Genomic DNA, 60,948 nt, shown 5'->3' with positions numbered 1-60,948 from the left:
CTTACACACAGAGACAAGCGCAGATACTCAAACATGCAAACGGCCGACCAAATGCCCCGTCTCTCTTTCAATGACTGATCGCTCAGTCTGATGTGAATCCATTCCAAATAGTAGCTGTGGTTTTTGTGGCCGGCACAGGCAGAGACCGGGAACGAGCTCTGTAGTGATTCCACTTGACTGGACTGGGTGAGACTGGAGGCCGGAGCCTGTCAACATTCAATAAATTGGTCATTAGCTACAATAACAGTCCATCTCTCCTGTCTCACTGTGAACTAACACTGACTAGACCCACAAACATTCTGCAAATTACTCTGACAGACTGCTTCATGAGAAATACCTGATCAAAACTCTATCCAAGCCTTGACTAGCAATCGTTCAGACCTAATGCTGACTTTTCCTATTACTCACTTCTGTGAGTGTATAATGTCTTGGCTTTTCTTACTGTTAGCATTTAGATTGAGTCTTTCATTCTGAGTAAATCCAACCCTATATACAGTGCATTCGGAAAGTATTGCGACCCCTTCCCCTTTTCCACATTTTGTTACATTTACAGACATATTTAAATGGATCAAATAAAATAAAAATCACCAATCTACACACAATACCCCATAATGACAAAGTGAAAACAAGTTTTCATCAGAAATACCTTATTTACATAAGCATTCAGACCCTTTGCTATGAGACTCGAAATTGAGCTCAGGTGCATCCTGTTTCCATTGATCATCCTTGAGGTGTTTATTCAACTTGGAGTCCACCTGTGGTACATTCAATTGATTGGACATGATTTGGAAAGGCACACACCTGTCTATATAAGGTCCCACAGTTGACAGTGCATGTCAGAGCAAAAACCAAGCCACGAGGTCGAGGGAATTGTCTGTAGACCTCTGAGACAGGATTGTGTTGAGGCACAGATCTGAGGAAAGGTACCAAAAAATGTATGCAGCATTGAAGGTCCCCAATAACATAGTGGCCTCCATCCTCCTTAAATGGAAGAAGTTTGGAACCACCAAGACTCTTACCAGAGCTGGCTGCCCGGCCAAACTTATTAATCAGGGGGAGAAGGAACTTGGTCAGGGAGGTGACCAAGAACCCAATGGTCACTCTGACAGAGCTCTAGAGTTTCGCAGTGGAGATGAGAGAACCTTCCAGAAGAACCATCTCTGCAGCACTCCGTCAGTCAACCTTTATGATAGAGTGGCCAGAGGGAAGCCACTCCTCAGTAAAAGGCACATGACAGTCGGGTTGGAGTTTTTCAAAAGGCCAGTTTGGTGCCAGTTTGCCTGAAATCATCTCTACAGTGAAGCATGGTGGTGGCAGAATCATGCTGTGGGGATGTTTTTCAGCGGCAGGTACAGGGAGACTAGTCAGGATCGAGGCAAAGATGAACGGAGCAAAGTACAGAGAAATCCTTGATAAAAACCTTCTCCAGAGCGCTCAGGACCTTTGACTGTGGCGAAGGTTCACCTTCCAACAGGACAACAACCCTAAGAACACAGGCAAGACAACACAAACTACCTGCCCTCCAGGACACCTACTCCACCCGATGTCACAGGAAGGCCATAAAGATCATCAAGGACAACAACCACCCGAGCCACTGCCTGTTCACCCCGCTATCATCCAGAAGGCGAGGTCAGTACAGGTGCATCAAAGCAGGGACCGAGAGACTGAAAAACAGCTTCTATCTCAAGGCCATCAGACTGTTAAACAGCCACCACTAACATTGAGTGGCTGCTGCCAACATACTGACTCAACTCCAGCCACTTTAATAATGGAAATTGATGTAAAAAATGTATCACTAGCCACTTTAAACAATGCCACTTAATATAATGTTTACATACCCTACATTACTCATCTCATATGTATATACTGTACTCTATACCATCTACTACATCTTGCCATCTTTATGTAATACATGTATCACTAGCCACTTTAAACTATGCCACTTTATGTTTATATACCCTACATTACTCATCTCATATGTATATACTGTACTCTATACCATCACTGCATCTTTATGTAATACATGTATCACTAGCCACTTTAAACTATGCCACTTTACGTTTATATACCCTACATTACTCATCTCATATGTATATACTGTACTCTATACCATCTACTGCATCTTGCCTATGCCGCTCTGTACCATCACTCATTCATATAACTTTATGTACATATTCTTCATCCCTTTACACTTGTGTGTGTAAGGTAGTAGTTGAATCCATTTTAGAAAAAGGCTGTATCGTAACAAAATGTGGAAAAAGTCCAGGGGTCTGAATACTTTCCGAATGCACTGTATTGCAATACTGTGTACGTGATGAAGCAGTGTCTGGCCTATGTTCTTGGAAAGGAGGAAGTTTCTATGACAGCTTGTGTATTCCACCCTATTGAGCAATTCCTCATCCAGCAAGATGTCAGGCTACTCACATCAATCTTCAGTATTACCTAGTAACCTTTCTTTCAAAAGAAAATACCCTTGCTGAACACACACAGAGACTAGTGATCAAATTTAGTTCAAGGATTTTGACACAGAAATTGTCTAGGTTAGTGCACTGCTATGATCTTAGCAACCGCTCAGAAATGCAGGACATGAAATACGGGCTGGTTTTCATGACAGCTGGTCCCTGCCCATATTACCACACCATGTAACTGTAAACAGATGTGGAGAAAGAAGAGGGAGGGATGAATAGAGATGGAGAAAGGAGAGGGAGGGACCAATAGAGATGGAGAAAGGAGAGGGAGGGACCAATAGAGATGGAGAAAGGAGAGGGAGGGACCAACAGAGATGGAGAAAGGAGAGGGAGGGATGAATAGAGATGGAGAAAGGAGAGGGAGGGACCAACAGAGATGGAGAAAAGAGAGGGAGGGACCAACAGAGATGGAGAAAAGAGAGGGAGGGACCAATAGAGATGGAGAAAGGAGAGGGAGGGACCAATAGAGATGGAGAAAGGAGAGGGTGGGACCAACAGAGATGGAGAAAAGAGAGGGAGGGGCCAATAGAGATGGAGAAAGGAGAGGGAGGGACCAACAGAGATGGAGAAAAGAGAGGGAGGGACCAATAGAGATGGAGAAAGGAGAGGGAGGGACCAATAGAGATGGAGAAAGGTGAGGGAGAGACCAGTAGAGATGGAGAAAGGAAGGAAGGAAGAAGTGCAGATAGGAATGGGTTGTGGAGCAGATGGACAGAGAGTAGTGAAGGATGAGAGTGGACAGAGAAAAGGGATCAGGGCAAAGAGCATGGGGTTATAAAACTAAGGCAGGGAGGGGTGGAAGCTGGGCTGACACAGTCTTGACATCACTGCTAACATGCCAAAGTAAGCCTCTACAAAAAGCCCCACCTCACAACCCCGCAGAAAGTGCACTCGTGTAGAATACTGGTGTGTTGAGCTCAGAGTGTAATGGCACACTAATAAGGCTTACCAACAACGACAAGTCGGCCTACAGGGAGGAGGTGAGGGCCCTCAGAGTGTGGTGTCAGGAAATTAACCTCACACTCAACGTCAACAAAACAAAGGAAAAGATTGTGGACTTCAGGAAACAGCAGAGGGAGCACCCCCCTATCCACATCGACGGGACAGTAGTGGAGATGGTAGTAAGTTTTAAGTTCCTCTGCGTACACATCACGGACAAACTGAATTGGTCCACCCACACAGACAGCGTTGTGAAGAAGGCGCAGCAGCACCTCTTCAACCTCAGGAGGCTGAAGAAATTTGGCTTGTCACCAAAAGCACTCCCAAACTTCTACAGATGCACAATCGAGAGCATCCTGTCGGGCAGTATCACTGCCTGGTACGGCAACTGCTCCGCCCACAACCGTAAGGTTCTCCAGAGGGTAGTGAGGTCTACACAACGCATCACCGGGGGCAAACTACCTGCCCTCCAGGACACCTACACCACCCAATGTCACAGGAAGGCCATAAAGATCATCAAGGACAACAACCACTACCTGTTCACCCCGCTATCATCCAGAAGGCGAGGTCAGTACAGGTGCATCAAAGCAGGGACCGAGAGACTGAAAAACAGCTTCTATCTCAAGGCCATCAGACTGTTAAACAGCCACCACTAGCATTGAGTGGCTGCTGCCAACATACTGACTCAACTCCAGCCACTTTAATAATGGAAATTGATGTAAAAAATGTATCACTAGCCACTTTATACAATGCTACTTAATATAATGTTTACATACCCTACATTACTCATCTCATATGTATATACTGTTCTCATGTAAACTGTTGCATCTTCTGCATCTTGCCATCTTTATGTAATACATGTATCACTAGCCACTTTAAACTATGCCACTTTACGTTTATATACCCTTCATTACTCATCTCATATGTATATACTGTACTCTATACCATCACTGCATCTTTATGTAATACATGTATCACTAGCCACTTTAAACTATGCCACTTTACGTTTATATACCCTACATTACTCATCTCATATGTATATACTGTACTCTATACCATCACTGCATCTTGCCTATGCCGTTCTGTACCATCACTCATTCATATATCTTTATGTACATATTCTTTATCCCTTTACACTTGTGTGTATAAGGTAGTAGTTGTGGAATTGTTAGGTTAGATTACTCGTTGGTTATTACTGCATTGTCGGAACTAGAAGCACAAGCATTTCGCTACACTCGCATTAACAGCTCTTAACTATGTGTATGTGACAAATACAATTAGATTCGATAGGAGTGGCTTCGGGATATGTCTCTGAATGTCCTTGAGTGGCCCAGCCAGAGCCCCAATTTAACATCTTTGGAGAGACCTGGAAAGGGCTGTGCAGCAATGCTCCCTATTCAACCTGACAGAGCTTGGGAGGATCTGCAGAGAAGAATGGGAGAAACTCCCTAAATACAGGTGTGCCAAGCTTTTTGCGTCATGCTTACTAAGAAGATTCAAAGCTGTAATCGCTGCCAAAGGTGCTTCAACAAAGTACTGAGTAAACGGTCTGAATACTGTGAGCGGACCAAGTAATTGGGCGTCACTCTAAAGCGGGAAGGTGGAATAAACGAGTCAGGAGGAAGTTTTCTTGATTGAACACAGTTCTCTATTGAGGGCATTGGGTCAACACAAACACTCCAACATAATCAATGAAAATCTTCCAAGGAAAAACATACATCTTCTTCTCCAGATGAAACAAGAACATAATAGGATTATCTTTAAACTACAACAAAAAGTCACGGGATTGTCACCGTCTTAGTGGTTCTTCCTGGATAGCTCCTCTCTCTCGGTGGCCATCTTCCAGAGATAGTTTCCCCCCTCTCTGCTGGTTTCATTCTCTCTCTTATAGGGGAAGGAGAGTATGTCATTAGTACCGTCAGCTGTGCTTAATTGCCTCTGGTTACCTTGTCTCCCATGCCTTGTTGGGCTACTATCCATGAGCCCAGCCTGCCCTCTGGTGGTCCTTCCACATACCTTCCCCCCCCAGGACCGAACCGGAGGGTCGGGCGCCAGACGCACCGTCTTGGTCGCGTCGGGACAGCGCGTCTGCATTCCCGTTCCTCGATCCGGCCCTGTGGATGACATGGAAAGAGAACGGTTGTAAAGACAAAAACCATCTGGCTATTCTGTTGTTATTGTTTCTCTTACCAGCCATCCACGTGAGGGGCGCATGGTCAGTAACTAATGCAAACCTCCGACCCAGTAGGTAGTACCGGAGATAATCGAGGGCCCACTTGATGGCTAAGGCCTCTTTCTCTACGGTCGCATACCTCTGTTCCCGATCGCTGAGCTTCCTACTAATGAAGAGAATCGTCTTCTCTTCTTCACCTTTACCCTGAGCTAGTACGGCCCCGAGCCCTGTATCCGAGGCGTCGACCTGCACAATGAACTCTTGTGAGAAGTCCGGAGCCTGTAGAACGGGATCAGAACACAGGCCATCTTTTAGCAATTGAAAGGCCTCTTCCGTCTCGTCTTTCCACTCTACCTGGTTTGGCAGGTTTTTCCTGATGAGGTTTGTGAGGGGGTTGGCAATGGTTGCATATACCGGGATAAAACGGCGATAATATCCTGTTATCCCTAAGAAGGCCCGAACGTCTCGCTTGGTCCGGGGTCGAGGCCAGTCACGAATGGCCCTTGTCTTCTCTGCCTGTGGGCGTATTTTCCCATTCCCCACGGTGTACCCCAGGTATTCCGCTTCGGACAGGGCCAGGCAGCATTTATTTGGATTGGCTGTCAACCCTGTGGCTTCCAAACTCACGAGCACCGCCCGTAATCGCAGGAGGTGACTATTCCAGTCCTCGCTGTGGATGACCACATCGTCTATGTACGCCGCTGCATACTCTTGATGGGGCCGTAGAATGGCATCCATGAGGCGTTGGAAAGTTGCAGCGGCACCATGCAGTCCGAAGGGCATCCTCACATACTGGAAAAGCCCCTCTGGGGTGGCGAAGGCAGTCTTTGGGCAATCCTCCGGAGCCACCGGCACTTGCCAATATCCCTTCGTCAAATCCAGGGTAGTGATGAATTTGGCCTTTCCTAAGCGCTCCAAGAGTTCATCCACGCGGGGCATGGGATACGCATCGAATGTAGAGATGGCATTCACGCCCCTAAAGTCGTTGCAGAGTCTCATACTACCATCGGATTTGGGGACCAGGACTATGCGACTGGACCACTCACTCGTCGAGGGCTCGATCACGCCCATCCTCAACATTTCCCTCACCTCTTCCTTAGCGATGACTCGGCGAGCCTCAGGAATCCTGTAAGGGCGGATATGCACCTTCTTGCCGGGTTTAGTGTGGATATGGTGGAACAGGACATCTGTTTGTCCTGGGAATGGAGAGAATATTCGACCGAAGTTCATAATCAGCTTGTCTAGCTGTCTTGACTGCTCCGGTAGGAGAGTTTGGCCACGGCGCACCTGTGGTAGAGCCTCCTCTTTTCCTTTGCCCTCCAGGGCCATCAAAGCCACCTCCTCCTCTCGTCCATGGTACGTCTTCAGCAGGTTTATGTGATAGAGTTGGACCTTCTTCCTCCTGTCAGGTTGCTTGATGAGGTAATTGACCGGTGAGACCCTTTTCATTACCTCGTAGGGCCCCCTCCACTGCGCCAGCAAGCGATGTTCGGCCGTGGGCACAAGCACCATCACTTTCTCTCCCACGGTGAACTCACGGGGGGTCGCGGACTTATCATAGGCCCGGCCTTGGGTGCTTTGGGCCTTCTCCATATGCTCCTTGACTATGGGCCACACTGCTGACAGGCGGTCTCTCATCAGGGTAACGTGCTCTATTGTGGATCGAAAGGGGCATGGTTGGGTCTCCCAGGTCTCCTTGGCTAAGTCGAGGATTCCTCGACAGGGTCTGCCATAGAGCAATTCAAACGGAGAGAATCCAGTGGATGCCTGGGGTACTTCTCGCAGGGCAAACATTAAGTGTGGGAGAAGCATGTCCCAGTTTTTCCCGTCTCGGGACACCACTCTTCTCAACATGCTTTTAATCGTTTTGTTCAAGCGTTCACACAACCCGTCTGTTTGAGGGTGGAATATGCTTGTACGTATCTGTTGAACCTGATATAACCGACACAAGTCCTTCATCAACCGGGACATGAACAGGGTTCCTTGATCGGTTAAGATAGTCTTGGGGAGGCCCACACGAGAGAACATCAGGAATAACTCCTTGGCAATTCCCTTTGACGACATGTTACGCAGGGGTATGGCCTCCGGGAACTTGGTAGCGTAATCTATAACCACTAGGATGTACTCGTGTCCTCTGGCGGATTTTGGGAGGGGTCCTACGAGGTCCATAGCTATGCGTTCAAAGGGAGTCTCTATGATGGGGAGAGGAATCAAAGGGTTACGTAGGTGTGGCCGTGGGGCTGTACGTTGACATTGATCACACGTCCTACAATACCTGGCCACATCCCGGGTGACCCGGGGCCAATAGAATCTCTGCATGATTCTGTCAATAGTCTTGTCTCGTGCCAGGTGTCCTCCTAGGACGTGGGAATGGGCTAACTGTAGAACTGTATCCCTGTATGGCCTAGGCACCATTATTAATTCATGGTTTTCCCCCCTTCGTCGTACGACCCAGTATAAGAGACCCCGCCTGATTGCATAGTAAGGAAGAGGGGGCTCACCTGATCCGTCGACGTTCCTCCCGTCGATCACCTTCACCTTCCTCATGGCCTCCCTTAGGTCTGGGTCTCTATGCTGCGAGGTGCCGAACTGTCCCTTTAATTCCTGGGGCAGGTCGACCTCGGTAGAGGGATGTGGAGGATGTTCCACATCCCCATCAGGGGTGACCGAGGAGAATCCCTTCCAGGTTCCCTCCTCGGATGGAGCTTCAAATATATCCCTTAGCGCCTGGTTGCTCCTTTCTTCCTGCGTTGTGTATAACCCTTCACATGTGTCTTCATCGGTGGTTTCCTGGAATATCTGTCGTAAACGTTGGGTTGCTATTTCTTCCTCTGCTGCAGAGGACGAGGACGCGGCTACGTCTCCTTGTAGTACTACTACCTCGGGCTTGGATTCTCTCTTCTTTCCTGTCCCCCTTCTTCCCGTGCATAACGTCATCTGCCGAAGCTCCTTATATAGGGGACAGTCTCTCCCGATCAATAATGGCACCTTCAGCTGGGGCACTTTCCCTGCCCTGACTGTACACCTTCCTTTTGGAGTGAGAATAGGCAGATTCACAGTGGGGTAATAGTGGGTGTCTCCATGGATACAGGATACGGCTACTTTGTCTGGTAGCAGTGCTGCGGAGGTCACCATCCGCTCCTCTACTAACGTAACCATACTTCCCGAGTCGAGAATAGCTACCACATCTTGTCCTTCGACTCGCACCGGAATCTCTGAGGCTGGGGCAATCTCTGCTAACCAACAGTGTTGATCCTGCCCCCTCAAAACGGGATGTGTGGGGATAGGCAGTGATGACTCCGTGACCATGGGCTCATCCTTGCTAGGACATTGTGGGGCATAATGGTTGGGAGACTGACATTTATAACACCGACCCTGCTGTGTGGTGGCTGACTTCTCCCACCTCCGGGGGGGGTTTGGACGTTTCGGTGGCGGGCGCGCCGGGGTGAGTCGTGGTACGGGATTGGAAGACTCCTTCCGTTCCTCCTTGTCACTTTTTAACAACTCCCCTGTAGACCGATATGTTTCTACCGCCTGGGCTATGTCGTCGGCTGACAACGGGTTGGCTTGCCCCACAACCCTTTTTAAGTCACTGGGTAATTCTCTCAATATCTTGTCCACTACGAGAGTCTCTATCACATGTCCTACTCCCTTTCCAGGTTCTAGCCACTGTTTCGTCAGTCGTATTAATGCGAAGATCTGGGCACGGATGGGTTGATCAGCTGTATAGGTCCATTGATGGAATTTTACAGCCCTATCTCTGGCAGTCAGCTGGTACCGGGACAGGATCTCGGTTTTTAGTCGCCCATAGTCCGCAGCTTCGCGGGAATCCAGGTCAAAATAGGCTTCCTGAGCCACCCCGGTCAAAAGAGGGGCTAATGCGCTCGCCCATTCTGTGGGCGGCCACTCTTCCAAGGTGGCCGTCCTTTCGAAGGTCATGAGAAAGGCCTCAATATCATCCTCCTTGGAGAGACGAGGTAAGATGGCGTGAGCAGCCGCTCTTGGCTTAACTCTAGGTTCTTCTCGTCGGCTCAGCTGTTGTTGCAGGAGTTCTATGGTTGTCTGCTGTGCCGTGATCAATTGTTGTAGTAGGGCGTTATCCATCGTTCTTGAATGGTTCCTCCGGGTCTACTGGAAGAATCTTGATTTACTCACTTATCCTTGTGTCACTCGTCCACCTAATGCCCGCATTCTCCACCAATGTGAGCGGACCAAGTAATTGGGCGTCACTCTAAAGCGGGAAGGTGGAATAAACGAGTCAGGAGGAAGTTTTCTTGATTGAACACAGTTCTCTATTGAGGGCATTGGGTCAACACAAACACTCCAACATAATCAATGAAAATCTTCCAAGGAAAAACATACATCTTCTTCTCCAGATGAAACAAGAACATAATAGGATTATCTTTAAACTACAACAAAAAGTCACGGGATTGTCACCGTCTTAGTGGTTCTTCCTGGATAGCTCCTCTCTCTCGGTGGCCATCTTCCAGAGATAGTTTCCTCCCTCTCTGCTGGTTTCATTCTCTCTCTTATAGGGGAAGGAGAGTATGTCATTAGTACCGTCAGCTGTGCTTAATTGCCTCTGGTTACCTTGTCTCCCATGCCTTGTTGGGCTACTATCCATGAGCCCAGCCTGCCCTCTGGTGGTCCTTCCACAATACTTATGTAACTGTGATTTTCATTTTTTTTCTTTCTAAAAACCTGTTTTGCTTTGTCATTATGGGATATTGTGTGTAGATTGATGAGGTAAAAAAACAATTGAATCCATTTTAGAAAAAGGCTGTATCGTAACAAAATGTGGAAAAAGTCCAGGGGTCTGAATACTTTCCGAATGCACTGTATTGCAATACTGTGTACGTGATGAAGCAGTGTCTGGCCTATGTTCTTGGAAAGGAGGAAGTTTCTATGACAGCTTGTGTATTCCACCCTATTGAGCAATTCCTCATCCAGCAAGATGTCAGGCTACTCACATCAATCTTCAGTATTACCTAGTAACCTTTCTTTCAAAAGAAAATACCCTTGCTGAACACACACAGAGACTAGTGATCAAATTTAGTTCAAGGATTTTGACACAGAAAGTGTATAGGTTAGTGCACTGCTATGATCTTAGCAACCGCTCAGAAATGCAGGACATGAAATACGGGCTGGTTTTCATGACAGCTGGTCCCTGCCCATATTACCACACCATGTAACTGTAAACAGACGTGGAGAAAGAAGAAGGAGGGATGAATAGAGATGGAGAAAGGAGAAGGAGGGACCAATAGATATGGAGAAAGGAGAGGGAGGGACCAACAGAGATGGAGAAAGGAGAGGGAGGGACCAATAGAGACAGAGAAAGGAGAGGGAGGGACCAATAGAGACGGAGAAAGGAGAGGGAGGGACCAATAGAGATGGAGAAAGGAGAGGAAGGAAGGAGTGCAGATAGGAATGGGTTGTGGAGCAGATGGACAGAGAGTAGGGAAGGATGAGAGTGGACAGAGAAAAGGGATCAGGGCAAAGAGCATGGGGTTATAAAACTAAGGCAGGGAGGGGTGGAAGCTGGGCTGGCACAGTCTTGACATCACTGCTAACATGCCAAAGTAAGCCTCAGGAAATTAACCTCACACTCAACGTCAACAAAACAAAGGAGAAGATTGTGGACTTCAGGAAACAGCAGAGGGAGCACCCCCCTATCCACATCGACGGGACAGTAGTGGAGAGGGTAGTAAGTTTTAAGTTCCTCGACGTACACATCACGGACAAACTGAAATGGTCCACCCACACAGACAGTGTTGTGAAGAAGGTGCAGCAGCGCCTCTTCAACCTCAGGAGGCTGAAGAAACTCGGCTTGTCACCAAAAGCACTCACAAACTTCTACAGATGCACAATCGAGAGCATCCTGTCGGGCTGTATCACCGCCTGGTACGGCAACTGCTCTGCCCACAACCGTAACGCTCTCCAGAGGGTAGTAAGGTCTGCACAACGCATCACCGGGGGCAAACTACCTGCCCTCCAGGACACCTACACCACCCGATGTCACAGGAAGGCCATAAAGATCATCAAGGACAACAACCACCCGAGCCACTGCCTGTTCACCCCACTATCATCCAGAAGGCGAGGTCAGTACAGGTGCATGAAAGCAGAGACAGAGAGACTGAAAAACAGTTTCTATCTCAAGGCCATCAGACTGTTAAACAGCCACCACTAACATTGAGTGGCTGCTGCCAACATACTGACTCAACTCCAGCCACTTTAATAATAGAAATGTATGTAAAAAATGTATCACTAGTCACTTTAAACAATGCCACTTAATATAATGTTTACATACCCTACATTACTCATCTCATACAGTGGGGCAAAAAAGTATTTAGTCAGCCACCAATTGTGCAAGTTCTCCCACTTAAAAATATGGGAGGCCTGTAATTTTCATCATAGGTACACTTCAACTATGACAGACAAAATTAGAAAAAAAATCCAGAAAATCACATTGTAGGATTTTTAATGAATTTATTTGCAAATTATGGTGGAAAATAAGTTTTTGGTCAATAACAAAAGTTTATCTCAATACTTTGTTATATACCCTTTTTTGGCAATGACAGAGGTCAAACGTTTTCAGAGGTCTTCACAAGGTTTTCACACACTGTTGCTGGTATTTTGGCCCATTCCTCCATGCAGATCTCCTCTAGAGCAGTGATGTTTTGGGGCTGTTGCTGGGCAACATGGACTTTCAACTCCCTCCAAAGATTTTCTATGGGGTTGAGATCTGGAGACTGGCTAGGCCACTCCAGGACCTTGAAATGCTTCTTACGAAGCCGGTGTGTTTGGGATCATTGTCATGCTGAAAGACCCAGCCACGTTTCATCTTCAATGACCTTGCTGATGGAAGGAGGTTTTCACTCAAAATCTCACGATACATGGCCCCATTCATTCTTTCCTTTACACGGATCAGTCGTCCTGGTCCTTTTGCAGAAAAACAGTCCCAAAGCATGATGTTTCCACCCCCATGCTTCACAGTAGGTATGGTGTTCTTTGGATGCAACTCAGCATTCTTTGTCCTCCAACACGACGAGTTGAGTTTTTACCAAAAAGTTATATTTTGGTTTCATCTGACCATATGACATTCTCCCAATCTTCTTCTGGATCATCCAAATGGTCTCTAGCAAACTTCAGACGGGCCTGGACATGTACTGGCTTAAGCAGGGGGACACGTCTGGCACTGCAGGATTTGAGTCCCTGGTAGGCTTTGTTACTTTGGTCCCAGCTTTCTGCAGGTCATTCACTAGGTGTGGTTCTGGGATTTTTGCTCACCATTCTTGTGATCATTTTGACCCAACACGGTGAGATCTTGCGTGGAGCCCCAGATCGAGGGAGATTATCAGTGGTCTTGTATGTCTTCCATTTCCTAATAATTGCTCCCACAGTTGATTTCTTCAAACCAAGCTGCTTACCTATTGCAGATGAAGTCTTCCCAGCCTGGTGCAGGTCTACAATTTTGTTTCTGGTGTCCTTTGACAGCTCTTTGGTCTTAGCCATAGTGGAGTTTGGAGTGTGACTGTTTGAGGTTGTGGACAGGTGTCTTTTATACTGATAACAAGTTCAAACAGGTGCCATTAATACAGGTAACGAGTGGAGGACAGAGGAGCCTCTTAAAGAAGAAGTTACAGGTCTGTGAGAGACATAAATCTTGCTTGTTTGTAGGTGACCAAATACTTATTTTCCACCATAATTTGCAAATAAATTCATTTAAAAAATCCTACAATGTGATTTTCTGGATTTTTTTTTCAAATTTTGTCTGTCATAGTTGAAGTGTACCTATGATGAAAATGACAGGCCTCTCTCATCTTTTTAAGTGGGAGAACTTGCACAATTGGTGGCTGACTAAATATTTTTTTGCCCCACTGTATGTATATGTATATACTGTACTCTATATCATCTACTGCATCTTTATGTAATACATGTATCACTAGCCACTTTAAACTATGCCACTTTGTTTACATACCCTACATTACTCATCTCATATGTATTTTCTGTACTCAATACCATCTACTGCATCTTGCCTATGCCGTTCTGTACCATCACTCATTCATATATCTTTATGTACATATTCTTCATCCCTTTACACTTGTGTGTATGAGGTAGTAGTTGTGGAATTGTCAGGTTAGATTACTCGTTGGTTATTACTGCATGGTCAGAACTAGAAGCACAAGCATTTCGCTACACTCACATTAATATCTGCTAACCATTTGTATGTGACAAATACAATTTGATTTGATTTATTCAGGTTGACTTTTGGAATCCACATTTCTGTAATTTAACAGATTGTATTGCACAGTGCTAAGCAATTACTGACTACAACAGACATTGCAGGCACCAAAGGACTGAGGAAGTGGGCAAGAGAGAACTGGGATCAGTGTAACCATTGTAAAGCCCCTGAGGCTTCATAGTCTCACAGCAAGATAATTCCATTTACACCAGCTACATATTTTCACATCCCACTTGCCCTGACTAATTCTTACAAAACATTTTAGCTCCTGCGCAATCTCAGCCCTACGTGGGCATTAGTTCACTTTTTGTTTTTGTTTGTTTTGTATAGAGTAATTCCAGAAAGGTGAAGAAGAAATCAATACACTCAACCTGATTCGCTATTCTATCTCATCCTTCTCTTGTCCAGCTTGTGCAACTGTTTCAATGTGTTGCTTTCTCTTGACTGAAAAGCTCAGCCTCTCTTCAGTGTAAATAAGTAACTACTATTTTCTGTTGAGCTTTGATTCAGAGCAGCAGGTGGGCAAGTCCAGTCCAGTCAAATTCTTCTCTGACTTCATTCAACCACTGAACGCTTGCCTCCTCCATGTATGATGACAGTATGTGCATGTAGAACAGTCTTAACCAGACCGTGTTTGGGACAGTCATACAGACAGTAAAGAGGGGGAAGGAGAGGTGAGCCATTGAGCGGAAGGGTTGGGAGGTACTGGTGTGTGTCTGACGGTGACAGATGTGTGTGAACCTGCCTGGGCAGCAGACAGAATCAACCCCATCCATTCACTGTGCTCCAGCCCTAACAGGCAGAAAGTCTCATTCATGAACAGGGTTTCTCTGGAAAAAAACACACATCAATGGAATGCAATAGGAGTTCATGTGATTTGCAGCTGACTGCACTGGGAGTTACCTCACATACAGGGGAAGCAAGCGAGAGGCACACACACGCACATTGCCAAACCACCATGGAACAGAGAGAGAGAGAGCGGTTGAGCAGGAAGAGAGGGATAGCAATAGACGGGTAGAGAAGGGGTAAGGGGAGGGAGAAAAGAAGGAGGGGATTGTTGGGGAGTTAGGAAAAATGTATAAAAAGAGGGAGAGAGAATAAAAGAACAGAAAGTAAGAGATTTCAAAGGCGATTAATGGCTCGACTATCAGGTGAACAAATATTTTTTTAAACATTTTCAGCAATCTAAAATGTTCTATTCCTTATTCTATATAAATTACTAAAGAGAACATTTGTTTACAACTTTTTGAAGGCTATTGACACACATGTAACTCGTTAACTACTGGCATACAGTTTTGTTGATTCGGGTCGTCTCTCTCTCTCAATGTTAGTGTAGTTCTACTAAACCTTACCTCCGGTTTTTTAGTGTGTTGTATTAGTATGTTTATTCATCCATACTTGTTTATCTAGGGTACCTTTCAGGTAGATATACTGTTTTTGTATAGGATCATGTGGAGATTGCATTGGCAGCTCTGCTGTAGAGGTGGAAGTGCTGTGTGTGTGTAAAGCCTAGCTCTGACCTATTGTGCAATAAAGTCTGCTAGTTAGATTATTATATAAACTAATAATCTTTGGGTTTCAGATTACTATGTTGTTGTTCTTTTAAATTAAATCCCACATGAGGGTGGTGCCTGTAACCACTTCCACTGGTATGATAGATAAAAAGGTTTGAATGAAATAAACTTGACGATTAAGCTGTACAATATCCCATGAAGGTGAAATCAAGCTTTCTTCACAAATTTTAAAATAACAACACATTTGGAATCTTTTGTAAAAGTCTAACAGACTTAGTTCTTGGTATGTCTCCAAACGAATACATTTTGGGTGGGTTGTTTCATAAGCAGATCGTGTCAAACCCTCTGTAATGGAATGCTATTTTCTATCATCTTCAGATGCAATGTCCACCCACAGGGATCCTCCACCTCCCCTCATAATCCTCACACTGGCTCTTCTCAATGGATACTCCTCCTTCGCTGCACCCTCTGACGTCTCAGGGACCAACCACACAGCCACCCTTCCTCTAAGGCCACACAGACGCATGTATGAAATGTTGGCGCTCTCCACAAATGATGACTATGACCTGAATTGGGACACCACTCCACCCCCGCCTACTCCCTCACGGGGCACCAATCCTCAGTCCTGTGACTACAACCCCTGCCGGGAGCTACAGACCCCCTGTGCCCAGCTGGCAGCCTCCAGCGGCTGCCTGTGTCCAGGGGTGAGTGGGCGCCACGTGGCCCCAGAGCCTCCAGACCTTAAGAGACTGTCTATGGAAGGGCCAGGGGTGGTTGTTCAGTGGTGTGCACCATCGTCTGTTGTGACCCATTATGAGGTGGTGGTGGGTACCCTGGAGCCCCTGGTGTTTGGGGAGGACAAGAGGAGTGGTGTTGTGGGAAAGGTGGGGCAGGGGGTGGAGGTGTGTGTGGTGGCGGTGAATGACGCAGGAGTCAGCGAGCGTCAGAGGCGGTCCTGTACGATATACCAGCCCCCTGGAGACAGTAGTCTGGCCCTAAAAGCTGGGCTGATCGGAGGGGCCCTGGGGCTCCTGCTGCTCATCTCACTGGCTGTCCTGCTTTGGAGGCACAGGACTCAGAGAAAAGCAGATGCTAGGATCACCCAGGCCACGGAGGAAACACTATGAAAGGACTGAAGGAAGGCTATGGAAGAGGCTAACTCAAGAGTAGCTGTCCAGAACTGAGGCATATTTTACCATAAGAGACTGTTGTCAGTCTGTCTGTCTGTCTGTCTGTCTGTGCGTGCGTGTGTACACGTACTGAACAGGATGCTGAATAGGCCTGTGCTCACCGAAAGGCAGGAGGCACTCAGTCAGTCAGGTGATATGAAACAGCTTCCTGTCTTCTATACACATCTCAATTCAAAAAATGACTCATCTCCTTTTGCTGACTTCAACTGCATTCACAGCCCAGATAAAATGCTAAAGCAAATACATTCAAAATTAAACAAGATACAGGTAACATAACATAATATAATAAAAAAATATTAAAACAATGATTTAACATTTGTTATTCCTTATATAAACAAAACAGTTTGTCTTTTCTTGCTCATCATTGAAATAATATACATAGTCTAGTGGAGAAACATTTTAAACTGTTTCAGAAAAGGAAGTGAATTCTCGTCTTATGTTCTGTAAAGGCAACCATAAGGCAGTTTTCAGTTACAAACAGCTGTTTAACTAGCGGTCTATGAAATCCCTCTTGAATGGGTTTGTGAGACAATGTCATAGAAAATGTTGGTCGCCCAATCTTATAGTATTGGCATCAGAACAAAAGTAGCACCAATGTTCTATTTCCCCACAGATGAGATTCATGTGAAAGCTTTTGCTGGATGGGAAATGGGGAGGGGTATGTAACCTCTTCCCCAGGCTATAATGAAATGCATTTGGCCGGCCGAGTCTAAGGGGGATGTGACACAGGATGTTATACTCCTTTAGGAATAGTCTAAGTGGAAATATATAGGAAAAGTCCAAGTGGGATCCAACTCTGACATCACTCCAAGGAAGTAGATATGTAAAAGTTAGGGTAATTGTTATTTACCTTTATTTAACTAGGCAAGTCAGTTAAGAACAAATTCTTATTGTCAATGACGGCCTAGGAACAGTGGGTTAACTTGCCTTTTCAGGGGTAGAACGACAGATTTGTACCTTGTCAGCTCGGGGACATGAAACCTTTCGGTTACTAGTCCAACGCTCTAGCCACTAGGCTACCCTGCCGCCCCGTTAAAGTTAGGGTTACGGTTAGTGTTTAGGGTAGGGATGTCCCAAGGTTCCCGCTAAGCATCTACTGTACAATATACACTGAGTGTACAAAATATTAGGAACACTTGCACTTTCCATGACATAGACTGACTGACCAGGTGAAGCTATGATCCCCTGGTAGTAGGTGCCAGGCTCACCGGTTTGAGTGTGTCAACAACTGCAACACTGCTGGGTTTTTCACTCTCAACCGTTTCCCATGTGTATCGAGAATGGTCCACCACCAAAATGATATTCAGACAACTTGACAACTGTGGGAAGCATTGGAGTCAACATAGGTCAGCATCAACATGGTCAGCATCCCTGTGGATTGCTTTCGGCACCTTGTAGAGGACGTGCCCCGACGAATTGTTCTGAGGGCAAAAGGGGGTGCAACTCAATATTAGGAAGGTGTTCCTAATGTTTTTTACACTCAGTGTATATCAGGGCCATATAGGCTAGCCTGAGTACCAGTCTGTTTAGCTAACATTCCACTCCTTTTACTCAGTGTTATTTTGCACATGAAAGACTTGGGGCAAAGGGCTGAGGGTTAATATGTTTACCAGATCTACCACTAAGGGGCAGCAGACTCCATAGATCCAGATTTCTGATACTGGTAGGCAAAGACTACCTCAAATATTGGTACAAAAGTATAACCTACAAACAGACTTGGCACTGAACATACAATATGACAATTATGGAAATAAATATAAATACTACACTCTTTGTGTTGGTTTGGTCATTAGGCCTACTTTAATGCCTTTGTAATTTGCAGCCTCATATAAATACAGTTAGTAAGTGCCTATTGCCTACTAGGTTTATTTAAAGCCTACAAGGCTGGGGTTTTTGGTCATACCAAAGAGTATTGACTATTCATACCATAGCCATTATTGTCAGATGGGTAGCCAGCATTTGTTGATCCCCCTCAGAGAGAATAAAGTAGACGGCACGGGTCAAAATTTTAATTGATGACCCTGTGTCCATGATGACGTGTACATGTCCAAATATGGGCCTCCGGCCAGGCCATCCTGTTCCTGTGGTCACGTGTTAGAGGGTGTGTTATTTTATATCTATATTGCATCCTTTGAAGTAGTCATGCTGATTGATGTCTAGGGACCTGGTTGAACTGGGGGGTTCAGTGTTTGAACTTTTGAAAGTGTATGGCCCCCCACCCCCAGTTTTATTGCCCTTATGGTTGCTATCTATGAAGCAGGAATGTGTGTGTGTGTGTGTGTGTGTGTGTGTGTGTTAGAAACAAGGTCCCTTGTGTCCATTTCAAGCTTTAAACAACAATTAAACAGCCATCTAAATAATGTTTCTCAGCCTAGTTTCCTATTTAGTTCTCTTTGTATGTACAGGCACAGAGCTTCCAGATGGCTCCAGCCTAAGGATTTTCAGTGCATGTACACCTGGGGAGATTAGAACCCCAAAGAAAAGATCCTAAAGGTCATTTCAGATTCAGGTTTATCATGACAGCCTCTTTATGAAAGGCCTTTACTTATGGCTAAACAGCTTCTACACAGCTTATTAATTAATGCTGTGGGATAAAATTAGGTGTTTCTAGAAGGGCTTAAACAAATCTACAGTGAAACAAACATGTACACTTTACACACATATTTATTGACATTTAAAAATACCACAGTAACATGACAGAATTTGTGCAAATGCGACGAAATCTGCTAGTGGATATTAAATGTCCAACAGTAGTATTCGGTAACAAGCAATACGTGTTAAACATGTGGCACAGGCAATCATGACAGCCTCTTTATGAAAGGCCTTTACTTATGGCTAAACAGTTTTCTACACATCTTATTCATTAATGATGTGGGTATACCCAGGATTTACATGCAGGAGATGTTTACAACTGAGGGAGTTGACAGTAGGTCAATGAGATGTATAAAGGCAAATTGACATAACGGACCTCAAAGACCAACAGCCTAATTTATAATATAGAATGCAGGGGTTTGTACTGAACATGTAACCATTATAAAACAAAATGGTCTACGGTCAAATGCATCTATAGTTTTTAATGAAGTGGTCGCTGCATTCATTTAGATTATTTCAACATAGTCTAGATCAGTCCACAGGTTGCATATAAAAAAATGTAGTATCTCAATATTGTGTTATATGTTGGTAGGTCTAATAAACAAATATATTGTATACATTGATAATATTATTTTGTCAGAAATTCAAGCCGTTGATATAGTTGTGTACTCGATCGCCCACCCTGCTGATCGTGCTCTATCTGAACTACATTAAGCTTTGGCATCACCCTGGTCTGTCGCGAACAAAAAAAGACACGGAAAATCAGGGGGCGTGCGTGAGTGTGCGTGTGACGGAGCAGCGCAGGAGTGTGTGTGCGTTTCAAAAACAAAAGGGGGCGTGCGTGTGTGTGTGTTCAACAGGGGCCCAAGCATTCTATCTGTAGAGAATCGTTTGAAACCAATGTTTGCACTATCACGCATACGGCATGTCCAGATATCTGCCGACCGCCCGGGGTTAAACATTGATATCTCTAATCAACGCCCGGTACCCCCCACCAGGGTTGAAGACAGAATGTCTCGAAACCCCCCGTAAACTCATTCCGTACTTTCGCTAGTTAGGGACAGAACGTGGAGCATATATTTTAACACTATGTTACCACAGCTTTAGCGCAAACACACAGGCCCGAATATTTAGCTGCCAGGACAGATTAAAAAAGAGATGTGAATAAGTGAATCCCTCCTAATAGATATTTCTGAAGGCTACTGGACATAGGTGATTGGGAAGCGACTGTTAGACGTAGATTCTCAGAAGCAAACTGTGCCCTGTCCTTTACGTAGCCCTTCACGATCACACACTTTTCGTTTTTTAATATATAAATATTCTTGGGTATGTGATTAATTATATGGACTTACGCCGAAAAGTGTGTGATCGTGAAGGGCTAGTAAAGGACAGGGAGCAGTTTGCTTCTGAGAATCTACGTCTAACAGTCGCTTCCCAATCACCTATGTCCAGTAGCCTTCAGAAATATCTATTAGGAGGGATTCACTTATTCACATCTCTTTTTTAATCTGTCCTGGCAGCTAAATATTCGGGCCTGTTGATTAGAGATATCAATGTTTAACCCCGGGCGGTCGGCAGATATCTGGACATGCCGTATGCATGATAGTGCAAACATTGGTTTCAAACGATTCTCTACAGATAGAATGCTTGGGCCCCTGTTGAACACACACACACACACACGCACGCCCCCTTTTGTTTTTGAAACGCACACACACTCCTGCTGCTCCGTCACACGCACACTCACGCACGCCCCCTGATTTTCCGTGTCTTTTTTTGTTCGCGACAGACCAGGGTGATGCCAAATAATGAAAGCTTAATGTAGTTCAGATAGAGCACGATCAGCAGGGTGGGCGATCGAGTGCACAACTATATCAACGGCTTGAATTTCTGACAAAATAATATTATCAATGTATACAATATATTTGTTTATTAGACCTACCAACATATAACACAATATTGAGATACTACATTTTTTTATATGCAACCTGTGGACTGATCTAGACTATGTTGAAATAATCTAAATGAATGCAGCGACCACTTCATTAAAAACTATAGATGCATTTGACCGTAGACCATTTTGTTTTATAATGGTTACATGTTCAGTACAAACCCCTGCATTCTATATTATAAATTAGGCTGTTGGTCTTTGAGGTCCGTTATGTCAATTTGCCTTTATACATCTCATTGACCTACTGTCAACTCCCTCAGTTGTAAACATCTACAATAATCATTAGACGTACACGTCAGAGTTATCATACCCCGTGTCGGGGTTTGTACAGAGTTGGTTAAATCCGCTCTTTGCTCCCCACTTACATGGGTAATAATCTCCAAGCTGCTCTAAACGTTGATGTTTTTGGTGTCTCTAGGTTCATCTCTAGACTGTTGAATGAGGCCTGTTACAACTTTCTTACAAAAACTTTAAAGGGAGTTTGTGAAACCATTCAGTCGTGGATGTGTGTAAAACATATTTAACACGTATTGCAGGTTACAGAAGACTCCTGTTGTACTATGAATCCCCACTCATCCCTGTTAGATATTGATGTGTTGGCTCTCTATGTATGTACATGTTTATAATCCACATAGTGTGAATATTGTTTTCCATAAAGTTAATAACCCCCCTAAACCGAAATATGAAATTACATCTTCCCCTAAACCGAAATATGAAATGACCTCTTCCCCTATCGTTAAAGCGTGAGATACATTTTTAAAACCAGTGATTTAATTCAAAATATTTAGTACATACATTTTAACACATGTTATAATTCAAAATGTTTACTATTTCTTACAGATAAAGGGTCCGGTTAGCCCTAAACATTATCCGTTTCGAATTCACCAACGCAAAGACGCTTGCCCGCTCCATCAAAACTCCGTAAGTTTTCCCTCCATGTGTAGATCAGCCATCCTGCATGTAAATCCTGGGTATACCCACATCATTAATGAATAAGATGTGTAGAAAACTGTTTAGCCATAAGTAAAGGCCTTTCATAAAGAGGCTGTCATGATTGCCTGTGCCACATGTTTAACACGTATTGCTTGTTACCGAATACTACTGTTGGACATTTAATATCCACTAGCAGATTTCGTCGCATTTGCACAAATTCTGTCATGTTACTGTGGTATTTTTAAATGTCAATAAATATGTGTGTAAAGTGTACATGTTTGTTTCACTGTAGATTTGTTTAAGCCCTTCTAGAAACACCTAATTTTATCCCACAGCATTAATTAATAAGCTGTGTAGAAGCTGTTTAGCCATAAGTAAAGGCCTTTCATAAAGAGGCTGTCATGATAAACCTGAATCTGAAATGACCTTTAGGATCTTTTCTTTGGGGTTCTAATCTCCCCAGGTGTACATGCACTGAAAATCCTTAGGCTGGAGCCATCTGGAAGCTCTGTGCCTGTACATACAAAGAGAACTAAATAGGAAACTAGGCTGAGAAACATTATTTAGATGGCTGTTTAATTGTTGTTTAAAGCTTGAAATGGACACAAGGGACCTTGTTTCTAACACACACACACACATTCCTGCTTCATAGATAGCAACCATAAGGGCAATAAAACTGGGGGTGGGGGGCCATACACTTTCAAAAGTTCAAACACTGAACCCCCCAGTTCAACCAGGTCCCTAGACATCAATCAGCATGACTACTTCAAAGGATGCAATATAGATATAAAATAACACACCCTCTAACACGTGACCACAGGAACAGGATGGCCTGGCCGGAGGCCCATATTTGGACATGTACACGTCATCATGGACACAGGGTCATCAATTAAAATTTTGACCCGTGCCGTCTACTTTATTCTCTTTCCCCTCGTTTGATCTCCGAGTGGCCATTGATTTGGCGGCAGAGGGCTTGTTCGAAATGGCAGTCGACTATGCAGGCGACTACCGAATGACTGATCTACAAAGAACTTTGCATCATAAATAACTAGACTCATTATTATTTGTAGATCAGTCACAATTTACCCATGATACATTATAGTTTTGATCCTCTTGAACAAGGCCAGTGTCACTCCATCGAATGGAAGCCAGAGCCTTCGTGCACAAACCCATGCAGTGTGATAAATGTAAATGATTTGGTTATCTGTCTGTAAATGAGAGCAGTATTATATGCCAGCTGAGCCTAAATGCTGCAATTGTGGTGGTGAACATGCACCTGAATTTCTGAATCAAATCAAATCAAATGTATTTATAAAGCCCTTCTTACATCAGCTGATATCTCAAAGTGCTGTACAGAAACGCAGCCTAAAACCCCAAACAGCAAGCAATGCAGGTGTAGAAGCATGGTGGCTAGGAAAAACTGCCTAGTAAGGCCAAAACCTAGGAAGAAACCTATGGAAGTACCAGGCTATGTGGGGTGGCCAGTCCTCTTCTGGCTGTGCCAGGTGGAGATTATAACAGAACATGGCCAAGATGTTCAAATGTTCATAGATGACCAGCAGGGTCAAATAATAATAATCACAGTAGTTGTCGAGGGTGCAACAGGTCAGCACATCAGGAGTAAATGTCAGTTGGCTTTTCATAGCCGATCATTCAGAGTATCTTTACCGCTCCTGCTGTCTCTAGAGAGTTGAAAACAGCAGGTCTGGGACAGGTAGCACGTCCGGTGAACAGGTCAGGGTTCCATAGCTGCAGGCAGAACAGTTGAAACTGGAGCAGCAGCACGGCCTGGTGGACTGGGGACAGCAAGGAGTCATCATGCCAGGTAGTCCTGAGGCATGGTCATAGGGCTCAGGTCCTCCGAGATAGAGAAAGAAAGAATTAGAGAGAGCATACTTAAATTCACACAGGACACCGGATAAGACAGGAGAAATACTCCAGATATAACAGACTGACCCTAGCCCCCCGACACATAAACTACTGCAGCATAAATACTGGAGGCTGAGACAGGAGGGGTCGGGAGACACTGTGGCCCCGTCCGACGAAGTGTCCTGTTAGGGTGAATGAGACGGAGGTGGCAAAAATAAGGGTTGTCCAGCATGTCTCCTATCCGGAGGCGGTCAGAATAAGGGCTGTCCAGAATGTCTCCTAACCGGAGGCGGCGAGAAGAGTGGAAGAAAGGAGTGAAGTTGAGGAAGGAATGGTAGTAGGAGAAGAGACACCAGATTCCATGTTAACAGAGGGATCCTGACATGTTGCATGTTAAGAAGGTGGACTTTGTAGCGTGTATTACTTTGTAGCGTTTATTACTTTGTAGCGTTTACTAACTGCACAACACAAACGGAGAGGAAATCTGAGACAATAGGCATCATTGTGAGTGCGGCTATGCGTTTTTGGGGATTCCTTTTTCTTTTTCTGCGGAGGCATTACAAGTAATCATGTCGATGAATGCCCCGTCCTCACAGGCACCTGAGGGATGGGATTTGAATGTGACTGAATGAGTGGGATGGTTGTTTGATTTATTTCTGTATTTACTCAGCTCCCTCTTCCCATAATGGAAGATATTTGTATTTTTGTTTTGCTTCAATACCCCGTACGGTAGGTGGCAGCAATACACCAGTATGTGTAGTCTGACATAAAGCTTTAAAGAAGAACAATAATGGAGGAAGAGGGAGGGATCAAACTATCCGCTTTGAAAAGTGAATCTCCGAACATGGGAGTTTCTATGACTGGGGTAGCAGTAGATATAAAAGTTGACCAGTTGAGGGCAAAGCTTCCCGGTGTATGTGATGCTTGTTGTTTGATGCAACACAGACAGGGTGGTGAGTGGGGAAACAGAAGAGTCATTGTCTGTTCTTTTGAGTTTTGAAGTTGAGTCTTTGCCTGACAAAGTGAAGTTAGGATATATAAGTTATCCTGTACGAGCGTATGTGCCGAATACATTAAGATGTTACAGGTGACAAGCTTATGAGCATGTGTAGGAGGGAGGGTCCAAGGTGTGAGAAATGTGCAGAAGGGCATGAGACCAAGGAATGTGTAGTATTAGGGAAAGTAGTGGAATGTGTTAATTGTAGGGGTGCCCATTGAGCTGGTGATCAGAATTGCGAGAGCGGCAAGTTGAGGTTTCCAGGGTTAGAGTAGTGCAGAAGTTGTCATATGCTGAGGCAGTGAAGAAAATAGAGGTAGGTGGGTTAAGGGGGAGGAGTGGTGAGAGTAGTAGAGATATATTCCAGTACAGAGGGAGGAGTGGTGAGAGTAGTAGAGATATACCAGTACAGAGGGAGGAGTGGTGAGAGTAGTAGAGATATATACCAGTACAGAGGGAGGAGTGGTGAGAGTAGTAGAGATATATACCAGTACAGAGGGATAGGCCAAAAAGTGATATAAGTTTCAGTAAAATCTGATTTTTAGCATTTATAGCAATGGTTATTTATTGTACTGCAGGGATGGATCGGAAGTCTCAGAAAATTGAGGTTGTGGTGGCAGCTGCAGAGAGGTATTTGGGTGTGCGAGACTTGACAGCAGAATAGTTACAGGGTGTGTTAAGTGGTGTTGTCCCATCCTATCCTTTCAGGATGATGGCATGAGGTAGGAATAAATACATGTAATTAGGGGAGTAGGGTGGTGTTCATTTTATTTTAGATAATTTTGAAATTAGTGAGTGTAGTGTTAGATGGTAGGGTATTTATTTAGTACATGTTTATTTAATTGTTTTATATATATTATTATTTTCAAGCAAAGTATAAGGGAGTTGTACTCCAGTCTAGTAGGTGGCGGTAATGCAACAAATTGGATGCCAACCGGCGTTAAATCTCATAGAAGAAGAAGAATGGGCGTGTCTAGAGGGGCTGCTGTTGGTCTAGGATATTGGGAGCGCAGTTCCATCGAAACTTTGAAGACAATATGTTGAATCTTATTTTAGGTGCTGTTTTGTAGTGCATGCTTCACCGAAGAGAGGTGGCAAATCGCGGGCTAACAATTGATCCGTAAGTAGAATTTGTCATACGTGTCGCTTTATTTTTGTTGTTGTGCGCTTTCAGAGCCTCAAGGCAAATTACCCGTATGGATGCATGCATTTAATTCCATATGGTGCGTGCCCATGGCTCCCTAAAATCAGGGGTCGGTTTAGGCTAAATTAAGTTTAGCACCACTGAAATTAGCCTTAACGGAAATGTTTAATGTTTTTGTGCATCCATTCCGTGTCATTTCACGTTTGTCTTGAGTTATTTGCGCGCAAACATCCGGCCAATATTACGTAGCACTGTGATAAAGTCGCTCTCACTACAGTGGAAGTTAACAGGAATACGACTTAGATCGCGAAAACGTCTATCATACATGTCAGACTTTAATACTGGCCTGTGTCATAACTCGGGTTGATGTCTTCCCTCGAAGGAGCCATTGATCATATTTTTCCTACCTCGAGAAATTTGTCTAGCATATGTGTTCCTATTTGTCTGCCTGTAGTCCAGGATGCATTGCATGGTGCAGTTTCCAGAGATATTCTGGAAAGCACAGCATGTCGACCAATCGGGTCCACGTTGTCATGCTTCGTCATGCGGCTGCTAAAATAATCCAATCTCAAAATCGGTGTATGTCGAGAAACGTGCTTATTTTTCTCGAAAGTACGCAATGGCCCGATTCTAAAGCTATACGATACTTCAGTGAGTAAGTTAATTATCTCGGAAAATATTTGTAATGTTGACGAAATCCGTGCTAGTGTGTTTTTTTAGCTAGCGTCCAATAAACTCCCATTCACTCCTTGAAGGAGAGTGCGCCATATCCCAGTATTGCACAGCATGCGGCCCATAGACGTAGCATAGGCAACGTTTCCCATGTCTAAAAAATAATATCTGCCTTTGCGAATGTTAGAGTCCACACTGTACGGCTGGTTGAACATGGGGAGAGAGCTGTAAAATCGCCAATACAAACTGCACTTACCAGCTCCGTTGTCTTCGGAATTATTTCGTGTAGCTACGCTAGCTATCCGGCTCACTGAGAGCATTGCATTGTGGATTTTGTAGTCGACTTGAGCTGCAACAGATTTCCAAAACGATTTCTCATTTTACCAACCTTGTAACGCCAGAATGAAACATTTTTTCACCATAAAACATCGTTCTCACACAGTTTAAATACACTTAGGTTGGAGTCATTAACTTGTTTTCCATCCACTCCACAAATTTATTGTTTACAAACTATAGTTTTGGCAAGTTGGCTAAGACATTACTTTGCATGACACAAGAAATTTGTCCAACAATTGTTTACAGACAGATAATTTCACTTATTCACTATCACAATTCCAGTGGGTCAGATGTTTACATACACTAAGTTGACTGTGCCTTTAAACAGCTTGGAAAATTCCAGAAAATGATGACATGGCTTTAGAAGCTTCTGATAGGCTAATTGACATCATTTTGAGTCAATTGAAGGTGTACCTGTGGATGTATTTCAAGGCCTACCTTCAAACTCAGTGCCTCTTTGCTTGACATCATGGGGAAATTTCAATAAATCAGCCAAGACCTCAGACAAAATATTGTAGACCTCCACAAGTCTGGTTCATCCTTAGGAGCAATTTCCAAATGCCTGAAGATACCACGTTCATCTGTATAAACAATAGTATGCACGTATAAACACTATGGGACCACACAACTGTCATACCACTCAGGAAGGAGACGCGTTCTGTCTCCTATAGATTAATATACTTTGGTGCGAAAAGTGCAAATCAATCCCAGAACAACAGCAAAGGCCCTTGTGAAGATGTTGGAGGAAACAGGTACAAATGTATCTATATCCACAGTAAAAACAAGTCCTATATTGACATAACCTGATAGGCCGCTCAGCAAGGAATAAGCCACTCCTCCAAAACCGCCATAAAGCCAGACTACGGTTTGCAACTGCATACTTTTTGGAGAAATGTCCTCTGGTTTGGCGGAACAAAAATATAACTGTTTGGCCATAATTCCCATGTTTAGAGGAAAAAATTAGAGGCTTGCAAGCTGAAGAACACCATCCCAACCGTGAAGCACTGGGGAGCATCATGTTGTGGGAGTGCTTTGCTGCAGGAGGACTGGTGCACTTCACAAAATAAATGGCATCACGAAGGAGGAAAATTGTGGATATATTGAAGCAACATCTCAAGACCTCAGTCAGGAAGTTCAAGCTTGGTCGCAAATGGGTCTTACAAATGGACAATGACCCCAAGCATACTCTCAAAGTTGTGGCAAAATGGCTTAAGGACAACAAAGTCAAGGTATTTGAGGGGCCATCACAAAGCCCCAACTGCAATCCCATAGAACATTTGTGGGCAGAACTGAAAAGGCGTGTGCGAGCAAGGAGGCCTACAAACCTGACTTCGTTACACCAGCTCTGTCAGGAGGAATGGGCCAAAATTCGCCCAATTTATTGTGGGAAGCTTGTGGAAGGCTACCCTAAACGTTTGACCCAAGTTCAACAATTTAAAGGCAATGCTACCAAATACTAATTGAGTGTATGTAAGCTTCTGACCCACTGGGAATGTGATGCAAGAAATAAAAGCTGAAATAAATAATACTATTATTCTGACATTTCACATTCTTAATAAAGTGGTGATCCTAACTGACCTAAAACAGGGAATTTTTACTGGGATTAAATGTCCGGAAGTGTGAAAAACTGAGTTTAAATGTATTTGGCTAAGGTGTATGTAAACTTCTGACTTCAACTGTAAATGAAAGGAATGAGTGGTTTTGGGTTGATTTTTTTCCATTTAATATGCTTTTGGGAAACTGGGTTGTTTACTCAAGCAGCCAAATTCAGATATTTTGCTAGCTAAGAGATTAACGGGCTAATCTAATGTGATGCTCCAGACCAATAATGGACTAGAGGAGCCTAACGTTACTCCTTACAGTCCAAGGACCTTACACGTTCTGTTTAGAGGTGAATTGGCTCTAGAAACGTGAAAGAAGAGGGCTTTATATCACATTAAAATAATTTCACAACTGCAAAATATACACTTGAGGACAGCTCATAATGTCTAGACTGAAGCAAATGGCATGGCAAACACACAGAAACCGTGTGTTTTAATACCATTCTGCTCCAGCCATTACCACAAGCACATCCTCCCCAATTAAGTTGCCACCAACCTCCTACCCTGTACACTGTTTTAACTGGTTAACACTTGCACCCTACAGTATTTTTCAGTAACAACGTGTTTGGTGTCCATCTTCCCTTTACCCACAGGTGTTTGGAGACGCAGATAGCTCATTAGCACAGATTGTCAACGCTTTAACATGGAAAGATGGCAGTGTGGGAAGCCTAACCCTATAAAAGGTGTAGTAATTTAACCTTTTGTTTTTTGAAAATGATTTCCCGCTGATGTATGTTTACAAAACCATACAAAAAGTGCTGTGTTAACATATAGAGCATGCGTTGGTGGCTCTCTAAAAAAACTCCCCCTGCCAGAAGATACTATGTCAATAGGCGCTAAAGGAAGTTTGCGTCTATGAATGGGCCACTGTTTGGTAGCACAGAGAATTTGACCAACCGTAACTTGTCGACACTTTTAAAGACAACCAATGTCTTCTAAACACCCATGTCTAGTTGCAGAGGGTTTGTTTTAATTTAGAAAATGCTTTATTAAATGTTTTGATCCAAAAAGAAAAATGAGCACACACATTTAATTTTTATTTGACCTTTATTTAACTTGGCAAGTCAGTTACGAACAAATTCTTATTTTCAATGACTGCCTAGGAACAGTGGGTTAACTGCCTTGTTATGGGGCAGAATGACAGACTTTTACCTTGTTAGCTCAGGGACTCGATCTTGCAACCTTTCGGTTACTAGTCCGACGCTCTAACCACTAGGCTACCTGCCGCCCCATTCAAACACCATGTGGGTAAATCTGATATGGTCACACGTAAGACTGATTTGAACAATTTTTGGGGGGAATTGGTACTTTGGGTGGTACCACTGTGATACCAACTTTCTGGGTAAAAAGTTGTTTAATACATACACATTTTATGAATACATAAAAATAAAATAAATTGGGTGTGGATCAGAACCTGTCAGTATCTGGTGTGACCACCATTCGCGTCATGCAGCGCGAAACATCTTGGCATAGAGTTGATCAGGCTGTTGATTGTGGCCTGTGTAGTGTTGTCCCACTCCTCTTCAATAGCTGTTCGAAGTTGCTGGATATTGGCAAGAACTGGAACACGCTGTCATACTCGTCGATCAAGAGCATCCCGAACATGCTCAATGGATAACATGTCTGCTGAGTATGCAGGCCGTAGAAGAACTGTGACATTTTCAGCTTCCAAGAATTGTGTACAGATCCTTTCCACATGGGACAGTGAATTTTCATGCTGAAACATGAGGTGATGGCGGCGGATGAATGGCACGACAATGGGCCTCAGGATCTCGTCACGGCATCTCTGCATGCAAATTGCCATCGATAAAATGAAATTGTGTTTGATGTCCGTAGCTTATGCCTGCTCCATAACCCCACCGCCACTATGTTCACAACATTGACATCAGCGAACCGATTGCCCACAAGCCGTACACTCTTATCTGCCATCTTCCCGGTACAATTTTAAACCGGGATTCATCCTTGAAGAGCACACTCCTCCAGTGGCCATCAAAAGTGAGCATTTGCATGCTGACGTCGGTTACACCGCCAAACGGCAGTCAGGTCAAGACCCGGTGAGGACCACAAGCACGCAGATGAGCTTCCCTGAGACGGTTTCTGACAGTTTGTGCAGAAATTCTCCGGTTGCGCAAACCTGCAGTTTCATCAGCTGTGCAGGTGACCGGTCTCAGACGATTCCGCAGGTGAAGAAGCCAGATGTGGAGGTCCTGGGCTGGCGTGGTTACACATGGTCTGTTGTTGTGAGGCCGGTTGGACATACTGCCAAATTATCTAAAATGATGTTGGAGTTGGCTTATGGTAGAGAAATTAACATACAATTATCTGGAAACAGCTCTGGTGAACAATAGAGGCCTTCTATTGTCCCCTGCACAAGGTGCACCTGTGCAATGATCATGATGTTTAATTGGCTTCTTGATATACCACACCTTTCAGGTGGAGGGAGTATCTTGGCAAAGGAGAAATGCTCACTAACAGGCATGTAAACAAAAATGTTTACAGAAAACAAACCTTTTAGAGAATCTTTTTGTGCATATGCCACATTTCTGGGATATTTTATATCAGGCCATGAAACACAGAACCAACACTTTGCATGTTTGCGTTTTAATATTTTTGTTCAGTGTACTTCTGTCTTGTGCTCGTGCCTTAGGTGGTGAGCATTCAAATCGTCAGCTATACACAAAGAGCCAAGTCTAAATCAGGTCATTAATACTTTTATACGGACTGTTTGGTAGCAATGTGTGAGAAAGGAAATTCCACACTCGGGTTCTAAAGGAGCAAGGATCCTGGAAGCCTACTGTTGGTTCTTTATTTTTCATTAAGAGGCAGCACTCTTGCTCAGAATGAAAAGCTTTTTTTAAAATAAATAAAACATTGTTAACATGAAATGTAGGCTGTGTTCTCATAGATTTGCATACAATTGAATATGCAGCATTATTATAAAATGCCCATCATAACCTTAGTCAATAAAATATAGGGCTAATGCAATGAATGTTCCTAGTGTATATTTTAACTCAACCCCCTGCATCTCATTTTGCAGGTGAGGACACTGCTGTAAATGTTGAGAACCAGAGTAATATCTCTGGAGGAGGTGATTCCCATCAGGAACTACAGATGGACCACTTTGGACATCCTCTTTTTCGTCTGAGCCCGTCATTGAGAGCTGAGGCTGTGCCGCAGACGCTGGGACATTCAGACAGTTTCAGACTAGACGAGCATCTGGGTGTGTCTCGGAATGTTGAGGAGATCCTGGACTATTGGAGACTGGACCCTGTTTGTAGTCCTGGAGGTTCAAAGACAGGAGCTGGAGATCCAGAGCTATTACCAGTCGGTAACAAGACACCAACAGCTATGATGGATGTTCCTGTGTTTACTCTAGCCTCACAAATAGATCTGTCCAATGGAGGAGTAACATGTAAGCCATGTGATGTTAAGAAAGTACCTACAGAGACCAAATGCAGTGCATTGACCTCCCTTCACATTAGATCCAAAGAGAAGCAGCAGTCAGAGTCTAGTAAAAAGAGTGAATTGGATTTATCTCAGTGTAAAAGTGAGATTATGTCTGAATGTCCTGAGATGAAAGTTGAGGATCCTATTTGGTCATATTATTATCAGATTGAATCCGGCATGACTCCAGTTAAAAAAGAGTCCCTAGAAAATGCTACTGTAGCTGTCAAAACCAAAAATGAAGTTGATTCTGAAATGAAAGTTGAGGATCCTATTTGGGCATGTTATTTTGCAGAACAGGAAAAAGGGGTGCCTAATGTTGAAAGGAAAACATATGCTGCACATGTGAAAGAAGAACCTGTAGATATTGAGATTCCATTTAGCTTTGCTCTTGGTTCATCTTCAGCGGAAAACGGTGTTCAGCTGACTCTGACTGACAGATGTGATCAAGATGGAAACGGGGGCCTAAATGCAGTGAAACCTGCCGAAGAACAAGGTGTGAAAAACTCTACAGAAACTTACTATGTGAAACGGGAAATGGTGGACATCAAAAATGAAGATCCCATATGGGCTAATTTTCACCTGAATGAAGTAAAGGATTTGAAGCCAAAATATGATAATTTAGTATCTCTACTTCCGTCAATGATAGAAGACAACCATCAGCCACCAATCTTCAAGAAATTGCTATCATTGAGGACTGAGAGTACGCAACCCATCCATATGGTCAACGTATCAATGCCTGCAATCACAGGAGGGCAGGAATGCACTATGACCTCTGACCCAAAAGGCTCTTCTCAGCCCATTTCACACCAGCCCAGCAAAAAGAAAAGGTTGGAGTGCGAGCCTGGTGACAAATCACTGGCCTCTAACTCAACACAGGCAAATACAAACCAGAGATCACATAATAAGCCACAGCAGCAAGATGGAACACCAGGCTTTTGTACATCTACTCATTCTCATCATACAGACATTTCCCAGTCAGACCTGGGTTCTCAGTCAAATACGACAGACCGCTCATTACCAATGCCAGGTATTAAACATCTGCCTCAAACATCAAACATCTACAACCAATTTAAACCATATACTACTGCAAAAGAAATTGTAAATACCTGCCAACTATGTGGGAAATCCATTGCTTCCCATAAACTGTCAGCAGAGGCTGTAAAAGGACCCGGACAGACAGACACAACTAGACCCTGGACATGTTGTGTATGTAAAGCAACATATAAAGGCCATGGAACGTGGGTGTTTCACCGACAAAAACACATTAGTGGCTTAAAATGCCTTGAGTGTGGAAAGTGTTTTAAAACACAACATAGCTTGGATGTTCATAGTAAGACACATTCTAAGGAAAGGCCTTTCTCTTGTGAGGAGTGCGGCAAGACCTATCGCACTCTCAGCCTTCGCAACGCACACATTTACAGTTGTCACAAAACTCCCAACCATGCCTGTCAGGAGTGTGGCAAGAGTTTTAGGCAAAGAGCCCATCTACACATTCACATGAACATACACACAGGAAATAGACCTTATCAGTGTGCAGAATGCGAGGCTGCCTTCAAGTCGCCCTCCGCGCTGTATACGCACAAGACTATTCACACAGGTGAGAAGCCCTTTGTCTGCCCTCTGTGTGGCATGCGTTTCCGCCTCAATGCCTTCCTCACTGTCCACCTGAACACACACACTACCACCAAAAGAAAACTGCACAATAAGTCAGGGAAAAGACAATCGAAGAGGGAGCAGTCAGACTCTGAAGAGACCTCAGACTCCCTCTCTGACTCAGACACCCTCTCTGACGCCACCCCTCAAACCCCCACCTCTAGAGAGACCAGGAGTCAGAGGAAATCGAAGCAGGTGGAAAACTGAAGGTGAATGGAACACTATCGTTCCTCTTTATATGCTATGATCTGATGATCCAAGGATGAAGCATATTTTTATTTTAATGTGTATATTTTACAATCTTTGTGCTTAGTGAAACCTAGTTTTAGGTTCAGCCTAGTTACTGTTTTGTTGATTGCTGCTTCACAAAATGTTTTGTTCAAATTAAACTAACTTTACAATGTCTTTGTTTATTTGTTTCTATTGGCTGTTGTCATAGCACAATGGGGTCCTCAACATTGATCAAATCAGTGAACTGGAGAGCAGGATATGTTACCTCTCACAGCAGCCCATGTGTACATGCACGTGTGTATTTGTGTTAATATTTGACTATTATTTTGCAATACAAAGGAAACAGGTCAGAACAAGCATAGTATTGTAAGGGTAATATTTCCCTGTGAATCCTTTTGCTGAAGCACTTGATTGTGTGCTGGATGTTAACAGAATGGGCTGTGTGGCACAGGATGTAAGTGTGATATATTGTATCATTGAGCAGTCCAAACTGCTGAGGACTACCACAATGCAACACATTAGACCCACAACTGAAGAGCAGTAGACCCCATATATTCGGATGTATCCGTATTTGTTTTTACAAAAACACTGAAGACCTGTATCAGGTATATGAATTAGATGCTGATTACACAATGTATTTAATTCATGGATAAATTACAATTGTGTAGGTAATTTATGTTTTGATTTGGTGATAGTGATAGAAAAACAGAAAAAAACCTTTGGTGTCTAGGACTAGTATATATCAGGGCCATATAGGCTAGGGCCCAATGAAGTTTCAGGTCCATTGTCAGTAAAAGACGAATGGTCAGGTCACATGCCCATGAAGAAGGTACACCAGGTGTACCACTAAGGGGCAGCAGACTCCATGGATCCAGAGTTCTGATAATGTATGTCGGGGATGGGCAACATTGATGGGGGAGGGGGCCACAAAAAAATAGAACTCATGAGGGGCTGCAGTGGCTCGTGGGCCACATCGGGAAAAGTTTACAGTGATAGGCTCTATTAAATGTATAACCTACAAACAGTATAAGTTGCAATTTGTGTTGGTTTGGTCATAATTAGAGGTACTTTATCTTACCCAAGTGGAATTAATCTCTTCACTTGACCTCTGAGTGGCCCTTGATTTGTCAAGTCACTCACTCCATTCATTGGAAGCCATGGGCAACAGGATTGACTGTATATGAATGGACAAAGCCAGCAGTGATGTCACGCCATTCATTAATATGTGAAGACTCAATGGTGCATTTGAAGACTAGGAAATCCATTTTAGTGACTAAGATGGCATCTAATGGGAGACATTTTCTAGATAACATCAGAAAGACAGAGGCGAAGCAAGAGGGTCCACTACCGTCTAAATCTGTCCACGCAGGAATACAGCGATAAACCGACGTCCTGCCTTCCCGCCTTAGGGATAACGACTCATCGTTTGGGCAGGGATTGGAGACAAGACAATCTTGTCATTATATTATGCAGTCAATCTATCCTATAGACGGGTTGATTTTTTAAACAATAAAACCAACTTGTGCACAACTATGGGGCAAAACAGACAGTTGGCTTAGATTGATCGTCTAAGATCGTCTAATTTGCATAATTGACCATGTGCATGTAATTGTGATGGATGCTGTAGGAGAGAGGAATACTGTCGTGGGAGAGATAAAAAGTGAGTATGTTTAGAACTACAAATGAGCAAGCTGCAGAGAGAGGCACACACAGCGAATAAGAACCAGATATTTGAGGCCATACTCCTCCTTCAGCACTTTATGGATCCCTTTGTTAATCCTTGTCATAACAGAGGCATTGTCAGTCCCTATCCCCAGGAGATTCTCTTTTTTAAGACAACACTTCTTGAGGAAAGCCACAACAGCACGGGCTATAGATTTGGCATCTCATCCCTCCAACTCAACAAGCCCCAGAAATGTTGATATAATTGTCTGCTTGGTGTCACTAAAGTACCTTATCACAACTCCCAGGTACTTAGAAACACTTACATCCGTGGACTCATCGAGGAGGAGGCTGAAACACTGGTCACCCACATCTGCTACCAACTTTTTCAGAAAGTATCATGCTAGAACACCATTAATCATTTCTGTGCACTTTCTCCTGTGCATTTTGAAGTGGGTAGCAGCAGTGGAGTCTGAGAAAGCAGCTCTACATGCTTCTCCAATGTAATCACATGCCAGCATGGAACACAGTGTTCAGCGATAGCTAATGCCATGGTGGCCTGAGCCTTTTTTGAAGAGTCATGTGTTTTTTTTTTTACATCACTAAGTTTGGTGTAGAACGAGAGCAGCCTGACAATACAGGTAGTATGCCCGTGTATCATTTCCAATAAACAGCTTCAACCAGCCATGGATTCAGGGTTTGATTCCCACTCCTTTCTGTATTTTTGAGTGTACAGTTTAGACTGAGACATGATGAGCTAGCCAGCTAGATGTTTAGCTTATGTCACAGAGAGGCACACACAGTGGACAAGGTGAGTAAATGACTGAGGCTCTGTGGGTCAAATGCAGTGATTTATTTTTGTGCAGTGTGATTTATTTTAGACAAAGAACATTTTACATTTACATCCCGCCCTGAATGTAAGCCAGGGTGGGATCCGCCAGTGGAGGCTTCCCGCATGCGCGATTCTCTTTGGGACGGGGGTGGGGCCCACGGCAGCACCCGCTGCTCGTTGAGAAGAGTAAGAACGAGTCTCCAAAAGTCTCCAATAACACCAGAAAAAGTCGCTAGATTTGTCGCTAGTCGGTTTTTTGAAAATGTGTAGCTAGAGGGGTCTGAATACTCGCTAAATATAGTGACAAAGTCACTAAGTTGGCAACACTGGGATCCTGCCCTCAGGCTGCTGCTGCTTCTTCTTTATTCTCCTTCTTCTATGATATCATGGCGGTCCGCAAACAATTGTTTAAGTGCATGCTTACACCTACTGAGCTGGAATGTACGATCAATCACGATCTGCCCAATTCTGTACTACCATAAAAATAAAATTCAAAACCAAATAAATTCAAAACTTCTACTATACCCTCCCGCAAAACTCCTCCCCAACCCCATTCAACTTGATCTATATCATGCTGAAACACTCCACCCTTAGGATTGTTCAGCATGTCAACAACCATTTCAAGAGTAACATCTGTCACCCCTAATATCTATTTTGCCATCTCCACAATAACCTTCAACCTGGCATTTCTGCTTTCCACAGCCCAAGTCGTATTAATAACCTTATCAATAAAAGCTATGAAGTCAACTTTTATCATTGTCCAAGTGTCATTTGACACTGCACATTCATGAGCACAACATTTCTGAAAAGGCCTTGAAACCATGCCAAGACAAGCACCAACCCTGACAGTAGGTGCACTTACTACAGGTACATCCATGTAAGCTCCATCAGTCCGCAATGTATTTCTACCAATCTGTTTTACAGCCTCTGCATATGATACATCATGACTGATCCTGTATCTCTGAGCCTCTCTATCCTCTCTCTGTACCTGGCATCCACCAAATGCTGCACTGTGTTCTCCCCCACAATTACGGCCGTTAACCTTGACATTGTTTCCACATTCACCGTAATCATGTTCCCCTCCACACTTGGCACATCTTTTCTTTCCTTTACACTGAGCAGTTACATGTCCCATTCTTTGGCATTTAAAACACTGCAGTGCATATGAGACACATTCTCTAACATTAAAACTAAGGAATCCTATCTGTACTTTTCTCAGCATCACTACTAATAAGCTTTAACTTCTTTGACACTCTTTCCTACTGATTAACCTTTTGGCCTCCCTTCACATTTTCTTTAATATCATCTGTGGACATAGATATTGGGAACCCAGTGATGACTCCCCTCAACCTCTCATAAGCAGCACGGACATGGCTTTTAATCTTCTTCCCATTAAGCTTTTCCATTTTTTTCAAAATCTTCTCTTGCTGAGCCTGAGATGCAAACAGATCCACCTGCACTCTCCAAAACCTTTCCCACAGCTGTAGCACCACCTGGGGGTGTAGACTCCAGTCCACTTCCGGCGGGCCATTTCTCTAAAGCATGTCCGTTGCCTGGTTCAGGACCCCGGGGATGTGTGCTGACCACAGTGGCACTAAGCGAGTCTGAGCCCACAGCAAGAGCTCCGGAGCCAGTTTGTGGAGGTGCCGTGAGCTCAGTCCCCCCTGGTGATTGATTGTCTGATCTGACCAGGACATACTTCCCCTCCAAGTAGGGCAGGAACTGTTGGAGTGCCGCCCTGAGCTCCAGCACATTGAGCCTCGCCACTCCATGCGAGGCTCCAGCGTCCGCTCTCTGCCATTCCTTTGAACAATGTCCCCTAACCCGCTAGCGAGGCATCGGTGCACACTAGCTCCCCGTGGTGGACTGTGTTCAGTGTCACTCCCTCCAACAGGAAGGAGTGAGAGCGCCATTTTGACAGAGTCCTCACACATGTATTCGTCACCGATAGCTGACGATGTCTGTGTTATCTATGGTGCCACATGGTGAGAGTTGAACCATCGCTGGGGTGGCGGCCTGAGGTGAAGAAGGCCCAGCAAATCAACAGAGAAGCCAACGTGAGTAGGCCGAGTAACTTCTGACACTGTAATACGGACACGACTCGTCCTGTATCTTCCCCAATCTTACCTAAGGGAGACGTGCTCTCATAAGAGTTGAGTCGATCAACATCCCCAGGACCACCATCTGTGAGGGAGTCAGGTTGCTCTTCTCCCTGTTTAGGGTGAGGCCCAGGTCTTGAATGTGCTTCAAGATTATCCTTGTGTCTGCTAGCACTTTCTTCTCTGTTGATTGAGCACACACCAGACAGTCGTCCTGGTTGTTCAGCACTAGAATGCCCTAGGACATGATAGTCGCTAGGACTGTGTCCATGCACTTTGTGAATGTACGTGGCGCCAGTGAGAGGCCGAACGAGAGGACTTTGAATTCATAAGCCACTCCTTCGAAGGCGAAACGGAGGTACTTCCAGTGATCTCGATGAACTGGAACGTGGATATACGCATCCTTCAGGTCGAGCGTGGTGAACCATTGGCCACTCGAGATTGCCTGCAACACCCACGCTGGCAAGAGCATCTTGAACTTGAGCTCTTTTAAACATTTGTTGAGGCCACACAGATCCAGGATCGACCAAAACTATGAAATATGTGGAGTAGAACGCACTTAGCCATTCTAGCGGCTCTAAATTTCTGATTGCATCCTTGCTCAGGATCTCCAGCCGGAGCGCCTCCTTCCTCACCCCATCTACCACTGAGGTGACTCAGATGCCCCTGTAGGGCGGCGGCCTGAATTGGAACTGGAGCTTGTGGTAGGGTGCGCAGTTGCCAAAAACTCCTGCAGTGTCTCTGTCTTTGCTCAGTCTTGTAGTCTGCTGTATGATGTTGTCGAACCCTGGCCCAAAGGTGGAACCTAATGAAGGCGAGCTCCAAGAATATTTTCTGAACTGGCGGTGGACGTTTAGACTGCCAGCCAAAGATGGCGGTGTGAAGTCACCATTGAAGCCAAAGCCTTGCCTTTAGCATGTATAATGTCCATCTGGAGCATAGTGAGCAGCCTTGACACCTCTGTGGCCTCCTTAAGAAGCTCAACACCACCCTCTGGGAGGCAAGGGATCAGCAAGACATGGTAGGATTGCAGCATTGTAGCCGCATTTACGAGATGTGCCATGATGGTAAGGGTCTCGAAAGTGCTTTGCATCCATTCGTCGCTTACTCTTTCAGGTCCTGGTTCGAGTTGAGGCACCTTGCCAATGATCTCCTTGTCAAGGAGGATCATGGCAGCCACCATGTCATCAATCACCGGATAGTGGTCTAGCCCCAAGGACTCTGCATTCCTTAGGAGAGTCCACAGCCTAGTCTGGTTGTCGCAACAGAATTACCCTCTAGGACAGGACAGGTCATATAGGCAGGCAGAGTCTGCATCCCCGTGGGCAGGGGTACCCTGCATCTCTCACAATGAAACGTAAATGTAATTCCTCTGTGAAAGTGAAGCCAACAGTGCGATTGTAACGGTATCCCTCGTCATCTGAGGAAGAGTAGTCAAGATCGGACCAAAAGAAACAACGATTGACAGCTGCCTCTGATTGGGAACCATACCAGGCCAAAAGCAGAAATACAAAACATAGAACAAAAACATAGAATGCCCACACCAACTCACGCCCTGACCAAACTAAAATAGAGACATAAAAAGGGAACTAAGGTCAGGACGTGACAGTGATATTACTATGTGTCTATATTATGCACTGTGCAATACTGGAATAGGGAAAATACTACAGACCTACAGTACCAGCATTAGTCTTATACTTATTTTTTTATTTCACCTTTATTTAACCAGGTAGGCCAGTTGAGAACAAGTTCTCATTTACAGCTGTGACCTGGCCAAGATAAAGCAAAGCAGTGCGACAACAACACAGAGTTACACATAAACAAACGTACAGTCAATAACACAATAGAAAAATCTATGTACAGTGTGCAAATGTAGAAGAATAGGGAGGTTCCGCAATAAATAGGCCATAGAGGCTAAATAATTACAAATGTAGCATTAACACTGGAGTGATAGATGTGCAGATGATGATGTGCAAGTAGAGATACTGGGGTACAAAAGAGAAAGAGGATAAATAACAATATGAGGATGAGGAAGTTGGGTGTGCTATTTACAGATTGGCTGTGTACAGGTACAGTGATTGGAAAGCTGCTCTGACAGCTGATGCTTAAAGTTAGAGAGGGAGATATAGGACTCCAGCTTCAGTAATTTTTGCAATTCGTTCCAGTCATTGGCAGCAGAGAACTGGAAGGAAAGGCGGCCAAAGGAAGTGTTGGCTTTGGGGATGACCAGTGAAATATACCTGCTGGAGCACGTGCTACGGGTGGGTGTTGCTATGGTAACCAGTGACCTGAGATAAGGCGGGGCTTTACCTAGCAAAGACTTATAGATTACCTGGAGCCATACACTATCTGAAGGAGAGGAGATGTGAACGGGGTTTGAACTGCCTGATCCAGGGGGAGGGGAAGAGCACACAAACTCACACATGTTAGCTCGATCCTAGCGTGTGGGTCGGCTGTAACTCATGGCACGTTATAGTTTATTCTACCATACATGGGGGTGTTGGCAGGTTGTAAGGTGTGAGCTTAGTCCTGCGGTGGTCTGCTCTCGTTAAGCTAGCTACTGCATAGCTCGTTCACTGTTGAACAAACAAGAGTTTTGACAAGATGTAAACTGCCCTGTGAAATACCAGCGTGGCACGCCTAGCGACATGTGACTGACTCTCCAGGGAGAAGAACTGCAAGCCTGCCGGAGCAAAACATACACAGACTCTCTATCTTGCGGGGTTAGGCTAACCGGGAGGATTCCGGTGGACAGACAAGTCACAGACAACTAGGACAAACTCTCAGTGCCGTAATAGTAGTAATTAAAACGAGATGGCACAAGCCAAACTGAGTGGGGGGACAGCAGAGCACCCTGATGGAGAGGCTAGCTGCTCCAAGCTATTGAATAGCTGCGGGTATACTTCTGAGCTTTTACACCCAAACATAGAGCTCTTACCAAGTGAATCCTCTCTGGAATGAGTCGAGAAAAGAGAGAAGTGGGAGTAGTAAGACGGGGGCTATTTTAGGGGGTCAGCCGCTGCACTACCCAGTACACAGGATTCATCTAAAATTCTTACTCGGAATGCATCCTGGTGAGGGGAAGAATACCATATTGGAGCGATCCAATATAATGCTACATAACAAAGACAGTATTTGTATTTATTATGGATCCCCATGCCTTGGCAGCAGCTACTCTTCCTGGGGTCCAGCAAAATTAAGGCAGTTTATATAGTTTTAAAAACATTAAACTACATTCACAGATTTCACAACACACTGTGTGCCCTCAAGCCCATACTCCACCAGTACCACATATCTACTGCACAAAATCCATGTGTAAGTGTTTGTATAGTGTGTATGTTATCGTGTGTGTGTGTATGCATGTGTCTGTGTTTGTGTTGCTTCACAGTCCCCGCTGTTCCATAAGGTGTATTTGTATCTGTTTTTTTAATCTAATTTTACTGCTTCCATTAGTTGCTTCATGTGGAATAGAGTTCCATGTAGTCATGGCTCTATATAATACTGTGCGCCTCCCATAGTGTGTTCTGGACATGGGGACTGTGAAGAGACCTCCTGTGGCATGTCTTGTGGGGTATGTCCGACATGCATATCATTCATATTAGCTCTCTGTGTACATCCAAGGGCCAGCCATGCTGCCCTGTTCTGAGCCAATTGCAATTTCCCTAAGTCCCTTTTTGTGGTACCTGACCTCATGACTGAACAGTAGTCCAGGTGCGACAAAACTAGGGCCTGTAGGACCTGCCTTGTTGATAGTGCTGTTAAGAAGGAAGAGCAGTGCTTTATTATGGACAGATTTCTTCCCATCTTAGCTACTGTTGTATCAATATGTTTTGACCATGACAGTTTACAGGGTTACTCCAAGCAGTTTAGTCACCTCAACTTGCTCAATTTCCAACTTGCTCAATTTAGTTGAGGTTTAGGATTTAGTGAATGATTTGTCCCAAATACAATGCTTTTAGTTTTTCAAATATTTAGGAGTAACGTATTCCTTGCCACCCACTCTGAAACTAATTGCAGCTTTTTGTTAAGTGTTGCAGTCATTGCAGTCGCCATAGTAGCTGACATGTATAGTGTTGAATCATCCATACATAGACACATTGGCTTTACTCAAAGCCAGTGGCAAGTCGTTAGTAAAGATTGAAAATAGTAGGGGGCCTAGACAGCTGCCCTGGGGAATTCCTGATTCTACCTTGATTACGTTGGAGGGGCATCCATTAAAGAACACTGTTCTGTTAGACAGGTAACTCTTTATCCACAATATAGCAGGGGGGGGGGGGGGGTGTAAAGCCATAACATAGGTTTTTCCAGCAACAGACTATGATCGATAACGTCAAAAGCCACACTGAAGTCTAACAAAACAACCCCCACAATCTTTTTTCATCAATTTCTCTCAGCCATTCATCAGTGCTGTGCTTGTTGAATGTCCTTCCCTATAAGTGTGCTGAAAGTCTGTTGTCATTTTGTTTACTGTAAAATAACATTGTATCTGGTCAAATACAATTTTTTCCGCCAAAAAAGCCAGTAAAGTGGGCTTTACTATTCTTAGGTAGCGGAATGACTTATGCGTCCCTCCGAGCCTGAGGGCACACACTTTCTAGTAGGCTTAAATTGAAAATATGGCAAATAGGACTGGCAATATTGTCCGCTATTATCCTCAGTAATTCTCCATCCAAGTTGTCAGACCCTGGTGGCAATAATTGTTTCACCCCTTCCCCCACTCACTTTACGGAACTCAAAATTACAATGCTTGTCTTTCATAATTTGGTCAGCTATACTTGGATGTGTCAGTGTTTGCTAATGCCTAAATTTGCTAATCTTGCTAATGAAAAAATCCTTAAAATAGTTGGCAATATCAGTTGGTTTTGTGATGAATGAGCCATCTGATTCAATGAATGATTGGTTGTGCAGCCAGGCTTTTTTGCCATTCCTTTTGCCTCATCCCCCTCAACCACACAATTGTTCAATTCCTCATCAATCCATGGGGATTTAACAGTTTTTACAGTAATTTTCTTAATGGGTGCATGCTTATTATTAACTGGAATAAGCAATTTCATAAATGTGTCAAGTGCAGCCAAATATTCTTTACATCAACAACATAGAAATCACTACAAAACGTATTGTATGACCTCTTATACACTATATTACACCCAGCCTTTGGAACTTCGGTTTTCCTAGATATGGCTACTATATTGTGATCACTACTTCTGCAGCATTAGTGAAGATGTGATCAATACATGTTGTTGATTTTATTCCTGTGCTGTTTGTAACTACCCTGGTAGGTTGACTGATAGCCTAAACCTGATTGCAGACACTGGTTACAGTTTGAATCTTTTTCTTGAGTGGGCAGCTTGATGAAAGCCTGTCAATATTTAAATCACCCAGAAAATATAACCTTGTATTGCTACCACTAAATCATCAAAGGTATTATCTAAGTGAGTTTCAGTGATAGTCAAAATATGAATGTCATCTATTACTAGCAAATTATTGATTTCATGAACCTTGTTTCTTCAGCTACATATGTTAACGTGGGTTATTTGGAGCACTTTTCTTCTGGGATGCTTACTTGTTTCCATTGCTTTACTGGGAAGCTTAGCAGAAGTAGATATGCTCATGTTATTTATGTTAGTGCAGGGTGAGCTGCACACAGTGTATTTCCTCCTAGGGCACACTGCCTCAGTGCTAACAGTATAAATCTGGTTCATAGGTACATGATTACTGCATACAATAGCTGTAGCATCAGCATAGGCATTCAGGGCAGTTAGAAGGACATAAATTAGGTTACTTACATTGTGTCTACCAACGCCCTTGGTATAATGTACATTTGGTAGGGATTATCTGAGATGGGCTTGGGTCAGTGATAAGTCATTGTCTCAACGCAGCCTTATAATGATTTGGGTGTATCCCATCCTCCTTATAAAACATGTTTTGTTTCCAAAAGGTATCGAAATAGTCAACAAAAGTTACACCCATTGAGCTGCAATAATCACGTAGCCAGTTGCGAAGAGAAATAATCCTGATAAATCGTTCAATGCCATGATTCAGAGGGCACAGGGCCAGATATGATGGGTCTTTTGTTAGTGTCTTGCAGAGAGTCAATCAGCACTTTAAAATCAAGTTTCAACTGTTCAGAGCTACCCTTCATAATGTCATTAAAACCCGCATGGACTACGATATAATTTATTTCTATGTCCCGACGTAGTAAATTCGGGAACAGCTTAGTAATGTCATTTACTCAAGCTCTGGGATAGGACATTGTTTTTGCACCAGGAACTGTCACATTTCTTACCATGGAGCTGCCCACAATAACAACTGGCGAGAAGGACAGGGAAATCAGCCAACTCCCACGCTTCACAGGATTTGCAGAACCCTTTATGGACGGGCGAGAGGCAGGATAACTTGAGCCCGTTGCTCCCATTGCCTGGTGCAGGCCTCTGACAGATGGAGAAGCCCCGCTCGATCCATAGCAGGGACGGAAGGTTGCCAACGTTGACTTCGAAATCGTAGGAGTAGGCACTGCAGCCGCAGACACAGGCACCCCCAGCGACGAAGGTTCAGGAAGATCAAACTCCAGGACAGCAAAACTATTTGTTGTTTGTATCCGCTCCGGGCCTCTCGTTAGGAGTGTAGACTGCTTTGCGGGAGTCCACTGTCTTCTTCAATTGTCATTGATTGTCTTGCTCCTCTTGTTGTGCTCCTTCAACTCCGCTATCAGATGGGGGAGCTCTGGGCAACACCGGCCAGTTGGATAACAACAAACAACAAGGCAGAGATGCATCCAACAAGCGCAAACTCCGTCCAGGCACCTGGGTAAAAAAGGTAAACATTCCATTCTGCATTTTCCCCAGTTTCTTACGTAGGCTGTCGACCTGTGTGATCAAGGAAGCCACCTCAAGCCTATAATCCTCAGCAAGGAAACAATTGAATCTCTGACTGATCCGGTTTGTCCCGAAACAAAGCATAGTAGATACAGCTCCTACAGCGCTAGAACCATTCATTTATTTCTCCAGACAAAGAGGGCTCCATTGCAAAACTCATCTGGTACTAACTTCTTTAGCTTGAAGGCTAGCAGCTAAGCATCCCTGTCAAGCAGGCTTCAACGTGTCTGTTAAGCGGGATTCTGGGACAAAAAATAGCATTCCTGGCTGTTAAAAGCTAACCGCGTCGCGGAATCCACACAAAAACAAGTTTGGTATACATATTTAATGAATATTCCTTATGTTTTAGTCAAAAATAACAAACGGAATGTTTCCATCATACAGTGTTCAACCGCGTACTCTGAAGATTGGAGAAGCAACTATAGCCAATTGAAATCCCGATCACACTTCTAGGCGATGGCGAGTTGCCTAGCTAGGCTCAATCTAGCCTAGCTAGGCTCAAGTCTCGCACCGAACTGCGCATGTGCAGGCCGTCAAATCAAAGGCACTCTTTCGATATAAAGTTGTTTTTGACTAAATTGAAAACGTGTCAGTTTGTCACTTTCATGAGGTTGGAGTAATAACATATTCAACTACTTTAGACATTGGCTATAATCTAGGTTGTGCCTTTAATTTTTCACTTCTCTCATTGACTTCTCAAACCCCAGGCCTGGTCTGTTTGATCTGTTTCGCAAGGGTTCCCGGAACCCTCGCAATGTTGCGCCTCTGGGTTTAGAAACTTTGTGAAATGTGATACCTTATCGACTGTATCATCAAGTTAGATATTCACTTTTGTTTATTATCTATTTCACTTGCTTTGGCAATGTAAGCATATCTTTCCCATCCAATAAAGCCCCTTACATTGGATTGCTTTAACTATTTGCACATCGTTACAACACTGTATAGACATAATATGACATTTGAAATGTCTTTATTCTTTTGGAACTTGTGTTAGTAATCATTTCTGTTCACTTTTTATTGGAGGAGCAGGAGAACGTAAACATATGTTTCCCATGCCAATAAAGCCCCTTGCATTGAATTGAATGCTATAACATATGATGTGGTTAGCTGATACTGAAAATGCCTTTCCAGATGTTGTAAGATCTGGCATCCGTCAGCAACACCAGAGGAACGCTTCCGTTGCATGTACAGAGTATACGTCATTCATGTGCGACGGTGAAAAGCCCCTACCTAGAAGTAGAAGATGGACGTCGAACGGATGTTGGCATTGCGACTGGCATAGCTCTCAATTAGATTACAGTGCAAGTTTACTCCAAACACGCTGTTAATATAAAGCAAAAACAAACTTCTGTTACTGAATTTTGACAGACCATTTTCATTCATCATCGTCAGTGTCTTTGGTCAACTAGCTAGCTGATGTTAGCTTGCTTGGTAGCTAACAGTAACGTTAGCTTATTTTTTCGGGTTTAGCTAGTGAGCTAAACTTGTCAAGAAATTACATTATTCATTGGCATAGTGAACGGTACCTTGTTGGATTTACTTACAGCGAAATAGTTATCTTTCACGTTTGAACTATTAACTAGTCTCAGGCGGCCTTTGCAGTCGGCGCAAGCTGGCAAGCGCAGTAACGTTAGCTACTGTAGTTAGCTAGCTATGGCTTCCAGGCGAGGAAATTGTAACAGCGGCATGGATTCTCCGTTGAATAGCAATAGCACAGCCGGTGGTGCTAATCGTAAACAAAGTATAATCAACGCACCAAACCGAGCTGGGACTGAGTCTTGTGATCGTAAAGTAGAGAAAGCTGAGTATGCGCACCAAGCATGCCAGGGCAACATGACTATATCCTCACTCAAGACACGGTTAGCCCCGACCATTCGAACCACGTTATCCGCTGCTGTGGATACCCTCTTGGGCGAGGTAGTACTTGTGCTCAACGAGACCCAACAAGAGCTGGTTAACAAGGAGCAGGAGAACGAAAGGCTCAAAGTGGAATTGAGGACGTTGCAGGAATGTCTTAGCAGCGCCCAAAAGTTAATTGACCAGTTGCAAATTCCTTTCCCTGGTGCACAGACCATGGGTCAGTCAGTTTTCGCCCCCTCTCTCACATCTATTGGCTCTATGAACACAGGTATGGACAGGGACCGCCAGAGCAACCGTAATGTCAATGGCGCGGACGGGCGGTGTGTTTCCGGAGTCGACCTAGAGATGAGTGGCTCTCTCAGTGAGTCTCTGCATGGGTACGACTCCAGGGAGGACTATAAAATGTGTCAGCTCTCTATCCAACCAGACGGTTCTGTGACCAACCATTCTATGGACTCTTATGCTGCCAACACACCTAACATCTGCTCTGACCACAGCCGGCCAGGTAAATTATTCCTATTTGTCATAAGGCAGTCCTATGTAGATATAACAATTTAGAATATCACTTCCTACACTATATATACAAAGAAGTATGTGGACACCCATTCAAATCAGTCGATTCGGCTATTTCAGCCACACCCGTTGCTGACAGGTGTATAAAATCGAGCACACATCCATGCAGTCTCCATAGACAAACGGGCAGTAGAATGGCCTTACTGAAGAGCTCAGTGACTTGCAACATGGCACCGTCATAGGATGTCATCTTTCCATCAAGACAGCCCTGCTAGTGCTGCCCCAGTCAACTGTAAGTGCTGTTATTGTGAAGTGGAAACGTCTAGGAGCAACAATGGCTCAACCACAAAGTGGTAGGCCACACAAGCTCACAGAATGGGATCGCTGAAGCGCATATTTCGTAAAAATTGTCAGGCCTCGGTTGCAACACTATCGCGTTCCAAACTGCCTCTGGAAGCAACGCCAGCACAAGAACTGTTCGTCGGGAGCTTCATGGAATGGGCTTCTATGGCTGAGCAGCTGCACACAAGCCTAAGATCACCATGCGCAATGCCAAGCGTTGACTAGAGAGGTATAAAGCTTTTGGACTCTGGAACAGTGGAAACGTGTTCTCTGGAGTGATGAATCACACTTCGTATTCTGGCAGTCCAACAGACCAATCTGGGTTTGGGGGATGCCAGGAGAATGATACCTGCCCCAATGCCTAGTGCCAACTGTAATCTTTGGTGGAGGAGGAATGGTCTGGGGCTGGTTTCAATGGTTTGGGTTTGGCCCCTTAGATCCAGTGAAGGGAAATCTTAACCATATGACATTCTAGATGATTCTGTGCTTCCAACTTTATGGCAACAGTTTGGGAAGGTCTTTTTCTGTTTCAGCACAACAATGTCCTTGTGCACAAAGGGAGGTCCATACAGAAATGGTTTGTCAAGATTGGTGTGGAAGAACTTGACTGATCTGCACAGAGCCCTGACCTCAACCCAATCGAACACCTTTAGGATGAATTGAAACGCTGACTGCGAGCCAGGCCTAATCGTCCAACATCAGTGCCCAACCTCACTAGTGCTCTTGTGGCTGAATGGAAGCAAGTCCCCACAGCATTGTTCTAACATCTATTGGAAAGCCTTCCCAGAAGAGGGTAGGCTGTTATCGCAGCAAAAGGGGGACAAACTCCATATAAATGCCCATGATTTTTCACGAGCTGCTGTCCACATAAATTTTCTCATGTATGTGTTGTGGTTAATGCCATTCATTTTGAATGATTTGAAACATTTGAATATCTGTGTGCTTACAGCCCTTTCTGTTATTTTGTACTAAACAGATGAGAGGAGGCAGCAGCAGGGGACACGAGCAGGAGGAACAAGATTTGAGATCAAAGAAGAGCAGGGGCCTGGTACAAGTTCAGGTCCAGAGCAGGCTTGCAGGAGAGGGCCAGGGCCGAGGAGTGCTGGCGGCAGTGAGCAGACTGCCCAGAATGTGGGTGATCTGGGATATATCCATGTGGTGGAGCAGGAGGGGTCATTGCGCTCTGGCAGCTACTCTCTTCGACACCCAAAACCCACGAGGCCACGTACTGCCACTGGTGGTCCGACTCAGGGTGGACTGGCAGGACAGAAAGTGGTGTTGAGGTCTCCTGGAACAGTGGGAAGGGACAGCATATCCCCAGGGAGGGCGGGAGAGACAGCAGGACCATCCACCTCTCCAGGAGATCCAGATGCAGATCGGCCCCACCACTGTCTAGAGTGTGGGAAGACCTTCCGCCTCATCTCCAGCCTGAAGAAGCACATCCGCATCCACACAGGAGAGAAGCCCTACCCGTGTGGGGTGTGTGGCCGCCGCTTCCGTGAGTCAGGGGCCCTGAAAACCCATCTTCGCATTCACACAGGCGAGAAGCCCTACTCCTGCTCTGAATGTCCTAAAATCTTCCGCCATTTAGACGGCCTGCGCAAGCACCAGCGCACCCACACGGGTGACAAGCCCTATGTGTGTGCCATCTGTGGCAAGCGTCTGAGCCGACTGCAGCACCTGAAGCACCACCAGCGCATCCATACTGGAGAGAAGCCCTGCATCTGCCCCTTCTGCAACCGCACCTTCAAGGAGCCAGCGGCGCTGCGCAAGCATGTCCGCACTCACCGTGAGGAGTCTGGCAACATGGAGGCAGGCTTGGGAGAGGAGCCGGACCCAGACGCCCTGGACAACATCAACAGCCTCCATCCTGCTGCCCCCTCCCCTCAGATGAGGTTTGATGAGTGGGGAGCTGAAGGGGACGATGTGGACTGTGTGTAGGATGGCCACATCCTTCTGCCTAGTGCATTAGGTATATGACAGTATAGAGTCTTCCTATTCCATTACTGTTCTGTGTGAGGAAGTCTAAAATTCCATCCCTGAGAAACAGGCTATCTACATCCTTAGTATTGTCACTTGACCAGGGTAGCCTATTCATTTCAGAGACACTTCATGTGCCTGTCTGACCCCCTGACATATACTTTAGTGCATTATAATCTTAGAAATGTGAAAGTAGTTTATAGAATATGAAATGTACCCATGTCTCATGTCCCCCTTCTCCCATGCAACTCCACAAACTACCTGGTGTGTATCATCATTGTCTGCTGGAGATACTCATCCTTTAAGGTGCTCGTCATGTGTATTTTCATATGGAATGGAGTTATATGCAACCATGTCCAAAGACCATTTTATAGAATTGTAACAATAGTTAGTTTGCTACTATTAATGCCACCGCCATGGTGACATTAAACGGAGACTCAGCGATGTGACGTTACCATGAACAGCAGTGCAATAACTTCAGAAAGAGCGCAAGGCCTTGTTAGCAGTGGTGGGGGGGAAGTACCCAATTGTAAACGTACACATACCTTAACAGACAATGACTCAAGTGAATGTCACCCAGTAAAATACTGGAGTAAAAGTCTAAAAGTATTCGGATTTAAATATACTTAAGTATCAACAGTAAATGTAATTGCTAAAATATACTTACGTATCAATTGTAAAAGTATAAATTGTCAAATTCCGTATATTAAGCAAACCAGATGGCACCATTTTCATGTTCTATTAATTTATGGATTGCCAGGGGAACACTCCAACACTCAGACATAATTTACAAATGAATAATTTGTGTTTAGTGAGTCCGCCAGGTCAGAGGCAGTAGAGATGACCAGGGATGTTCTCCCTGGTCCATTTTCCTGTCCTGCTAAGCATTCAAAATGTAACGAGTACTTTTGGGTGTCAGGGAAAATGTATGGAGTAAAAAAATACATTATTTTCTTTAGGACTGTAGTGAAGTAACAGTGGTCCAGAATATGAATAGTAAAGTACAGCTACCCAACAAAAACCTACTTACAGTGCCTTGCGAAAGTATTTGGCCCCCTTGAACTTTGCGACCTTTTGCCACATTTCAGGCTTCAAACATAAAGATATAAAACTGTATTTGTTTTGTGAAGAATCAACAACAAGTGGGACACAATCATGAAGTGGAACGACATTTATTGGATATTTCAAACTTTTTTAACAAATCAAAAACTGAAAAATTGGGCGTGTAAAATTATTCAACCCCTTTACTTTCAGTGCAGCAAACTCTCTCCAGAAGTTCAGTGAGGATCTCTGAATGATCCAATGTTGACCTAAATGACTAATGATGATAAATACAATCCACCTGTGTGTAATCAAGTCTCCGTATAAATGCACCTGCACTGTGATAGTCTCAGAGGTCCGTTAAAAGCGCAGAGAGCATCATGAAGAACAAGGAACACACCAGGCAGGTCCGAGATACTGTTGTGAAGAAGTTTAAAGCCGGATTTGGATACAAAAAGATTTCCCAAGCTTTAAACATCCCAAGGAGCACTGTGCAAGCGATAATATTGAAATGGAAGGAGTATCAGACCACTGCAAATCTACCAAGACCTGGCCGTCCCTCTAAACTTTCAGCTCATACAAGGAGAAGACTGATCAGAGATGCAGCCAAGAGGCCCATGATCACTCTGGATGAACTGCAGAGATATACAGCTGAGGTGGGAGACTCTGTCCATAGGACAACAATCAGTCGTATATTGCACAAATCTGGCCTTTATGGGAGAGTGGCAAGAAGAAAGCCATTTCTTAAAGATATCCATAAAAAGTGTCGGTTAAAGTTTGCCACAAGCCACCTGGGAGACACACCAAACATGTGGAAGAAGGTGCTCTGGTCAGATGAAACCAAAATTGAACTTTTTGGCAACAATGCAAAACGTTATGTTTGGCGTAAAAGCAGCACAGCTCATCACCCTGAACACACTATCCCCACTGTCAAACATGGTGGTGGCAGCATCATGGTTTGGGCCTGCTTTTCTTCAGCAGGGACAGGGAAGATGGTTAAAATTGATGGGAAGATGGATGGAGCCAAATACAGGACCATTCTGGAAGAAAACCTGATGGAGTCTGCAAAAGACCTGAGACTGGGACGGAGATTTGTCTTCCAACAAGACAATGATCCAAAACATAAAGCAAAATCTACAATGGAATGGTTCAAAAATAAACATATCCAGGTGTTAGAATGGCCAAGTCAAAGTCCAGGCCTGAATCCAATCGAGAATCTGTGGAAAGAACTGAAAACTGCTGTTCACAAATGCTCTCCATCCAACCTCACTGAGCTCGAGCTGTTTTGCAAGGAGGAATGGGAAAAAATGTCAGTCTCTCGATGTGCAAAACTGATAGAGACATACCCCAAGCGACTTACAGCTGTAATCGCAGCAAAAGGTGGCGCTACAAAGTATTAACTTAAGGGGGCTGAATAATTTTGCACGCCCAATATTTCAGTTTTTGATTTGTTCAAAAATTTTGAAATATCCAATAAATGTCGTTCCACTTCATGATTGTGTCCCACTTGTGGTTGATTCTTCATAAAAATATACAGTTTTATATCTATGTTTGAAGCCTGAAATGTGGCAAAAGGTCGCAAAGTTCAAGGGGGCCGAATACTTTCGCAAGGCACTGTAAGTTTTACTTTAAAGTATTTTTACCTAAGTACTTTACACCACTGCTTGTTAGAACCCACCCACACAGATATACTGATAAACAGCTGCATATATTTGTACCTGCCAGGAGTGTGATAGCTGTGTGGTAATGCTGCCCAGATTAGCTTCTTCCTACTCTCTTCGTCAGAAGTCGATATTTATAGTCACGTCATATTGCTGAATGTACTTTTAACGATTAATGCCACCATGAAATGTAAATATGTCTTATATATCACTTGCAATTGTTCTAATTCTTCCTGTTATTGATCGGCCCATTCAGAGAGAAAATGGAAAACATCTCTGAGGGAGTGTTTGTCTGATGTTTGTCTGATTAGAACAGAGCACATTTAGTTTCAGCCTTTTAGCTGTCAATCTCTGTCCCAGTGTATTATCCTTGTAAACTGGTTCATCTGCAATTATGGAAAATGTCCATTACTAATTTAAATCCCCTCTAAATAGGTTGACAATACTGAGAATATACAGTAGCAGTCAAAAGTTTGGACACACCTATTCATTCAAGGGTTTTTCTATATTTTTACTATTTTATACATTGTAGAATAATAGTGAAGACATCAAAGCTATGAAATAACACATATGGAATCATGTAGTAACCAAAAAAGTGTTAAACAAATCAAAATATATTTTATTTTAGATTTTTTGAAGTAGCCACCCTTTGTCTTGATGACAGCATTGCACACTCTTGGCATTCTCTCAACCATGAGGTAGTGACCTGGAATGCATTTCAATTAACAGGTGTGCCTTGTTTAAAGTTAATTTGTGGAATTTCTATCCTTCTGAATGCATTTGAGCCACTCAGTTGTGTTGTGACAAGGTAGGGGTGGTATACAAAAGACAGCCCTATTTGGTAAAAGACCAAGTCCATATTATGGCAAGAACAGCTCAAATAAGCAAAGAGAAATGACAGTCCATCATTACTTTGACTGACCTTCATGTCTTAATCTGGAAAATTTCAAGAACTTTGAAAGTTTCTTCAAGTGCAGTCGCAAAAACCATCAAGCACTAAAATGAAACTGGCTCTCATGGGGACCGCCACAGGAAAGGAAGACCCAGAGTTACCTCTGCTGCAGAGGATAAGTTCAATAGAGTTACCAGCCTCAGGAATTGCAGCCCAAATGCTTCAGAGTTCAAGTAACATACACATCTCAACATCAACTGTTCAGAGGAGGCATTTATGGTTTAATTGCTGCACAGAAACAACTACTAAAGGACACCAATAATAGGAAGAGACTTGCTTGGGCCAAGAAACACAAGCAAAGGACAGAGTCCAAATTTGCGATTTTTGGTTCCAACTGCCATGTCTTTTGTGAGACGTGGAGTAGGTGAACGGATGATCTCCGCATGTGTGGTTCCCACCGTGAAGCATGGAGGAGGTGTGATGGTGTGTGGGTGCTTTGCTGGTGACACTGTCTGTGATTTATTTAGAATTCAAGGCACACCTAACCAGCATGGCTACCACAGCATTCTGCAGCAGTCCCACTAAGCGCAAACCAAATGGGATAATCAGTAGTTTTTCAACAGGACAATGACCCAACACACCTCCAGGCTGTGTAAGTGCTATTTGACCAAGAAGGGGAGTGATGGAGTGCTGCATCAGATGACCTGGCCTACACAATCACCCGACCTCAACCCAATTGAGATGGTTTGGGATGAGTTGGACTGCAGCGTGAAGGAAAGCAGCCAACAAGTGCTCAGCATTTGTGGGAACTCTTTCAAGACTGTTGGAAAAGCATTCCAGGATAAGCTGGTTGAGAGAATGCCAAGAGTGTGCAAAGCTGTCATCAAGGCAAAGGGTGGCTACTTTGAAGAATATAAAATAAATGTAGTTTTGTTTAACACTTTTTTGGTTACTTTGTGATTCCATATGTGTTATTTCATAGTTTTGATGTCTTCGCTATTATTCTACAATGTAGAAAATAGTAAAAATAAAGAAAAACCCTTGAATGTGTAGGTGTGTCCAAACTTTCGACTGGTACTATACTTTCAAATGCACAGCTGGAGTTACATCCATCATACGTAGTGGGTTCTCTGCACCCAAGGCAACAGGGTCATGTACTGCATTCAGTGGTTATTTTTGCACGTACATTTTTTACAAAATGTCAAATTTTAAAGAACAGGATTTTGCTATGACCTGTCCTGTGTTTAAAATGTATTTTTGACCCATGATGCATCGTTACTTTGTCTTAATGTTATACTATACTTATTAAAGGGCCTTTGTTCATATTGTGTTCTCTTAGTTATGCTTATTTTTGTGCAGTGTATTCAGTACCCTTGACTTCGTCCATATTTTGTTATGTTACAGCCTTATTCTAAAATGGTTTGAAATTGGGGGGTTTTCTCATCAATCTACACACAATACCCCTTAATGAGCTATTTTCAAGGTCTTTCCAGAGATTTTAGATCGGAAAGACTCAAGGACCTTCAGAGCCTTGTCCCAAAGCAGCACCTGCGCTGTCTTGGCTGTGTGCTTAGGGATGTTGTCCTGTTGGAAGGTGAACCTTCACTGCAGTCTGATGTCTTGAGTGCTCTGGAACAGGTTTTCATCAAACATCTCTCTGTATTTTGCTCTGTTCATCTTTCCCTCTCCTGACTAATCTCCCTGCCCCTGAAAAACATCCCCACAGCATGATGCTGCCACCACCATGCTTCACCGTAGGGATGGTGCCAGGTTTCTTCCAGACGTGATGCTTGGCATTCAGGTCAAAGAGTGCAATCTTAGTTTCCTCAGACCAGAAAATCTTGTTTCTCAGGGTCTGAGAGTCCTTTAGGTGCCTTTTGGCAAACTCCAAGCGGGCTGTCATGTGCCTTTTACTGAGGAGTAGCTTCCATCTGGCCACTCTATCGTAAAGGCCTGATTGGTGGAGTGCTGCAGAGATGGTTGTCCTTTTGGAAGGTTCTCTCCTCTCCACAGAGGAACTCTGGAGCTCTGTCAGCGTGACCATTGAGTTTTTGGTGACCTCCCTGACCGAGGCCCCTCCCTGACCGAGGCCCTTCTTCCCTGATTGCTCACTTTTGCCAGGCAGACAGCTCTAGGAAGAGTCTTGGTGGTGCCAAACTTCTTCCATTTAAGAATGATGGAGGCCACTGTGTTCTTCGGGACCTTCAATGCTGCAGAAATGTTTAGGTACCGTTCCCCAGATCTGTGCCTCGACACAGTCTTGTCTCGGAGCTCTACGGACAATTCCTTTGACATCAGGGCTAGGTTTTTGCTCTGACATGCACGGTCAACTGCACTTTATGTAATCAATAGTGCTATATTTCTTGATCTTGCTATGAGGGCTTGAGCTTGCACTATTTTTCACAAGGTTTATGAGGCTTAGTGGCAGTACAATTTCAAGTCAACAGTGGAGTGCAGGCATATTAAATGTAAGATGTTCTTGGTTGAGGCGGAGTTGAAAACAGTGTCCTCTGTGGTCAGACTGGTGTTGTGGCTGGCGGCCCTGTGCTTTTGATTCACACTCAATTTCTAGCCATGCAACCAGAGTAGTGACCCTGCTTCCTTCCGTGACGGATATGGCCCTGCGGACACCCTCACCCAAAGACCACTCACAAACAATGACACACACAGCCACCCTGGATTAATTATAATGACAGCCTTGTGTAAATGCACACAGAAAAACAGACACCCATTCCCAATTCTTTCCACAGGGCCCTCGTCATAAATGTTGATGACATGATAGTAGACTAAATCACAGGATATGACTGGAGAAGCACCATATTTAACAATCAGGCTCATGGAAAACCAGTAGCATACGAAGGTTAGATAAATAGGACAACCCTGCCAACCACAGCCAAACACTTCCATCCCTTGTCAAACTTGCGCACAGCAGTCTCCTTGTTTGCCCAGTCCCACTGAAATGTGAGGGCTGATCTCTGTGATGTCTAGGCCCACAGCCTTTCTCCCTTCCCTGGCCCTGTGGTCTCACCGTCTGTCCCACTGGTACCACTGACCCAGTCTGGTGGGGTTCTGGCTTTCACAGTTATCCCACGTGACGATTGTCTTGATATGGAAGATGAATATCTGTTACTACTTGGTTTGTAAGTAATAACTATTGAGTTTACAAAGGGGGCAATTTCACACAATTTCGCAACAGAAGTAACTGGAATCCCTTTGTCCCCTCTGCGACTATAGAAATTAGGCAGTGATGTAGCCCCCCCCCCCCTTTTCTATTGCTGTGACTCCCTGACATTCCTGTCATGTGGATTAGTGGCAGTCAGTGATCAAACCTTTGATAGCTCTGTGTGCAGGTGGTGGTGCCCCGAGTGTGTATTTCCAACTCTCCATTTCTCATCCGTTTAGTCTGAGTACCTCTCTCCTGTTCTAATGTTAAAAGCTGGACTGGGCTCTTGACTCAGTTGTGTGTTTTGTTGGGGTGTGAGTGAAGGTGCTTGAGTAGGTGTTTTTATGTGTTACAGCTCCACTGGGTTCTATTTTTGTGCTCTCCTGTGAGTTTAAAAAAAATGATTGTGAGTTTGCATGTGAATGTTTTGTGCAAGTGTGTCTTGGCAAGGCATGTCGCTGTGAGGGGGAGAAGCGGAGGCAGAGAAATGTGAGAGCAGCCTGTGAACTCTCTCCAGGCCCAATGCAGTCATTTCCTTGGCGACTGAAAGCAAACATTCTTACTTTTTGGAGAGGAAGTGACTCAACCCCTCTCCCCAACTCTTACTTTCTCCTCCTGGCCAATCACATGACCCAACCGGATGATATTCCTGACCCCAACTGTACATTATTAACTGATTGTGAAGGTCAACCTATCATCATGGTGTGTGGTCTGTAAAAGGCACTGAATGGTCAATCCGAGGTCTACATTGGCTGTGCAGCATTTACAGACTTCTGGAGAAGTCAGGGCATTCATATTTCTTGTGCTTCGAGAGCAGTGCAGAGCTGTTGTGAAGGAAGTTGTCAAGGAAGTGAGTTTGTGTTTATATAGGACCTCTCGCCCTCACCTACCGTCAACCAATCATGTAAATGTGGAGCTATACGGAGCCCTCTCCATATATTTTGTTACAAAATTTGAGAGGCACACTGCGATGTGATACAGAGCTCAATTTGGCCTCTGCATGCTTCTGGAGTCTCCGCAATTGTCCACATTTTCAGATCAAGCATAAATTGCTCTGTTGTTACTTCATACTTTAAAAAAAAGTTGTACTTTTTTTTTTTAACCCTTTTTCTCCCCAATTTCATGGTATCCAATTGTTTAGTAGCTACTATCTGAAAGTCATGCGTCCTCTGATACACAACCCAACCAAGCCACACTGCTTCTTAACACAGCACGCATCCAACCTGGAAGCCAGCCACACCAATGTGTCGGAGGAAACACCGTATACCTGGCAACCTTGGTTAGCACGCACTGCGCCCAGCCCGCCACAGGAGTCGCTGGTGTGTGATGAGATTGTATTTCCCTAACCCAGAAGACACTAGGCCAATTGTGCGTCGCCCCACAGACCTCCCGGTCATGGCCGGTTACAACAGAGCCTGGGTGCGAACCCAGAGTCTCTGGTGGCACAGCTGGCGCTGCAGTACCGCACCCTTAACCACTGCGCCACCCGGGAGGCCCTTCTTCATACTTTCTTTATATTTTATTTCACTACTAAATAAAAATCCAGTATACTTTGATCGGATAGCAAGATTTGGCACTGTTACTGTGTCATCCAGTCGTTGTGCTGTCTCACATACACTACCGTTCAAAAGTTTGGGGTCACTTAGAAATGTCCTTGTTTTTGAAAGAAAAGCACATTTTTTTATCCATTAAAATAACATCAAATTGATCAGAAATACAGTGTAGACATTGTTCATGTTGTAAATGACTATTGTAGCTGGAAACGGCAGATTTGTAATGGAATAACTACATAGGCGTACAGAGGCCCATTATCAGCAACCATCACTCCTGTGTTCCAATGGCACGTTGTGTTAGCTAATCCAAGTTTATCATTTAAAAGGCTAATTGATCATTAGAAAACCCTTTTGCAATTATGTTAGCACAGCTGAAAACTGTTGTTCTGATTAAAGAAGCAATAAAACTGGCCTTCTTTAGACACGTTGAGTATCTGGAGCATCAGCATTTGTGGGTTCTGTTACAGGCTCAAAATGGCCAGAAACAATGAACTTTCTTCTGAAACTAGTCAGTATATTATTGTTCTGAGAATTTTAGGCTATTCCATGTGCGAAATTGCCAAGAAACTGAAGATCTCATACAACGATGTGTACTACTCCCGTCACAGAACAGCCAAACTGGCTCTAGCCAGAATAGAAAGAGGAGTGGGAGGCACCAGGCCACAACAGAGCAAGGGGGCAAGTACATTAGAGTGTCTAGTTTTATGAACTAGTCTTCGACTGGCAGCTTCATTAAATAGCCCCCCCAATACATCAGTCTCAACGTCAACAGTGAAGAGGCGACTCCGGGATGCTGACCTTCTAGGCAGAGTTCCTCTGTCCAGTGTCTGTGTTCTTTTACCTATCGTAATCTTTTATTTTTATTGGCCAGTCTGAGATATGGCTTTTTTTTGCAACTCTGCCTAGAAGGCCAGCATCCTCTTCACTGTTGATGTTGAGACTGGTGTTTTGCGGTTTTCAGCTACAATAGTCATTTACAACATTAACAATGTCTACACTGTATTTCTGATCAATTTGATGTTATTTTATTAGACAAAAAAATGTGCTTTTCTTTCAAAAACAAAGACATTTCTAAGTGACTCCAAACTTTGGAACGGTAGTGTATGTACCAATATTGGTCATCCATTTTTCATTTGTCCAGATATGAGATAGGCCTAAATTATGAGGGTTAATTATTCATATTTTTGGGGGAAAACAGTTTTCTCAACAGGCACCTCTTTTCCTCCCACAACTGTAACTGTAAACTAGATTTTTGTGAATGAGGAGCTGCTACGCACTGTTGGCAGTTCAGACTTTTTTGATAAGGAGAAGTTTTCCAGAGCGACACGTACAGTTGTGCGGTTATCTTTCGCTGGATGGGAGGATAGGGGGCGTTAGAGAAATGTTAGAGAAATGACCAAAATGCCTGGCCTGCTGCCAGCCCTCTCTGGAGATGATTGGCTCCCTCTCCCTCTCTCCTCCCCTTCTTTCCCAAACCCAGATACGCACACGCCAACCATCCAAGCAACATCAGGGAGAAAAGAGAGCGAGAAAGCGGGTAGGAAAAGGGGAAAGTTATCTCGGTAACTTTTGGGTTGTTAACGGCGTCCTGTATTTTAGCAACAAAAAAAGCATATATTTTACTGTTCTGAATGAATAATTGTTATATGCAGGGTGACTGAAATGAGCTGTTTTGAAAGGAAAGGAAGGAAGAAGTACACCACTGGAGTTTTCTCCATACTTTTGTCGTTGTATGAGGCACCTTTATAATCAACATTTTGGATTATCTACGGAAGTTAGTCGGCTGTTTTCAGGGTTCGATTGAAAGGATTACCGACTCCATTGGTGGTTTGGTCCGGTCTAAACAGTCTTTAGGAGCATTGCATTTTGCCACCGTGAATGCCCTCATCTCTTCGTGCACGGCAGTGAAGGATGCCAGGATGCCTTCTCTGATCATTTCCCATCTGCTCGTCATCTGGCTGGGTGTCCAGAGGCTGGCCTGGTGCGCAGAGCGCGCATCCACCCGGGAGCGCTTCAAAGTGGTCATCGCCCCTCTCATCTGCAAGAGAATTTGTTTGAAAGGCCAGTGCCAGGACACCTGTGAGCAGGGCAACAATACCACACTGATAGGCGAGAACGGACAGTCAGCGGATACTCTCACAGGTCCTGGATTCAGAGTGGGTGAGTGGTTGGTTTGATGCCCATTTTGGCGACATATTTCTGAACAATATCAGTCCTACTAGGGAAGAAATTGCACATAGACCCCGAGGCCTAAATCATCAAAATCAAAAGAAACAATTACATCTCAGTGGAAACTGTATTACCTTGCATTTCTCAGACATGGCTCATTGGCATATTTCAGCTTTGCCCCTCCTCTAACCACATCTCCACATTGTCTGGCTGGCATGTGTTAAGTCTATCTGCACAGTATCAGATACACTGTGGTAAGGCATGGAGCCTTATACTAGTTTACACTCTTGAGGCTACACTGGAGTTGACTTTCCTCTCCCACTGCCCTGTAAAGGAGGTGGCCGGTAACAGGTCAGT

At 44.2% G+C, this 60,948-nt stretch overlaps 4 protein-coding genes across 10 annotated transcripts in view; all 4 read left to right on the top strand.

The window, feature by feature from the left end:
* Window positions 1–14,837: 14,837 nt before the first annotated feature.
* Window positions 14,838–18,286, top strand: LOC139388132 (leucine-rich repeat neuronal protein 4-like). Its single transcript, XM_071134713.1, has 2 exons — window positions 14,838–14,973; window positions 15,715–18,286. Exons 1-2 carry the CDS (start codon window positions 14,958–14,960, stop codon window positions 16,461–16,463), a joined length of 765 nt encoding a protein of 254 aa, XP_070990814.1. The 5' UTR covers window positions 14,838–14,957; the 3' UTR covers window positions 16,464–18,286.
* A 7,464-nt stretch (window positions 18,287–25,750) lies between these two features.
* LOC139388676 (uncharacterized) lies at window positions 25,751–33,965 on the top strand. Of its 2 annotated transcripts, XM_071135498.1 has the most exons (3): window positions 25,751–25,985; window positions 29,212–29,301; window positions 31,656–33,965. In XM_071135498.1, exons 2-3 carry the CDS (start codon window positions 29,262–29,264, stop codon window positions 33,923–33,925), a joined length of 2,310 nt encoding a protein of 769 aa, XP_070991599.1. In that variant the 5' UTR covers window positions 25,751–25,985; window positions 29,212–29,261; the 3' UTR covers window positions 33,926–33,965. The 2 variants fall into 2 exon arrangements, with proteins under 2 accessions (XP_070991599.1, XP_070991600.1); XM_071135499.1 differs by lacking the exon at window positions 29,212–29,301.
* Window positions 33,966–46,649: 12,684 nt separating this feature from the next.
* LOC139388701 (uncharacterized) lies at window positions 46,650–50,466 on the top strand. The gene is made up of 2 exons (XM_071135551.1): window positions 46,650–47,782; window positions 49,109–50,466. Exons 1-2 carry the CDS (start codon window positions 47,071–47,073, stop codon window positions 50,071–50,073), a joined length of 1,677 nt encoding a protein of 558 aa, XP_070991652.1. The 5' UTR covers window positions 46,650–47,070; the 3' UTR covers window positions 50,074–50,466.
* A 9,659-nt stretch (window positions 50,467–60,125) lies between these two features.
* LOC139388079 (latent-transforming growth factor beta-binding protein 3-like) overlaps window positions 60,126–60,948 on the top strand; it is a 41,999-nt gene continuing 41,176 nt past the window's right edge. For all 6 annotated transcript variants that reach the window (XM_071134612.1, XM_071134608.1, XM_071134613.1 and 3 more), the window contains exon 1: window positions 60,126–60,582. In XM_071134612.1, coding sequence (XP_070990713.1) covers window positions 60,342–60,582 — 241 coding nt within the window. In that variant the 5' untranslated portion in view covers window positions 60,126–60,341. The remainder of the gene's footprint in view (window positions 60,583–60,948) is intronic.

Source organism: Oncorhynchus clarkii, chromosome 29 (genome assembly GCF_045791955.1).
Source record: "Oncorhynchus clarkii lewisi isolate Uvic-CL-2024 chromosome 29, UVic_Ocla_1.0, whole genome shotgun sequence".
Lineage (NCBI taxonomy): Eukaryota > Metazoa > Chordata > Actinopteri > Salmoniformes > Salmonidae > Oncorhynchus > Oncorhynchus clarkii.
This window is presented reverse-complemented; position numbering and strand designations above follow the sequence as displayed.

Coding starts and splice junctions, on each gene's coding strand:
- LOC139388676 (XM_071135498.1), top strand. CDS start 29,262: ATGGAAAGATGGCAGTGTGGGAAGCCTAACCCTATAAAAG. Junction 29,302..31,655: donor GAAGCCTAACCCTATAAAAG/GTGTAGTAATTT, acceptor CTCATTTTGCAG/GTGAGGACACTGCTGTAAAT.
- LOC139388701 (XM_071135551.1), top strand. CDS start 47,071: ATGGCTTCCAGGCGAGGAAATTGTAACAGCGGCATGGATTCTCCGTTG. Junction 47,783..49,108: donor CTCTGACCACAGCCGGCCAG/GTAAATTATTCC, acceptor TGTACTAAACAG/ATGAGAGGAGGCAGCAGCAG.